This window comes from Lolium rigidum, chromosome 3 (assembly GCF_022539505.1).
Source record: "Lolium rigidum isolate FL_2022 chromosome 3, APGP_CSIRO_Lrig_0.1, whole genome shotgun sequence".
NCBI lineage: Eukaryota > Viridiplantae > Streptophyta > Magnoliopsida > Poales > Poaceae > Lolium > Lolium rigidum.
In genome coordinates this window covers 350,580,541-350,652,308 of record NC_061510.1, presented here as the reverse complement: position 1 = coordinate 350,652,308, position 71,768 = coordinate 350,580,541, and the positions used below count along the sequence as shown (strand labels likewise).

General features: G+C 44.6%; 3 protein-coding genes, 2 non-coding genes and 1 pseudogene across 5 annotated transcripts; 3 read left to right on the top strand and 3 right to left on the bottom strand.

Annotated features, from left to right (window-relative positions):
* The first annotated feature begins 12,842 nt into the window (after positions 1 to 12,842).
* Positions 12,843 to 12,987, top strand: LOC124705064 (annotated as a pseudogene).
* Positions 12,988 to 23,096: 10,109 nt separating this feature from the next.
* Positions 23,097 to 25,367, bottom strand: LOC124697213. The gene is made up of 7 exons (XM_047229836.1): positions 25,364 to 25,367; positions 25,114 to 25,275; positions 24,972 to 25,051; positions 24,803 to 24,900; positions 23,685 to 23,849; positions 23,419 to 23,605; positions 23,097 to 23,340 (listed from the first exon to the last, which is right to left on the bottom strand). The coding sequence occupies exons 1-5, from the start codon at positions 25,365 to 25,367 to the stop codon at positions 23,690 to 23,692; spliced, it is 504 nt and encodes a 167-aa protein (XP_047085792.1). The 3' UTR covers positions 23,097 to 23,340; positions 23,419 to 23,605; positions 23,685 to 23,689.
* Positions 25,368 to 41,332: 15,965 nt separating this feature from the next.
* On the bottom strand, positions 41,333 to 42,231 carry LOC124700586. The gene is made up of 4 exons (XM_047232679.1): positions 42,051 to 42,231; positions 41,889 to 41,962; positions 41,723 to 41,820; positions 41,333 to 41,492 (listed from the first exon to the last, which is right to left on the bottom strand). The coding sequence occupies exons 1-4, from the start codon at positions 42,229 to 42,231 to the stop codon at positions 41,333 to 41,335; spliced, it is 513 nt and encodes a 170-aa protein (XP_047088635.1).
* Positions 42,232 to 42,546: 315 nt separating this feature from the next.
* LOC124705062 lies at positions 42,547 to 42,767 on the top strand. The gene has a single exon (XR_007003909.1). It is a non-coding gene; the product is annotated as a small nucleolar RNA U3 (small nucleolar RNA).
* A 154-nt stretch (positions 42,768 to 42,921) lies between these two features.
* LOC124704765 lies at positions 42,922 to 43,053 on the top strand. Its single transcript, XR_007003655.1, has one exon. It is a non-coding gene; the product is annotated as a small nucleolar RNA U3 (small nucleolar RNA).
* Positions 43,054 to 43,631: 578 nt separating this feature from the next.
* Positions 43,632 to 50,008, bottom strand: LOC124697212 (zinc finger protein VAR3, chloroplastic-like). The gene is made up of 7 exons (XM_047229835.1): positions 49,971 to 50,008; positions 49,305 to 49,856; positions 48,171 to 48,288; positions 47,653 to 48,032; positions 44,615 to 44,731; positions 44,433 to 44,531; positions 43,632 to 44,356 (listed from the first exon to the last, which is right to left on the bottom strand). Exons 1-7 carry the CDS (start codon positions 50,006 to 50,008, stop codon positions 43,801 to 43,803), a joined length of 1,860 nt encoding a protein of 619 aa, XP_047085791.1. The 3' UTR covers positions 43,632 to 43,800.
* Positions 50,009 to 71,768: the final 21,760 nt, after the last annotated feature.

Here is a 71,768-nt window from a genome sequence, read left to right as displayed (position 1 = left end):
CGGCCCAGCCCCTGGCCGCGCGGCCCTAGCGTGTGGGCCCCTCGTGACGCCCCCTGACCTACCCTTCCGCCTACTTAAAGCCTCCGTCGCGAAGCCCCCAGTACCGAGAGCCACGATACGGAAAACCTTCCAGCAGACGCAGCCGCCGCCAATCCCATCTCGGGGGATTCAGAGATCGCCTCCGGCACCCCGCCGGAGAGGGAATCATCTCCCGGAGGACTCTTCATCGCCATGATCTCCTCCGGATTGATGTGTGAGTAGTTCACCTCCGGACCATGGGTCCATAGCAGTAGCTAGATGGTCGTCTTCTCCTAATTGTGCTATCATGCTCGATCTTGTGAGCTGCCTATCATGATCAAGATCGTTTCTTTGTAATCCTACATGTTGTGTTTGTTGGGATCCGATGGATATTGAATACTATGTCAAGTTGATTATCAATCTATCATATATGTTGTTTATGTTCTTGCATGCTCTCCGTTACTAGTAGAGGCTCTGGCCAAGTTGATACTTGTGACTCCAAGAGGGAGTATTTATGCTCGATAGTGGGTTCATGCCTCCATTAAATCTGGGACGATGTGACGTAAAGTTCTAAGGTTGTGGATGTGTCTGTTGCCACTAGGGATAAAACATCGATGCTTTGTCTAAGGATATTTGTGTTGATTACATTACGCACCATACTTAATGCAATTGTCTGTTGCTTGCAAATTAATACCGTAAGGGGTTCGGATGATAACCTCGAAAGTGGACTTTTTAGGCATAGATGCATGCTGGATGGCGGTCTATGTACTTTGTCGTAATGCCCCGATTAAATCTCATAGTACTCATCATGATATATGTATGTGCATTGTTATGCCTTCTTTATTTGTCAATTGCCCAACTGTAATTTGTTCACCCAACATGCTATTTATCTTATGGGAGAGACACCGCTAGTGAACTGTGCACCCCGGTCTATTCTTTACATCTGAAATACAATCTACTACAATACTTGTTCTTTACTGTTCTTCGCAAACAATCATCTTCCACACAATACGGTTAATCCTTTGTTCACAACAAGCCGGTGAGATTGACAACCTCACTGTTACGTTGGGGCAAAGTACTTTGGTTGTGTTGTGCAGGTTCCACGTTGGCGCCGGAATCCCCGGTGTTGCGCCGCACTACATTCCGCCACCATCAACCTTCAACGTGCTTCTTGACTCCTACCGGTTCGATTAAACCTTGGTTTCTTATCGAGGGAAACTTGCTACTGTGCGCATCACACCTTCCTCTTGGGGTTCCCAACGGACGTGTCAACTACACGCATCAAGCAAATTTCTGGCGCCGTTGCCGGGGAGATCAAGACACGCTGCAAGGGGAGTCTCCACTTCCAATCTCTTTAATTTGTTTTTATCTTGCTTTATTTTATTTACTACTTTGTTTGCTGCACTTAAACAAAACACAAAAAAATTAGTTGCTAGCTTTACTTTATTTACTGTCTTGTTTTCCATATCAAAAACACAAAAAAAATAGTTACTTGCATTTACTTTATCTAGTTTGCTTTATTTACTACTGCTAAAATGAATACCCCTGAAAATACTAAGTTGTGTGACTTCACAAACACTAATAATAAGGATTTCCTATGCACACCTATTGCTCCACCTGCTACTACAGCAGAATTCTTTGAAATTAAACCTGCTTTACTGAATCTTGTCATGAGAGAGCAATTTTCTGGTGTTAGTTCTGATGATGCTGCTGCCCATCTTAATAATTTTGTTGAACTATGTGAAATGCAAAAGTATAAGGATGTAGATGGTGATATTATAAAATTGAAATTGTTTCCTTTCTCATTAAGAGGAAGAGCTAAAGATTGGTTGCTATCTTTGCCTAAGAATAGTATTGATTCATGGACTAAATGTAAGGATGCTTTTATTGGTAGATATTATCCTCCCGCTAAAATTATATCTTTAAGAAGTAGCATAATGAATTTTAAGCAATTGGATAATGAACATGTTGCTCAAGCATGGGAGAGAATGAAATCTTTGGTAAAGAATTGCCCAACCCATGGACTGACTACTTGGATGATCATCCAAACCTTCTATGCAGGATTGAATTTTTCTTCGCGGAACCTATTGGATTCAGCTGCTGGAGGTACCTTTATGTCCATCACTTTGGGGGCGGCGACAAAGCTTCTTGATGATATGATGATAAATTACTCTGAATGGCACACGGAAAGAGCTCCACAAGGTAAGAAGGTAAATTCTGTTGAAGAAACCTCCTCCTTGAGTGATAAGATTGATGTGATTATGTCTATGCTTGTGAATGGTAGATCTAATGTTGATCCTAATAATGTTCCTTTAGCTTCATTGGTTGCTCGAGAAGAAAATGTTAATGTGAACTTCATTAAAAATAATAATTTCAACAACAATGCTTATAGGAATAATTTGGGTAACAACTATAGACCATATCCTGCTAGTGGTAATGATTATGGTAATTCTTATGGTAGATATGAGGAAAAGATGCTAGAAATTGAAAGATCCACTAAGAGCTTTATGCAATCACAATATGAGCAAAATCAATTGTTTACTAAAACTATGAATGAACAATCTACCTTGCTGAAAAATATAGGGAATCAACTTGAAAACTTGAATATGGAGATTTCGGGTTTGCAAACTAAGATTTCAAATGCTGAAAACCGAACCTCATACATGTCTGCGTCACAATCCTCTTTAATTAATAAAATGGCTGCTAAACCTGAGGACATTGATAATAAGATTGCTACTACAGCAAATGCCATCCAAGTTAGAATTAATGAGAATATAAGATTAATGGCTGAATTGCGTGCTAGGTGGGATAGAGAAGAAAATGAAAAACTAGCTAAAGAGAATAATGTAGCTAAAGTTTGGACTATTACCACCACTAGTAATGATAATGATTCACATGTTGCTACACCTCCTACTATCAATGGTAAAATAATTGGTGTTGGCAATGTTTCTACTCCTAGTGCAAAGCGTACAAAACTGCCTGAAATTGCTAAAACCATCTAAACCGCTTGTGATAACACTGCTGAATTTTTTTCCAACATTGGGGACAATGATCCCATTGCTGTAGCTCATAATGGTTTAGATTTTGATGATTGTAACATCTCTGAAGTTATAAAGTTCTTACAAAAACTTGCTAGAAGTCCCAATGCTAGTGCTATAAATTTGGCCTTTACAAAACATATTACAAATGCTCTCATAAAAGCTAGAGAAGATAAACTAAAACTTGAAACTTCTATTCCTAGGAAGTTAGAAGATGGTTGGGAGCCCATCATTAAGATGAGGGTCAATGATTTTGATTGCAATGCTCTATGTGATCTTGGTGCAAGTATTTCTGTTATGTCTAAGAAAATTTATGATATGCTTGACTTGCCACCATTGAAAAATTGTTATTTGGATGTTAATCTTGCTGATAATGCTAAAAAGAAACCTTTGGGGAGGATTGATAATGTTCGTATTATGGTTAACAATAACCTTGTCCCCGTTGATTTTGTTGTCTTGGATATTGAATGCAATGCATCTTGTCTCATTATATTGGGAAGACCTTTTCTTCGAACTGTTGGTGCTACCATTGATATGAAGGAAGGTAATATTAAATATCAATTTCCTCTCAAGAAAGGTATGGAACACTTTCCTAGAAAAAGAATGAAGTTACCTTATGATTCTATTATTAGAACAAATTATGATGTCGATGCTTCATCTCTTGATAATACTTGATTCACACTTTCTGCGCCTAGATGAAAGGCGTTAAAGAAAAGCGCTTATGGGAGACAACCCATGTTTTTACTACAGCACTTTGTTTTATATTTGAGTCTTGGAAGTTGTTACTACTGTAGCAACCTCTCCTTATCTTTATTTTATTGCATTGTTGTGCCAAGTAAAGTCTTTGATAGTAAAGTCAATACTAGATTTGGATTACTGCGCAGAAACAGATTTCTTGCTGCCACGAATCTGGGCAAAATTCTCTGTAGGTAACTCAGAAAAATCTGCAAATTTACGTGCGTGATCCTAAGATATGTACGCAACTTTCATTCAATTTGAGCATTTTCATCTGAGCAAGTTAAGTGCCCCTGGAAAATTCGTCTTTACGGACTGTTCTGTTTTGACAGATTCTGTCTTTTATTTCGCATTGCCTGTTTTGCTATGATCGATGGATTTCTTTGTTCCATTAACTTTCAGTAGCTTTGTGCAATGTCCAGAAGTGTTAAGAATGATTATGTCACCTCTGAATATGTGAATTTTCAAATATGCACTAACCCTCTAATGAGTTTGTTTCGAGTTTGGTGTGGAGGAAGTTTTCAAGGGTCAAGAGAGGAGGATGATACAATATGCTCAAGAAGAGTGAAAAGTCTAAGCTTGGGGATGCCCCCGTGATTCATCCCTGCATATTTCAAGAAGACTCAAGCATCTAAGCTTGGGGATGCCCAAGGCATCCCCTTCTTCATCGACAACATTATCAGGTTCCTCTAATGAAACTATATTTTTATTCAGTCACATCTTATGTGCTTTGCTTGGAGCGTCTGTTTGTTTTAGTTTTTGTTTTGTTTGAATAAATTCGGATCCTAGCATTCTTTATATTGGAGATATTACGCTCCGCTGTTTCGTATGAACACATGTGTTCTTAGCTTTATCTTTAATGTTCATTGCAAAAGTTGAACTACCTCATTCATTGATATATGGTTGGAAACGGAAAATGCCGCATGTGGTAATTGGTATAATGTCTTGAATAATGTGATACTTGGCAATTGTTGTGCTCATATAGATCTTGTTTAAGCTCTTGCATCATGTACTTTGCACCTATTAATGAATAACTACATAGAGCTTGTTAAAATTTGGTTTGCATGATTGTTCTCTCTAAGTCTAGATATTTTCTCGGTTGAGGTGTTTGAACAACAAGGAGACGATGTAAAGTCTTATAATGCTTACAATATGTTTATATGTGAGTCTTGCTGCACCATTTTATACTTGAGTTTGCTTCAAACAACCTTGCTAGCCTAGCCTTGTATTGAGAGGGATTCTTCTCGTGCATCCAAATCCTTGAGCCAAAATCCATGCCATTTGTGTCCACCATACCTACCTACCACATGGTATTTCTCCGCCATTCCAAAGTACATTACTTGAGTGCTACCTTTAAAATTTCCATTCTTTACCTTTACAATATATAGCTCATGGGACAAAATAGCCTTAAAAACTATTGTGGTGAAGAATATGTACTTATGTGTCTTATTTCTTAGTAAGTTGCTTGTTGAGCGGTAACCATGTTTTCTGGGGACGCCATCAACTTTTTACCTTTGTTGAATATCATGTGAGTTGCTATGCATGTTCGTCTTATCTCGAAGTAAGGGCGGTTTTCACAATCAAATGGTTTGAGTATGCATACCGTTAGAGAAGAACATTGGGCCGCTAACTAAAGCCATGAATCATGGTGGAAGTTTCAGCTTTGGACATAAAACCTCAATCTCTTATGAGAATATTAATCTGTTGTTGAATGCTTAAGCATCAAAAGAGGAGTCCATTATCTCGTTGTCTATGTTGTCCCGGTATGGGTGTCTAAGTTGAGAATGATCAAAAGCGAGAAATCCAATGCGAACCTTCTCCTTAGACCCTTGTACAGTGCGGCATAGAGGTACCCCTTTGTGACACTTGGTTGAAACATATGTTATGCAATGATAATCCGTGTTAACCCAAGCTAATTAGGACAAGGTGCGAGCACTATTAGTATACTATGCATGAGGCTTGCAACTTATAAGATGTCTTATACATAACTCATATGCTTTATTACTACCGTTGACAAAATTGTTTCTTGTTTTCAAAATGAAAAGCTCTAGCACAAAAATAGTAATCCATGCTTCCTCTCGCGAAGGGCCTTTCTTCTACTTTATTGTTGAGTCAGCTTTACCTATTCTTTCTATCTTAGAAGCAAACACTTGTGTAAATCGTGTGCATTGATTCTTACATGTTTACCTATTGCACTTGTTATATTACTTTGTGTTGACAATTATCCATGAGATATACATGTTAAAGTTGAAAGCAACCGCTGAAACTTATATCTTCCTTTGTGTTGTTTCAAAGCTTTCTACTAAGAATTTATTGCTTATGAGTTAACTGTTATGCAAGTCTTATTGATGCTTGTCTTGAAAGTACTATTCATGAAAAGTCTTTGCTATATGATTCATTTGTTTACTCATTATCTTCATCATTGCTTCGAATCGCTGCATTCATCTCATGTGCTTTACAATAGTATTGATCAAGATTATGATAGCATGTCACTTCGTAAATTATCTTTGTTATCGTTTACCTACTCGAGGGCGAGTAGGAACTAAGCTTGGGGATGCTTGATACGTCCCAAACGTATCTATAATTTCTTATGTTCCATGCTACTTTTATGATGATACTCACATGTTTTATATACATTATATGTCATTATTATGCATTTTCCGGCACTAACCTATTGACGAGATGTCGAAGAGCCAGCTTGTCTGTTTTCTCGCTGTTTTTGGTTTCGTAAATCCTAGTAAGGAAATATTCTCGGAATTGGACGAAATCAACGCCCGGGGTCCTATTTTCGCACGAAGCTTCCGTAAGACCGAAGAGGATAAGAAGTGGGGCCACGAGGTGGCCACACAACAGGGCGGCGCGGCCCAGCCCCTGGCCGCGTGGCCCTAGCGTGTGGGCCCCTCGTGACGCCCCCTGACCTACCCTTCCGCCTACTTAAAGCCTCCGTCGCGAAACCCCCAGTACCGAGAGCCACGATACGGAAAACCTTCCGCAGACGCAGCCGCCGCCAATCCCATCTCGGGGGATTCAGGAGATCGCCTCCGGCACCCCGCCGGAGAGGGGAATCATCTCCCGGAGGACTCTTCATCGCCATGATCGCCTCCGGATTGATGTGTGAGTAGTTCACCCCCGGACCATGGGTCCATAGCAGTAGCTAGATGGTCGTCTTCTCCTAATTGTGCTATCATGCTCGATCTTGTGAGCTGCCTATCATGATCAAGATCGTTTCTTTGTAATCCTACATGTTGTGTTTGTTGGGATCCGATGGATATTGAATACTATGTCAAGTTGATTATCAATCTATCATATATGTTGTTTATGTTCTTGCATGCTCTCCGTTGCTAGTAGAGGCTCTGGCCAAGTTGATACTTGTGACTCCAAGAGGGAGTATTTATGCTCGATAGTGGGTTCATGCCTCCATTAAATCTGGGACAAGTGACGTAAAGTTCTAAGGTTGTGGATGTGCTGTTGCCACTAGGGATAAAACATCGATGCTTTGTCTAAGGATATTTGTGTTGATTACATTACGCACCATACTTAATGCAATTGTCTCGTTGCTTGCAACTTAATACCGGAAGGGGTTCGGATGATAACCCGAAAGTGGACTTTTTAGGCATAGATGCATGCTGGATGGCGGTCTATGTACTTTGTCGTAATGCCCCGATTAAATCTCATAGTACTCATCATGATATATGTATGTGCATTATTATGCCTTCTTTATTTGTCAATTGCCCAACTGTAATTTGTTCACCCAACATGCTATTTATCTTATGGGAGAGACACCGCTAGTGAACTGTGGACCCCGGTTTATTCTTTACATCTGAAATACAATCTACTGCAATACTTGTTCTTTACTGTTCTTCGCAAACAATCATCTTCCACACAATACGGTTAATCCTTTGTTCACAGCAAGCTCGGTGAGATTGACAACCTCACCGTTACGTTGGGGCAAAGTACTTTGGTTGTGTTGTGCAGGTTCCACGTTGGCGCCGGAATCCCTGGTGTTGCGCCGCACTACATTCCGCCACCATCAACCTTCAACGTGCTTCTTGACTCCTACTGGTTCGATTAAACCTTGGTTTCTTACTGAGGGAAACTTGCTATTGTGCGCATCACACCTTCCTCTTGGGGTTCCCAACGGACGTGTTAACTACACGCATCAACAACTACAATGAATAGAGAAAGAAGGTCGATTTGGCTTTTTCGTTTTGTGCTGAGGTGGACTGGCTTGTGGACACCCCACAGCCGGTAAGACCAAAAGATCCAGTCAGAGATGACAAGGATGATGATGTTGCATGGCAGAAAAAGAAAAGGACCATGCTCCAGTGGAGATGGGATATACCATAAAGAACCAAAAGTGGCTAACTGCCAATAAAAAGTGAATGTCATTTATAAAGAATACAATTGAGAACACCATTGTGTGCTCAATTGCAGAGTGTGCCTCCGTAGGGAAGTATCTTGAAAGGATAAAGAGCCAGTTCACTGGTTCTTCAAAGATATATGCTACCCAGCTGCTGAAGCAACTGGTGACAAAAAAGTACACATGAACAGAAAGGAGATGGCAAGTGTACCATATGGTGTAATAATGCTTATGTGGGTGTTGATTTACTTCACAGTGAGCTTTATTATTATCTTTGTGTGAAAAGTGTTGTCTGTGTGCAAAATGAATGTGTAAGTATCCGCGTTGTACAAAGAACAAAATAAAAGAAAGAGAACTAATGAATCATCGAAATTATGGCACTGTCGCTTAGGCCATATTTCCAGGGGGAGAAAAGAAAGACTCGTTAAAAATGAAATTCTTCCTGCATTATAATTCTCAGACATAGAACAATGCATCGATTGCATTAAAGGAAAATTTGTAAATCAAATCAAAAGGGTGCAACTCGAAGCACCGCAACACTAGAAATAATTCACACCGATATATGTGGATCATTTCCTGTGAAAAATGTGTATGGCTATGATTCGTTCATAACATTCACGGATGATTACTCCTGATATGGTGATATTTATCCAATCAAAGAAAGAACAGAAGCGTTGGATAAATTTAAAATATTCAAAGCTGAAGTTGAAAATCAGCATGATAAAAGAATAAAGTTAGTGAGATCTGATCGTGGAGGGGAGTACTACGGTCGACATACGCCATATGGCCAAGTCCCTGGACCTTTTGCAAGGTTCTTACATGAGACTGGAATAGTCGCCTAGTATTCTATGTCGGGCGAACCTCAGCAGAATGGGGTAACTGAAAGGTGCAACCATACCCTTATGGATATGGTGCGCAGTATGATGAGCTATTCCACCCTACCATTGGGATTGCGGATTGTGGCGTTAAAAACCGCTATTCACATTCTAAACAGAGTACCAAGCAAATCGGTGCCCAAAACACCGTATGAGCTATGGACAGGGAGAGTGCCTTCTCTAAACCACCTGAAAGTGTGGGGGAGCCCTGCTAAGGCCAAAGTATTTAATCCAAATATCGCAAAGTTAGATACCAAAACAGTCAGCTGCCATTTTATTGGCTATCCTGAAAAGTCAAAAGGTTATCGTTTCTACTGTCCAAAGAAATACACAAAGTTGTGGAAACGAGACATGCTGTCTTCTTAGAGGACGAAATGATGAGGGGGAGCATGGTAGCTCGTAAAATTGATCTTGAGGAGAAGAGGGTGCATGCACCTTATCCGATGACTCAGGAGCCATTTTTGCGCTACCATGTGCACCTGCACCGATAATCCCTGCAATTGTGGTGCAAGCGCCTATTGTGACTCCACCCATGACAACGATGAGTGAAAATTCAGAACATGTCCGTCAGGAGCCGAATGAACCATTTGTTGAGCATTAAAGGGAGCAAAAACAGCCACCTCCAGAAGCTGAGCCACAAGTTGAGGAATAGAATGCTCCAGAGAATGAGGCCCCTAAGGTCTACAGGAGCTAGAAAATCAGCCATTTCGACTGATTATAAAGTTTACAACACAGAAAGAGTTCATATGGAAGATGATCCCACTTCATATGAAGAAGCCATGACAAGCCCAGATTCATCAAAGTGGGTGGAGACCATGGAAGACGAAATCAGATCGATGAGTGCCAACAATGTTTGGGACTTAGCAAAAAAATATTCCTAAAGGAGGCAAAATAGTGGGCTGCAAGTGGGTCTACAAAATACAATATGACTCCAATCGGAATGTAGAAAAGTGCAAAGCACGATTAGTGGAAAAAGGATTTATACAAAGAGAAGGGATGGATTACAATGAGACATTTTCTCCAGTGTCATGTAAGGATTCCTTCGGAATCATAATGGCACTAGTTGCACATTTTGATTTAGAGTTGCATCAAATGAATGTAAAGACGACATTTCTAAATGGGGATTTAGAAGAAAATGTCTACATGAAACAACCAAGGGTTTTATCATGGAAGGCAAGAAAGAAATGGGAAGCCGCCAAAAAAATCCATTTATGGATTAAAGCAAGCCTCCAGACAGTGGTATCTAAAGTTCAATGAGACAATTAAGTGATTTGGATTTAAAGAAAATATTGAGGACAACTGCGTTTATGCAAAGTTTAAAAGTGGGAAATATATTTTCCTAATCTTGTATGTGAATGATATTTTGCTTGCTACTGCAAGAGACAAAGAAATTCTTGTCCTCAAATTTTGATATGAAAGATCTTGGCGAAGCATCATATGTTTTGGGCATAGAAATTCACCGAGATAGGAAGAATGGAGTATTAGGACTATCGCAAAAGGCTTATTTAGAAAAGATTCTAACTAAGTATAATATGCATAAGAGCAATGCCACAGCTGCCCCTATAGTCAAGGGCGACCGTTTTGGGAAACATCAAAGTCCCCAAAATCAATACGAGCTCGATCAAATGAAAGCGGTTCCATATGCTTCGGCCATTGGAAGCCTACGGTATGCACAATTGTGCACTTGCTCTGACTTAGCTTTTATCACCTGAGTACTCGGTAGATATCAAGAAAATCCAGGTTTTGAACACTTGAAAATGGTGTAGAAGGCATTGCGTTATATGAAAGTCACAAAGAACTACATGCTAACATACAGAAGATCTGATTCCCTAGAAATAAGAGGGTATTCAGATGCAGATTTTACGGGAGATAAAGATGATATAAAATCCACATCTGGATATGTATTCACTCTCGCGGGGGGAGATATTTCGTGGAGAAGCTCCAAACAGACAATAGTTGCATCATCCACGATGTATGCAGAATTTGTAGCATGTTATAAAGCCACGGGGCAGGCATTATGGTTAATGAAATTTATACCCGACTTGAAAGTGTATATTGTATTGACAAACCACTCAAGATGTCCGCAGTATTTTATGCTCACAACAACAAGTCGGTACAACTACGAAACCGATTGAGGTTAAGTATTATGTTGTGAAACACAAGGTCCAGGACCAAACTATAAGTCTCGAGCATATAAGAACAAAAGATATGCTTGCGGATCCGCTAACGAAAGGCTTACCACCCAGCGCGTTCAAGGAACACGTAGCCGGCATGAGTTTAAGGGAAAGTCTTACCTATCCTGGATCATAAGAGGCCCAAAAGTAAAAGAATTTGTTTCAAAACAGAGAAGTGTATTGTGGTTGTCTGATTCTATCGGCAATAGAGCTGTGACGATGAAACATGCCCTATGTACTGATACAAAATGAAACGAATAAAATGAAAGTATAAAGTTAAAAGAAAAGTTGAGATCAAGGGGGGGAATGTTAGGATGATCTCCTCGCGTCCGAGCCCAACGGCTCGAACTCGGACCCTTGACCTCGTCCGCGCCCTGATCGGGGGCGCCCAACCGCAACTGGTTGGTAGGCCCCTGTCGCATGTGCTATATAAAGTGGTGGGGGCTTGTGGCACTCGGTACAAGGTTGCCCTGAGCTGCCACTCGCCCCACCATCACACCTACCGATCTAGGTTTTGCACAGTGCCGACGGGAAGCTCCGTCGCCACCACTCCCTCAACCATTCGTCGCTGTCACCACGCCAATAGCGGACGGGTTCATCCTCCTGGAGGGAGAAGGTAAATGCTCACAGTATCCCTATCCTACCTGACTAAGATCTACCCTAGTTGATTCCTAGGTTCTATCATGCAGAACTTACTGCCAAGGGTCGTCACCAACAAGGACATCGTCCTACAACGAATACAAGCTGCCAGCATGATCTCATGGGTCTTCCAATTGGCCCTCAAGGGCAAATAGGCGCCCCAGTTCTCCACATTGTTTGTGATAGTTACTAAACCTAGTGATATCAAGCGCCCTTCCTTAGGTTCCAGAATTGTAAACATGTTATTGTTCAGATACCAAAAGTTGGATTGGAATAAGATAGCATCAGAGCACAGATTGTAGTTTCTTACACTAACCATCATGATTTTCTGAATCATCTGTTAACGTTTGAGATTCTCTACTGCACTTCGATTCTTGCATATCCACCTCAACAGTAATCACATTTGTGGGCTTCCTATTTTCTGTCTCCATCCTTCTTGCCTGCGGCAAACCACTTTCAGAAACCGGGACGGACCGAACGGAATCGAGAGGGGAGGAGGTCTGGAGGAGTGCCTTGCTAGAGCTGGAGGGCGGACGACTTGAAGGCGTCGGAGGAGAGCGTCCGGAGGAAGTCGAGGGGCTGCGGTGTCACGCCGAGCTCCTCCTCCCCCGCGGAGGAGGTGGCGGCGGGTTTGCTTGGGGTGTCTCCTCTGCTGCTCCGGCGGCGGAAAGGCCAGATGAAAGAGGCGAAGGCCATGGAGCAGGTGCGCTGGGACACGAACCACGACGACGACGACGGCGGCGATTGGACTGGGCTCCGAAGTAACAAGGTTTCGTCATGAGTTCAGAGCCTCTCCGCAACGAAAAGGAAAAAAAAGGAGAGAGGACGACAGGATGCAAAATATTTTGTTGGACCCGCTGGGCCGTCTCTGTTTTCCAAGCCCAACTACGCGAATCACCGCAAGCTCGTACCGCAGAGGCGTCGGGTGCCAAACTTTAGTCCCACCTCCGAAGTTTAGGAGCAGCCGGAGCAGTTTATAAGGCGGAGACTGACGAGGGATACCACGACCTTACTTGAACATGATCTGTTCTATAAGAACGTACCGCTGCATCCTTTACCAATAAGGAGGCAAGCACTTAAGTCTGGTTGATGCATTCTGACCCCAGCTAACCCTGGTGCAGGGTGGCCCAGAGGTTGTCTGACAGGCTCCACACCTTCTTTTTTTGTCTATCCATTTTGCTATTTCAGATTACGTTTCTTCTGTAATAAAAAGTTCAAAACATTTGAGAGTTTGGCAACCGATATGTTGTGTACCCTTTCCTATCCGTTTTGCTATTTCGGATTACGTTTCTTCTGTAAACAAAAGTTCAAAACATTTGAGAGTTTGGCAACCGATATGTTGTGTCCCCTTTCCTCTCTGATGGCGATGGAAGCAAAATGCATTTTGTGATGGTATCTCTGAGTGTTCGCTGCAGAGGATACAGTTACAGTTCTGAGGTTGTACAGACTCCATAAATTTGCTTTTTAAAAATCCGCTTTGGTATTTCAGGTTTTAGCCACAAATTTGCTTTTTTTAAAATCCGCTTTGGTATTTCAGGTTTTAGCCACAAAGGCTCTTCTTTAATCAAAGCATTTGATCAGTTACACACTCGATTTGCTGTGTCTTCCCCCTAAAAAAAAACAGTTGCATTTGATCTCATTTTTCTCATACATCAGCAGAATATATGAAGATGCCAGAGCGTGATTACTGGCTAGGGTTTCTCCTGATGGGCGCAATCCGACGGCTGAAGAGGATCGTTCCTGCCCAGCTAACCCTGGTGCAGGGCGGCCCAGAGGTTGTCTGTCCGTTTTGCTATTTCGGATTACGTTTCTTCTGTAATCAAAAGTTCAAAACATTTGAGAGTTTGGCAACCGATATGTTGTGTCCCCTTTCCTATTCGTTTTGCTATTTCGGATTACGTTTCTTCTGTAATCAAAAGTTCAGAACATTTGAGAGTTTGGCAACCGATATGTTGTGTCCCCTCTCTGATGGCGATGGAAGGAAATGCATTTTGTGATGGTATCTCTGTGTGTTCGCTGCAAAAATTTGCTTTTAAAAAATCCGCTTTTTGGTATTTCAGGTTTTAGCCACAAATTTGCTTTTTAAAAATCTTGGTATTTCAGGTTTTAGCCACAAAGGCTCTTCTTTAATCAAAGCATTTGACTAGTTACACACTCGATTTGTTGTGTCTTCCCCCTCAAAAAAAAAAACAGTTGCATTTGATCTCGTTTTTCTCATACATCAGCAGAATATATGAAGATGCCAAATATTTTGTCCCTACATTTCCCAAACGCGGTTATTTTCGTCAGTCACGTAAAGTTTACGCAATACGTCCCCCCCCCCCCCCGGTGTCCACCATATATAGCCACGGCGGGGCGGAAACGGCGTTCCCGCGCAGGTCGTTTTCTGCGCGCGAAACATCGGTGAAACGCGCCCATGGGTTGGGCAAACGCGGGAACGACCGTCGTCCCGCGGGAACCGGTAATCGCCGGCAGCAGGCCTCGACGGGAAGCTAAACCGAGCATCTTCTATTCGCTGGGATCAAGCTTTTCCTCTGCAGGGGCCTTGTGCAGTAAACCCCCTACGGGCGGTCCCCCGTCGTCGTAAAGTAGTAAAGGTCCCCGCGAAGCTTTCGGGAAGAGGGGTAGTCTTGTGCGTAAGCATAGCATTTCTGGTCGAACCACCGAACCACACATCTTTTTTTGGTGGGAGGGTACTCCGAGTAGTGGGTACCTCGTAGGACCTCGACCCGCCTACTCAGGTCTTGTATGGAACGACCATGATGCTGTCTCCGCTAGAAAAATGCTTCCGCACCGCTGGCGATACTCGACGCAAACGGTCGTTCTGGGCCGCATGGCGTCCGCGGGCCGACGGAAACGGACACAAGTGGATATTTTGGACGTCTGAAATAGGGCATCTCCAACGCGGCGACCCAAATGAACGCGTTGGGCCGTCTGTTTTGGGCCGTTTGGGTGGCCACGCGGATACGCGGACAGGCGGACCTGGCCGTCGGTATGTTTGGGTCGCGCGGTGGGCCCAACGCGCGGACGCACCCCAAAAGTGAAATACAAACAAAAAAGGAAAACAATTAAACCTAATCCATATTTCATTCAACATATGCCGTATTTTCGGAAAATTTATACATATGCTCTATTTTGGGCACATTTAAACTACAAAAGAAAGCGCTCTATATGGGCTTTAAACTTAAAAAAATATAAAACCCTATCCTAGGGTTTGAGGAGGACGAGGTGGCCGCCTAGTTCCTCTGGGCCTCATCACCGTGGGCGTTGACGACGTCCCCGGGCGGCGATGCGCTGTTGTGGCTCGACCGCGCTGGGGACTCCGACCACGGCGACCACTGGGCCTCTTCCCAGGCCGAGTGGGGGTCCGGAGTCGCCCGCCGCTCCGCCGCAGCAACCCGCAGCTCCGCCTCCTCCCTGAGGCGGAGCTGCCTCTCCTGCCACGCGAGGCGCCTGGCCTCCTAGCGCCTCTCCTGCTCCGCCAGGCGCCTGGCCTCCTGGCTACTCTCCTCCTCGCGCCGGAGCCTGGCCTCCTCGCGCCGCCGCCGCGCTTCCTCCTCCCGGCGGGCCTGGTCGAGCAACACCCAAGCCTCGGCATCCTCGACCGCCTGCCACGCCTCCTCCTCCATCGCGGAGGTGCGGATGACCACCGTGAGATGCGACCACTTGGCCTCCTCCTCGGCCGCGGACAGCGCCAGAGCGGCGCGCATGTCCGGGTCGTCGTCGTCCTCTGGCTTCGGCACCAGCGGCGCGTGTTGCGCCAAGCAGCGCCGACGCGGGCGGCCTCTCCGATGTAGAGACCGCCGCGGTGTCCTCCAGCCCTCAATGCCGGTGGAGGACGGCGGCTGCTGCTGGCCTCGCCGTCGTTGGCGCCGGGAGCAAAAGCCCTCTTCAGGGCCATGGCGGCGGTTGCGCGTGCGTGGGGAGTTGTGGTGTAGTGGGAAGTGGACTAGACAGGGACCAGTCCACATTTAATAGGACGCGTGGCCCCCACCTACAGCTGGGCCCAGGGAGGCGAGCAGGCGAACACGCGAGGACGCCGCGTGCCATCCGCGGCCACGCAAAACTGGCCCAGATTTAGGCCGGGTTCGGATCGTCCCGGACACCGCGGCCATCTACATTTGCGATGCGTGGCCGCAATGGGCCGCGGTTTTGTCCGTTTCGACCCATACGGACGCGCGAGCGTGGGATGGGTTTCCGTCGTTGGAGATGCCCTTATATATCTTGAGTCTCCTTGTGAACTTCATTTGTCTAGCATACGTCATCTCCTGTTATTTTCCTTGTTACCTCCGACGAATTTCAGCCTCTATGCGGTCTCGTCTGATACAACTATCCACAAGGCAAGAAAAGCAGGCTACGACTGACCAAGCCTATTTCTTAGAGCATCTCTAGCAGAGCCCGTAAAAAGCCCAAAACCGAAAAATAATCGCCGTTCTACGGGTTCGGGGCGAAAAACGGTGCCGATCAGTGACCGTAAACGGGCCAAAACCGAAATATTTTTTCGGGCTGCGTTCGGTTCGCTCCGTCGGCCTGTGTTTGTAGGGGCCGACGGAGCGAACCGAACGCAGCCCGAACACAATCCCTAATTTGCGCGCGAGGGAACCTTCAGCTCCTCCCAATCGCCGCCGCCCTCGCCGATCTGTGCGCCCTCACCTTCCTCTGCGCCGCCACCCTCCGATTTGTCCCCGATGAGTCTCGAATCGACCCCGCCGGCCGCCGTTGCTACCCCGCCTGCTGTCGTTGCTACCGCGCCGGCGCCGCCACCCTCTCCCGTGGTCGTCGGAGCTTCCGCCGCTCCACCAACAACCTCGGCCACCGCTCCCACCCCTGTGACCCCCGCGGTTGTTGCTTCGACGGTCTCGTCGACGACTGGGGCGAAGAGGCGGCGCGTGGGAATGCATCTGGTCCCGCAAGCCGGTGCCGCGGCGGTCACCGGTGATGGGTCGGCGGTGAAGCCGAAGGCAGCCCGTGCGAGACCGAAGAGTTCGGGTCCGAAAAGGACCAAAGTGAAGGCGGCGACTGCCCGTGGCCCCGCGCCTCCCTGCCCATCTCCGCCAACGCCGCCGCCGCCGCCTCCGGAAGCCACCGCGAACGTCGCCCAGGACGTGCTCGACGACGGTGCAGCAAGGTAAACATGAACTCTTCCTCCGTTTTTTCCTTTGCAAGTACATACTGAGGCCTCGTCAAATTAGGAACGATTCCACCTCCTACATGGAGATGTTGGGGGAGGTGAACATTAACCCACTCCCTCCATTCGGCAATGAGAACGACTGCGGGGACGAGGTGGAAGAAGGGGAAGAAGGGGACGAAGGGGACGAGGGGGACGAGGAAGAGGACGACGGTGTGGTGGAGGTCACGGCCGATGGAAATCGGAAGAAGAGGCGGGCCAACAACTACACGGAGATTGAAGACGCCACCTTGTGCCGAGCTTGGGCCTCCGTGGGGATGGATGCTGTCTCCGGCACGGAGAAAACATGGAAGCGGTACCGGCAGCGCATCGAGGACAAGTTCCATAAGCTCATGCCGCGCGTTCGCCATCCTGTCGATCGCACCTACCGATCCCTCCAAGGTCATTGGGACGCGATCAAACCGGCGTGTAGCCGGTGGGCAGAAGCAATGGACCAAGTGGTGTCCAATCCTCCTAGCGGCGCAGCTGTCGACGAATATGTGAGTGCATATTTGATAGATCTAATTGTAGTTTAGCTTGGGTGAGATATTGACGATCTGTTGGTTCCTTTTGCATATGTAGGATCGCATTGCCGATGCTAGGTACAGAGACATGGCCGGCAGCAAGGGCAAGAGCTTCACCATGCGTCATTGTTTTGATGTGCTCCAACACCTCCCCAAGTGGAAATTGAGGGATGAAGAGGTCACTCCGAAGAAGGTGATACGTCTCCAACGTATCTATAATTTCTGATGTTCCATGCTAGTTTTATGACAATGTCTACATGTTTTGTTCACACTTTATATCGTTTTGATGCATTTTCCGGAACTAACCTATTAACGAGATGCCGAAGTGCCAGTTCCTGTTTTGTGCTGTTTTTTGTTTCAGAAATCCTACAAAGGAAATATTCTCAGAATTGGACGAAATCAACGCCTAGTATCTTATTTTTCCCGGAAGCTTCCAGAGCACCGAACAGGGGCCAGAGGGGAGCCAGGGGGGCCCCACCGCACAAGGCGGCGCGGCCAAGGGGGGGGGGGCGCGCCCCCCTATGGTCTGGCTCCACCAGGATTCCTCCGAGGCTGCCCTTCCGCCTATATAAAGCCTCCGTCGCGAAAACCCTAGAAGAATAAGCCACGGGACGAGAAAAGTTACGCAGCCGCCACCATCGCGAAGCCAAGATTCGGGGGACAGAAGTCTCTGTTCCGGCACGCCGCCGGGATGGGGAAGTGCCCCCGGAAGGCATCTCCATCGACATCACCGTCATCTTCATCGCCGCTGCTGTCTCCTATGATGAGGAGGGAGTAGTTCTCCCTCGAGGCTGAGGGCTCTACCGGTAGCTATGTGGTTAATCTCTCTCTCATGTACCCCAATACAATGATCTCATGAACTGCTTTGCATGATTGAGATCCATATGATGAGCTTTGCATCACTATTAATCTATGTGCTACTCTAGTGATGTTATTAAAGTAGTCTATTCCTCCTTCATGATGTAAAGGTGACGGTGTGTGCATCATGTAGTTCTTGGCGTAGGTTATGATTGTAATCTCTTGTAGATTATGGAGTTAACTATTACTATGATAGTATTGATGCGATCTATTCCCCATTTCATAGCTATTGGTGATGGTGTGTATGCTATGTTAGTTCTCGGTCTAAATTGCAATGATCTATTATGCTCTAGAGGTTACTTAAATATGAACACCGAATGTTGTGGCGCTTGTTAACTCCGGCTTGAGGGAGCTCTTGTAGCCCTACACAATGAATGATGTTTGTTATCCAACAAAAGAGTATATGTAGCACAAGGAAGAGAAGTTATTTATTTATGTGATCATTGTTGAGAGTGTCCACTAGTGAAAGTAGGATCCCTATGCCTTGTTTCCGAAGAGAAAATTTACACCACAGAGAATTGCCTCCCACGCCAGCAAGCTATTTTCTGGCACCGCTTGTTTACTGTTTTACTGCATCTTTACTTCCTGCAATATTACCACCATCTATACCACCTGTGTTTCACTATCTCTTCGCCGAACTAGTGCACCTATACATTTGACAAGTGTATTAGGTGTGTTGGTGACACAAGAGACTTCTTGTATCTTAATTGCAGGGTTGCTTGACAGGGATATCTCTGACCTCTACCTCCCTGAGTTCGATAAACCTTGGGTGATTCACTTAAAGGAAACTTGCTGCTGTTCTACAAACCTCTGCTCTTGGAGGCCCAACACTGTCTACAGGAATAGAAGCGTGCGTAGACATCAGAAGGCTGCGATGGTTGCGCTCGACGACACCGAGTACGAGAAGGATGGCAGGAACGCCGACAAGCCGGAGGGGAACAAGAAGGCGAAGGAAAGGATAAGGCTCGAGGGGGAGGCTGCATTTTTGAGGGACAAGTTTGATCAAATGATGAAGTCGAAGGAGGTGATAGCGACCAAGACTTTGGAGACCAAGTGTGTCATCATCGAGACGAAGAAGGAGGTGAGCCTTGCAAAGCTTGAAGCCAGCCCAGACGAAGCAAAGAGCAAAACCAAGTTGGAGGAGATGAGGATCAATGTGAAGAAGGCCAAAGCAATGAAGCAACTATTGGCCGAAGAGAGGGAGATCATGATGATGAACACGAAGGAAATGAATGAGGTTCAACTGGAGTGGTGGAAGGAGACCTCGGCGGAGATCACGGCAAGGCGAAGAGCAGCTCGTCAAGAGGCAACTGCTCCTGCTGATGTGCCTCCAGGAGGTGGTGCCGATGTGACTCCAGGAGGTACTGACGATGGTGCTGATGGCGGGCCAATCTCTGTTTGATGCCGGCGGTTAGATCTGATGGGGAACTATGAACTGTGTCATTTCATTGTGTCATTTCATGTCTGCACTATGAACTATGCATGATTTGTTTGTGTTTTAACGTTCAGATTTGATCGATCATATGCAAATCAATTTCATAAACCTTGTTTTTACGGGTTCGCCGCAGGCGCAGAACAGAGTCCTACGGACTCTGTTGGACTCTGTTCTGCGCCTGCCACCGAACTCGTGTTTTTCGGTTCCACTTTTTACGGGCTCTGCTAGAGGAGATGCTCTTACTCCTATAAGATTCCAGAAGAGTACCAGAAGGATCTGTAAAGGATGCAATGTGATTATTTCTGTGCCGAACTGAAGCCAAAAAGTGGACATGGCGTTTTGGCTCTCGAGCTCAGATGCTCCTTTTATCTGTATCATTCAATAGAGCATCGTGATCTGAGCCAAATTCTATTTTGAGGGCAGCGTGCTTGTCCGCGTCGTCGCCGGCGAAGCGGATGAGGCCGCAAAACTCGCTGCTCTGACACATACGAGGAGGATGAAGGTTGAATCCGTCGGCTCCGCAACCAGGGAGCTCCTCTCTTCCTTTGTGTGTGTCTATCCCTCACACAAATCCGATGCCGCTGCATCAGACCAGCACCGGCGAGGTTCCTATTCGTGAGTCCAGCAACGACTACTTCACCGCCACCTCGTGCTGTTCCAAATCAGTGGTGGGAGATGGAGCTCCGGCTTTAAAAATCCTGATGTTGTCGTCTTCTCCGTCGGCTCCGGCTAGCTGCGCAAAAACAGTGTTCGTTCTCGCAGGTTCCCCGCCTGTCAATGCCTTCGTCCAGATGCAGTTGCATCTAAGACAAGGGGGCTAACACACAAACGAATATCAGCTAGTCCTCGCCGCGGTCGGCCAAGTGAGCTCGTCTCCAAGCGTCATGCCGATCCATGCAAAGGCTGCAAATGGTGCTAGTGTCTTGTGAAAAAGATTCCTGATCCCCGTGCATGGTCAATGGATTTGGTTGGAGTACAGACAACTTGCCTGATTATAAAGGGAGATTTGTGTCTTTAATCCGATGCTTGAACTAGTCATGATTAGTGTGAATGATGCTTCTGCTAATTGTGGTAAAAACGTGCTAAAAGCAGATCGTTATTGTACTCTTACCGTTCGCATTTGTTCACCAAAATGTCAATCCGTTAGTATTGCTCTTCTCCATTCTGCATATCTGCTCCTAATGACGCTCTTTACTTATTCATCTGCAGTTCTGCACTAGATATATTTTTGGAACTCCCTCTTAAGTTTCCTTTGCAGTGATAATGTAGTATGCTGTTTATAAGTCTAAACAATTCAACCGTAGGAGTGAGAGAAGAATCAATGGACGACAGACGCAGTCAAAACTTGAAGACACGTCCAAGCCTCGCAATCAATGGAGAGGAGTGAAACGGAAGATAACTCAGATGTTCAGGTGTCAGGTTTGCCACAAGGAGAGATAAAATAGTCATATCATGACTTTATAGTCAGAGAATACAAGCTGAAATACCCCCGTCTTCAGCAATCTCAGAGCTGTTGGGTGCTTCAGATAAAGGGACTAGGTGAGTACGGGTTCAGTTTTGCATTTCCGCTAAAAAGTGGAATTTTTTAACTAGTCTCCCACAGTTACCCACTTAATCTTCCCCCTCCACTAGGCAAGCTGTCTAAATCATATTTCTCTGTCAGATAAATCCCAACACACACATATAAGAAACTTCGTGAAATTCACTCTTTTGTACTAATGAGCATCGAGTTGCTTGAAGGGCACATCCTGATGCCTCTCATTCTCAACGGGCAAACTACTCAGGGGGCCTGCTCCCGTTTTAGCACTTTGTTCTTACCACAAATCAGATCGATCATTAGACATATGCATCATACTTAAGTTACAATTGCCGAGCAATTCTAGTTCCTGAAGGAAGTTTTGACAATAGCTATTGAGTCTGGCAAAATGTAGTAATGTGAAAATGCATATGTTGTGTAGTGTGAAGGTCACCCCTTCTGCACTCAGTCTGTATATATGGTTCTCCAAGTTCACAACAACAGTTGTTTGCTCATGATGGGGAGACTAGCGAGGCTCGTCGGCTTACCTACCATATTCAATTTGCACACTTTCAACTTATGACCAAGGTTTACATAATAGTGCAGGTGAGCTCACATGCATGCCCGTTGAAACTTAAAAGCATGGATTTGTACTCTTGTGTCAAATCATGCATATTGATATGCTATGATTGTGCCATGCATTATATATAGATGTCTTCAAGGAACCTACAATTGCTTTACACATGTGGACTTGTGGAGCATCAGAAACTGTCTTTGGTATCCATTGAAAACGGGTCAAAGTAACATATACACTTTGGTACAATTGTATAGTAACCACAATCACACACGGTACAAAAGAGCATGCATCACACATGGTTGGAAAATTGTGTGTGATGTGGTCTTCAGTGCACATGGATGGGCAAATCAGACAATGTGAGATGTGTGCGGACATCGGGTAAAAAAAGGACCTTTTTGTTACCATGCAAAAAGAGGAGCTTTTATGACATTCCCAATATCTCTGGATTGTCCGCTTGGGTTGATCTAACTATGGTGATCTACTACCGTTGGGTAAGATCTTCATTTGACCTTCCCAAGGGTAACGATGTCCTTACACATAATCACCTCTTGGTTGGCGAGAGTTAAATGGAATAGATTTAGAGTAGGAAATGAACATATCACACAATATCGTGCCATAATCTGATAACTAATGTCACTGAAATCATGTATTTGCCATATTAACGTCTAATGGCTTGAGAGAGAAACTTTTATTGAAGTTAAGCATACATCTCAACTTTTGATGCTTCTATATATAACGCTAAATTAATATGTACTTTTATATTATTTACAACATGGTACCGGTATTATTTGATCCCAATCATTAATTTCCTCTACATATAAAAATATCAGTTTTGCTATGTCTCAGTTAACTGAGATTTTCTTAAGTCTAAGTCAATTACAAAAAAGTGCTTGAGTTGCATTTTTCTGTTAAAAACGTGCAAATGCACTTTTCTGTTAGAAATGTGCAACTGGGCCGAGTTGCACTTTACTTTAAACTGTGGTTGCACTTTTCTGAGTTGACTGAGACTTAAGAAAATCTCAGTCAACTTAGACATAGACACACCCTAAAAATATTATGGTTTGTATTTTTAGAACAGTTTAATCTGATTGTGTTCTTTGACAAGTTTTTTACCATCTTGTGCTCAGTATGTAAGACGTTTTGGCATTATGGAACAGACTGATATATCGTAACTTACAAAGCAAAGGCATGATCTATGTGCTTCGAGTTCCAGGTCTCGGAAAAACTAGGGAAAGGAAAAGGGCTACGGAAACATACGCAGCAGAGCAAGCCTTAAGCTGCGAACGGCTTCTCTTCTTCAGAAATTTACTTCGACCGAACCAACAGACGCAACAGCTGCTACTACCTAGCCTGCCCTGCTTGCCCATCTGCTGCACCTCCTGCGGGGAAGGTTCTTTATACAGGACGTGCTGTTCACGAATTCCCTGCACGCGCGAAGGTGCGGCAGCACTATAAGGAACAGCAGCACAGAACATCATTAGGAGGATGGTTGCAGAACTTACTGCCAAGGGTCGTCACCGACAAGGACATCGTCCTCCTAGTCGACGAATACAAGCTGCCAGCATGATCTCATGGGTGTTCCAATTGGCCCTGAAGGACAAACAGGCGCCCCAGTTCTCTATATAGTTTGTGATAGTTACTAAACCTAGTGATATCAAGCGCCCTTCCTTAGGTTCCAGACTTGTAAACCTGTTATTGTTCAGATATCAAAAGTTGGATTGGAATAAGATACTAGCAAAATATCAGAGCACAGATTGTAGTTTCTTACACTAACTAAGCATCATGATTTTCTGAATCATCTGTTAACGTTTGAGAATCTGTACTGCACTTCGATTCTTGCATCTCCACCTCAACAGTAATCGCATTTGTGGGCTTCCTGTTTTCTGTCTCCATCCTTCTTACCTTCTCTTTTTGTATGGCACGTAACTCGTACCTGCAAGAACATAACATGCTTTCAAAATGTTGATGCTGTCAATGACCCATGGTAAAAGAAAATGAGCAGCTACAGTTAATGTCTTTCTGACCACTGCATGTTTGACATTTTGGCCTACCATGATACATGATTGTCATTCTGTTAACCTGAATTATGGAAGTCCGGCATTGTGTAGGCAAAATGGCTACATGTCAAGATTGGACTACAAGGTAGCTTCAAGTAGATCATTCTGAAATCTTGCACAACTTAGTGAATACATCTTCAGGACAAACTAAGAACGATAAATTCCTCTTTCAGATTCTCTGTAAACACATTTGATGCTAGTTGCTTTATTGAGATAATGATGCTATTCAAGAAAAAATATGAAACCAACCGGACTAGTATTATAGCTAAATCTAGTGGAGCTACACCACAACAAAGACTTGAGCAAAGAGAGACAGTTTAAACGGTGACCTTGAAACATTGGAGATCCCTTTTTGCTGAATGTATCGAAACAGAGGGGTACTCACATTTGGCATACTTTAATTGCTTTGGATGAAATTCGGTTTTACATACATGGTTGGCAAATCATAGCTGATATGTAAGAGAACTGCGCATACAGAGGTTGGCACTTTGCATGATTGATCTTATAAAAGATCTATTCCCTTATTGTTGAATTTTTGTGTACAACTACAGAAAATGTCACTATGCGTGAGGGAAATAGCTATGTTTGGACACCGAATTGCATTATGGATAGCAAGGCACAACATGGACTCCCTCAATTCCTAGCTGAATATTTACAAAGCCAGAGCTATTCTCAAGTCAGTTTGCGTCCCATGTTGAATCGTGGGGGCTAATTTTTACACATAGCCAGTAATGTAATGGGGATCAACACGATGAAGCTAACTAAGCTCTCCGACTTGCACAATTATGCACTTAAACATGGGCGAAAGCAAAACAAGATAAAAGCGTACGGTAAGATGTAGCTCCTGGCGAGCAGGAAGTATAATGACCAGAACTGCTTATCCTTCATGTGGCGTGGGCACAGATCATACCGGATCTTAGCGAGTTCCTGCACAGAGCACACACACAGACAGTTCAGAGCCGGAGAAAAAAGTGGTCACGCGACACAGGCAAACCTACCTTGGCTCTGGCGAGCACGAGGACGGCGTGCCGCTGCTGCCAGTCCGAGAGCTCGCCGCCCGCCGCCTCACCGGAGCCACCTGCGGAAAGCAGGTTCAGAAACCGGGACGGAATCCAGAGTGGAGGGGGTCTGGAGAAGTGCCTTGGTGGAGCTGGAGGGCGGACGACTTGAAGGCGTCGGGGGAGAGCGTCCGGAGGAAGTCGAGGAGCGGCGGCGTCACGCCGAGCTCCTCCTCCTCCCCGGCGGCGGAGGGGGCGGCGGGTTTGCTTGGGCCGTCTCCGCTTCTGCTCCGGCTGATGCATTCTGACCTCTCGGCCAGAGGCCATTTACACAAAAATAACCCTTTGTTGCTGACTATAGCGCAGACCCGGCCTCCCGATAGCTATTTCACCCATCTAACCCTTTTGTGTGGCATCCTTCCATGGGCGCCACACATGGCAGTGTGGCGCCCGAACCTGCGGCACCACTCTCCTAGCCGACGTGGCGCACTCGACGCTGAGCTGGTGCAACGATCCGACGTGGCAGCATGTGTGGCGCCGATCCCATCGGCGCCACACATGCACTTTATAATTGCTCAAAACATACTGTAAGATAAAGCGTCTGGGACTTAGCCGTTTGGCGAGCCTCTATGTGCGGCGCCGATGCCACGGGCGCCACACTTCACAGTGTGGCGCCGACGCCACGGGCGCCACACATCCACTTAAGTGTGGCGCCCGCGCCCGCCCCCAGCCCGACCCTCTTCTTCTTCTCTGTTTCTTCAAGACTCCAAGGCGGCCGGCGGTTCCTCCTCCCCCCCCCCCTCTCCCCCCCAACAAATCGGCCACAAATTCGTCAGATCTGACCGGCCAATTTCTTCCCCATCCATTCCTCAAGGTAATCCCCTTCGAATCCCTCACATTCATCCACTAATTTCATAGATCTTACTAGATTTGTACAGAACCCTAGACATGGAAACTAGATTTGAAATGGCTATGTATGTGTTGAAATGACTATGTATGTGTTGAATGTGTATGTGTAGGAACCCTAGATACGTAGGAACCCTAGATGTGTTGAATGAAATTTTACATGTATGTGTTGAAACCCTATGTATGTATGTGTTGAAATGTCTAATATTTGCCTAGCAAATGCATTCAAATTTGTTACATATGCCTATTATTTGTGATGGAATAACTCATATTTGTTAGGAATGGCTCATAATATGGTTTTTTATCCCTAGATATGTATGTATATGTATGTATGTGATGTATGTGTCATGCCTTATTTGGATATATTCTCATGTATGTGTTGCTCATATTTGTTAGGAATGGCTCATAACATGGTGTATTTGTGTAAACATGTAGGATGGTGTGGCTTATAGATCAAGAGTATGACAGGGATCACCGGGCTTTTCATATGACGGAGAGGAGAACGGATCTTCAACCTTTGAAGATTTGTTACCATGGCACAGTGGATATGGCGTATGACGAGAGGTACACGGAGTTCATCCAGCCCACCGGTCTTCTCCCGTTCATCACGCTTGTAAGCCGGGAGGGGGGGCGAACATGAATGCTGCGGCACTCACCGCCCTTGTCGACCGGTGGAGGCCGGAGACGCACACCTTCCACTTGAGGGCCGGCGAGATGACCCCTACTCTACAGGATGTCTCAATGATACTTGGACTTCCTATTCAGGGTGAGCCACTGTGTATGAACACGGCTTCGATGGGTGGCGCGGACGGATGGAGGACCTTATTGGCATGGCTCCTCCGCCGCCGGTGATACGTCCAAAACGTATCTACTTTCCCGAACACTTTTGCTATTGTTTTGCCTCTAATTTGTGTATTTTGGATACAACTAACACGGACTAACGCTGTTTTCGACGGAATTGCTACGGTGTCTCGTTTTTGTGCAGAAATCCAACTTTCGGGAAAATCTTCGGAATTTATGCGAAGGCCCTATTTTCCCGAGAATGCGACGGAGCCAGAAGGACAACTCAGGTGGAGGCCCGAGGGCCCCACACCATAAGGCAGCGCGGCCCAGGGGGGGGCCGCGCGGCCCTATGGTGTGGCCCCCTCGGTCGGCCTCCGACGCCCTCCTTCGGACTACTTATTGGCCTCGACCTAAAAACGCACGGGGAGAAGTCGAAATCGCCAGAAACCCTCCAGAACGCCGCCACATCGCGAAACTCCGTCGCGGGAGCCGAAGTCTCCGTTCGGCACTCCGCCGGGACGGGGAATTGGAGGAGATCATCGCCGCCATCACCGCCAACGCCTCTACATCAACCAGCCATGTTTCCCCCATCCATGTGTGAGTAATTCCCCCGCTGTAGGCCGAAGGGGATGGTAGGGATTGGATGAGATTGGTCATGTAATAGCATAAGATTGTTAGGGCATAGTGCCTAGTGTCGGTAATTGGTACTTTGATGATATTGTTGCAACTTGTTATGCTTAATGCTTGTCACTAGGGCCCGAGTGCCATGATCTCAGATCTGAACATGTTATTGTTTCATCATGATATTCATTGTTTATTGATCTTACCCGCAAGTTGTATACACATGTCGCTGTCCGGAACCAATGGCCCCGAAGTGACAGAAATCGGGACAACCGGAGGGAATGGTAGCGATGTGAGGATCACATGTGTTCACGGAGTGTTAATGCTTTGCTCCGGTACTCTATTAAAAGGAGTATCTTAATATCCAGTAGTTTCCCTTGAGCCCCGGCTGCCACCGGCTGGTAGGACAAAAGATGTTGTGCAAGTTTCTCATTGCGAGCACGTACGACTATATATGGAACACATGCCTATTGATTGCTTTGTACTTGGACACCGTTTTATTATTATCTCGCAAATGCCACTGCTATGATTGTTACATGAGTTTCTCTCATCCATGCAACGCCCGTTCATCCGTCCCCGTGCCTACAGTATTTTAATCCTGTTGTTTACTAAAATCACTACTGCTGTCTTTGTTACTCTGCTGCTGTTATTTCACTACTGCTACTGCTATAAAACTATTACTACTGATAAACTCTTGCGAGCAAGTCTGTTTCCAGGTGCAGCTGAATTGACAACTCCGCTGTTAAGGCTTCCAAGTGTTCTTTGTCTCCCCTTGTGTCGAATCAATAAATTGGGTTTTACTTCCCTCGAAGACTGTTGCAATCCCCTATACTTGTGGGTCATCAAGACTATTTTCTGGCGCCGTTGCCGGAGAGCATAGCTTTATTTGGAAGTTCACTTGGATTGATATTGTTTGCTGCAAATTCTCCATCATGGGTAAACCTCGCAATACTAAGATCGCCATATTGCCATCCACTACAAGAAAAGGTACAATTCTGAGTACCTCCGCTACACTTGATTCACCATCTGTGATTGATAAACTTGTTTCACCGCCACATGCTTCACATGCGGGTACTTCGCTGAATCTGAAAACTCTCATAATATTGATAATATTTCTGCTGTGCTTGATGATAGTGGTTCATTGGGATCCTTTCTAGATGCTACGATTGCTAGGTCTAGACAAATTGAAAATACTTGAAACTCCTAATGCTACTACACCTGTTAATTCACCTGAACTTGATTATTCTAGTGATGATCCTGATGAAGATTATGTGGAGCTCAATGATGATTTTATTGAAAAATGCAATGCTACTACTGATGCAAGAAAAATTAAAAAGTTGCTTGCAGAACATGCTGTTAGATATAAACTGTCTTCTGATCCTAAGTTTGCCACATCTCCTATAAACATTAAGGATAAAGATTATAATTTTTCTCTTGATTTATCTCATATAGCTATTGTTGAGAAAACACCCTTTTGTGGTACTGAAAAAGAAAGTGCTGTTGAACATATGACTGAGTTATCTACTCAAAGTAGCTTGTTTTCTGATGATGTCAAGATGCGTACTTACTTTGTTGCTAAAATCTTTCCATTCTCATTAAAAGATGACGCTAAAACTTGGTATAATAGTTTGCCACCTAATTCTATTAAAAGTCCAAAAGAATTGCTTGATGTTTTCTTCCGTAAGTACTTTCCTGCTAGTGCTCAACATATCGCTCTGCAGAGAATTTATAATTTTGACCAGGAAGATGGAGAGAAATTGCCTGAGGCTTGGGCGAGATTTTGTTCTCTTATTAGAGCTCGGCCTGATCATGATTTGGAAAAGCATGATTTACTTGATATATTTTATAGTGGATTAACCATTGAGTCTAGGGCATACCTGGATAGTTGTGCTTGGTTGTGTTTTCGGGAAAAGAACTCCGGACGACGCTGAAGAATTATTGGCTAAAATAGGCCGGAATCATGATGATTGGACTACGCTCGAACCAACTCCAACGCCAACATTGAAGAAGAGGGGTATGATTAAATTGAATGATGAAGATATGAGGGAAGCCAAGAAGTCTCTCAAGGAGAAAGGTATTAAATGCTGAAGATGTGAAGAATCTTCCTCCCATAGAAGATATATGTGAGATAATTCCCCCTTCATCCATGATTGAGGTAAACTCCCTTCAACGCTTTACTAGGGAAGATATTCCGTATTCGAAACCTCCTGCACAATGCTTAGATGAGTTTGATAATTATATTGTTAAGCAAGAAAATTTTAATATGAGAGTAGAGAATCATTTAATGGAAAATTCTCGAGCTATTAGTGAATTGCATGATATTGTAGAGAGAACCTCCAATGATGTTAAGATGCTTGTTAAACATTTTCATATGGTTCAAACTCAAATTGATCAACTCACTAAAGTGCAAAATGACTTGTTGGGAAGTAATTCTAAAGAGAAACATGCTTATGAAGTAACAACTAGAGGTGGTATCTCTACCCAGGATCCTCTATATCCTGAAGGGCATCCCAAAAGAATTGAACAAGATTCTCAACGCATTGAACCTAGTGCTCCTTCTAAGAAGAAAAAGAAGAAGAAACATAAAAATGTTGTAGAATCCTCTAAACCTGCTAATGATCCTAATAGTATTTCTATTTCTGATGCTGAAACTGAAAGTGGTAATGAACATGATAATGATAATGATAAGAAGGATGCTTCTGATAAAGAAGAGGTAGAAGAAGAATCTGAAAAGCATGCTAAAAATAAAAAGTACACTAAAGAAGATTTTATTGCTGAGAAACATGGTAATGAAAGAGAACCTTGGGTTCAAAAGCAAATGCCTTTTCCTGCTAAGAAACTAAAATCAAAGGAAGAAGAACACTATAATAAATTTTGTGATTGGATGAAACCTTTATTCTTGCAAATCCCTTTGACTGATGCTATTAAATTGCCTCCTTATTCAAAGTATATGAAAGATATTGTTACTAACAAAAGGAAAATCCCCAATGAGGAAATTTCCACTATGCTTGCTAATTACTCTTTCAATGGCAAAGTTCCAAAGAAGTTGGGCGACCCAGGTATACCTACTATTCCTTGTTCTATCAAGAATAATTATGTGAAAACTGCTCTATGTGATTTGGGAGCCGGTGTTAGTGTTATGCCTTTTTCTCTTTATAAGAGACTTTACTTAGATAAGTTGATACCTACTGATATATCTTTGCAAATGGCTGATAAATCTACTTGCTATTCCTGTTGGTATATGTGAGGATGTTCCTGTTCAAGTTACTACTAACTGCTTGATATTAACTGATTTTGTTGTGTTGGAAATGCCTGAAGATGATAATATGTCTATTATTCTTGGGAGACCTTTTCTTAACACCGCGGGGGCTGTTATTGATTGCAATAAAGGGAAGGTTACTTTCAATGTTGATGATAAAGAGCATACCAGTCTATTTCCCCAAGAAGATTGATAAAGTATGTGGAGTCAATACTATTTTTAATGTGAGAACTATCAAAGTGGGAACTATTGATTGTCCTATATATGAGCCTAAAGAAGAATATCAAACTCTCGTGATTGGATCCATATCAATACAATTCAAGGTAACATGATTGATTTGAGGTTTATTTCTTCTTATGCTATGTAAAATTTATTTGGTGGCAAGACTTGATCAACCTTGTTAACGAATACTTTTTATATGCATAGAGGAGGTAAACAACATCTCTTTCTTCCTCCACTTGCTCTAGTTGCTGTAGCACTTTTAATTTGCAAAGTTCCTTAGTTATTTAAAGATTTCAAAAAATTTCCTGACCAGTAATAATAAACTAAATACCCAGAAATGTGCATTTTTCAAAGTTTTCAAAAATTCGCAAAAATTATACCGTTGGTCCTATTTTTCGACGAGGCACCTGGGAGCACCAGAGGATGACCTGTGGGGCACCCCAGGGTGCCACACCACAGGCCGGCGCGGCCAAGGAGGGGGGTGCACCACCCTGTGGTGTGGGCCCCTCCTTGCCCCACTTTGCCATCTCTTTCTCCCAGCATCTTCTCTCTCCCGAAAAAACTCGCACCAGGTTCCTCTCACTCGCGTTTTTGCTCAAGAGCTCGAGATTTTTCGATCTCTTTGCTCAGCCCAGATTTCTGTACGAGATTTGGCACATTTGCTCTCCGGTATGTGACTCCTCCACCTATCCAAGTAGAATTTTGTTTGGTTGAGTATATCTTGAATATTTTGCTGCAGTAGGTAACATGTTTAGTGAGCTTGCATGCTTGTTCTAAGTTGTATAAACTAGTTTTGATGCATGATTAGTACTCTAGCAAGTTCCTATAGTAGTTCCCCTTGATTATATGTCACCAAATCAAATTTTATATCACTGGTTGAAAATTTCAGAGAAGAGATGAAGAAGTTCAACTTTGGAGAGTTGTTCAAGAAAGGAACAACCAGCACCGGGAGGCCTTCTAGGGCCGCCACCCGGCTTAGGCGATCGTACAATGAGGATATCATCGCGCCTAGCTTCGCGCCCGAAGAGGACAACGGGGCTCCTAATGCTTCATCCTTCCCATGTTATGATTTTCTGACAAATGCGGGGATATTGGATGATTTCTTCACCCTTGTCAACAAGGCGGGCTTAACCACCTACGTGGGAGACGAAAGGGAGCAATACTACATGCTCACCAAAATTTTCGTCGAGAGCTTCCAGTTCAACAATACGCAATATGAGCCAACAGTTGCATTCAAGATCTATGGTAATCCTGTTACTATGGAATTGAAAGAATTTTGTCGTGCATTGGATATTGCCCCTGTAGGTACAGCAAGTAGGATTGATGACAACCCCCGGGACTTGTTGGAGCTCTATCGAGGGATCACCGATGATGATTGTCGCACCATTCAGCGTGGCAAGATAAGGAACATTCAACTCCCCGCCATTAAGTATTTTGCATATTATATTGCTACTAGCATTCTTGGTAGGGAGAACACTAGCAATATTTCTAGTTACCATCTTGCTTTCTTGAATATTGCACTTACTGGTCGGACATCTTATCACCTTGGTTCTCTTATTGCTCGCCGCCTGTCTAATAGGGGGCCTATTTTTGGAGGAACTATTGCACTGCGCGTTTTAACATATTTAAGACTTCCTCTTGATCCTAATGATGTGCCATTGATCCCTAGGAGACTCGATATTGCTGCTATGAAGAGTCATCATTTTGTTACCACTGATTCTACTTTAGATAATATGGTCTATAGAATGTTGTTTGCTGACGGGGATGAGAAGGAAATCCCTCTTCCCCAACCAGGTTTGTTCGGTATTGACGAGCAATCATGGTCGTGCACTAAGGAGGAGGTGGATGAGCATATGAAGATACAAGACTTCCACCAGCGGCATGACTCCGAGGATGCCGAGGCCTCCCACGACTACACCGTCACGTATCCGGGTGCTTCTTCTAGCACATACCCGGAAGATGATCCATCTTCGTCGTACTACGGAGATACTACCTCATGGGATCGATGGGATTGAACTCCACTTAGGCCAAAAGCCTAAGCTTGGGGGAGGTATACCGGCATCACTCATTCTTTGCATATTATGGTTGCTGGATACTTGTACATACTTGTTTAGTCTCTTTGAGTGGTTTTCTAATGAGAGGAAGATGATATTTGGGGAAGTGCTGCCTGAAAACAGATTCTGGGCTGTTACTAGAAAAATTCGTGCGCACAGCCAGAACGTTATTTTGAGTTTCCAATTTTTGTGCAGGTTCCCCAGGTTGTTATCTAACTTTCATTAGTTGAACACTTTTCGAGCTGAGCAACGTAAGATTTTTGTAAAAATCGATTTCTGTACTGCTTGTCGAGGTTTTGGCAGATTTCTGCCATCTAGCTTTTCTGTGTTTCTTTTAGTTTGCTATTTCTTGTTTTTGCTTGGTTTCTTTCCCAAAACACAAAAAGACCAAAAATATTTCTGTTGTTTCTCTTCATAATTTGTTTGCTTTGGTTTCTTGCATTTGTTTCGCTTTATTTGCTATTGCTAGTTTGCTATAAGAAAACCCAAAAAGATTTTGCTTTGTTTGTTTGTTTCCTTTTGTTCTTGTTTCCAAATTCGAAAACACCAAAAATATTTGCTGTTCTTCTTTGGTTTGTAAAGTTCATCTTGAGTTCAATGGTCTTCGGTGGCTGGAGCGTGGTTTTCATTTCATATTATCCAAGCTACACAAGTGAAAAGGCAATAATGACGATCTACGACAATTGGATTGTGGTGAGAGGCTGGTATGAACTCTATTTGTTTTCATTTTTGTACATATACTCATCCATGTGAGCATGCTTAGTTGGTTCATGTGAGGTATATGTTATTTGAGAAAGTCTAGTAGTTTATGATCTCTCATGTTTAGCTCCAATCTATTAATATGAGTAGCATGTCATGGATGTTTGCTTGCATTGTTTTATTCATAAGTAAGTATGGCATTGTGGTATCCTCTTCTGAATAATTCATTTATATCGACTTGGCACATGCTCACGCATGCATATGACTGAACAAAAAGTCAATTAAGCCTTGATGATTTATATTGCTTCAGAGTTCTTGTATCACTTTTATGCCTCCGTTAATTTATTTTGCCGCAAGCATGATTATGACGATTCTTGCTCTCTTGATTTGTCGCTCCCTAGTCTATTGCTAGCCTTCACTTGTACTGAGTGGGAACGCTGCTCGTGCTTCCAAACACATGAAAACCAAGTTATTCCAGAGTGTCCACCATAAATACCTATGCATGGCATTTCGAACCATTCCAAGTAAATTCTCATGCGCTACCTTTAAAAACCTTCAAAATGCTTCTCAATTTGTGTTTATGTTTCATAGCTCATGAGGAAGTATGTGGTGTTTAGCTTTCAACCTTGTCATTTACTTTTGACGGACTCTCATATGGACTAGTGGCACATCCGCTTATCCAATAATTTTGCAAAAAGAGCTGGCAATGGGATTCCCAGTCCCGAATTAATTAACTTAAATAGACACTCCTCCATGGTTTGTGATTGTTGGACGGCACCCGAAGGATTCGGTTAGCCATGGCTTGTGTAAGCAAAGGTTGGGGGAGTGTCATCATCATAATAAAACTAAAATAAAAAGGCACTCCTTCATGGTATGAGATTGTTGGCGGGCACCCGAGGATTCGGTTAGCCATGGTTTGTGAAAGAAAGGTTGGAAGGAGTGCCACCCAAAAATAAAAATTCATGGGAGCCGCTCTTGAAAGTCCGGTTGGCGAGGTAGTTAGTGTACCCATTACCATTCGTTGACAACAACAAACACCTCTCAAAATAATTTTACTCCTATCTTTATAAAAATGAAAAGCTCTAGCGCATGTTAATCCCTGCTTCCCTCTGCGAAGGGTCAATCTTTTACTTTTATGTTGTGTCTCCATTATTTCTTTGAGCACTATCTTGAGAGCACAACTGTCATTCTTAGTATAATATGCTTGTCTCAAAATATGATTGATTGTGGTATAACTTTGATGCTTTTATCTTTGACAATCACTACTTCTAGTCTTTCTATGAACTCCGGAGGTGCCGGGCATTTATGTTTTGCCAATCAAATACAGGCAAGCGAGATACCACTTTATCATACTCTCTTATGAACATTGCAATCCTGCTTATATACATGATTCATGATGCTTATTATTAATTGTTGGTATCTCTCCATGATTGACATAGTTGTTAGATGATCTCATTTGCATGTGTCTCATTATGAATTGCTTAAGTATTAGCCATAGCATGAGAATATATACATCATATGAGCAAATGTGTTCGTGAAAGTTCATTTATCGCTCAGTTGTTAACTGAATTGCTTGAGGACAAGCAATAAGCTAAGCTTGGGGGAGTTGATACGTCCAAAACGTATCTACTTTCCCGAACACTTTTGCTATTGTTTTGCCTCTAATTTGTGTATTTTGGATACAACTAACACGGACTAACGCAGTTTTCAGCAGAATTGCTCTGGTGTCTCGTTTTTGTGCAGAAATCCAACTTTCGGGAAAATCTTCGGAATTTATGCAGAAGGCCCTATTTTCCCAGAATACTGATGGAGCCAGAAGGTCAAGTAAGGTGGAGGCCCGAGGGCCCCACACCATAAGGCGGCGCGGCCCAGGGGGGCCCGCGCGGCCCTATGGTGTGGCCCCCTCGGTCGGCCTCCGACGCCCTCCTTCGGACTACTTATTGGCCTCGACCTAAAAACGCACGGGGAGAAGTCGAAATCGCCAGAAACCCTCCAGAACGCCGCCACATCGCGAAACTCCGTCGCGGGAGCCAGAAGTCTCCGTTACGGCACTCCGCCGGGACGGGGAATTGGAGGAGATCATCGCCGCCATCACCGCCAACGCCTCTACATCAACCAGCCATGTTTCCCCCATCCATGTGTGAGTAATTCCCCCGTCTGTAGGCCGAAGGGGATGGTAGGGATTGGATGAGATTGGTCATGTAATAGCATAAGATTGTTAGGGCATAGTGCCTAGTGTCGGTAATTGGTACTTTGATGATATTGTTGCAACTTGTTATGCTTAATGCTTGTCACTAGGGCCCGAGTGCCATGATCTCAGATCTGAACATGTTATTGTTTCATCATGATATTCATTGTTTATTGATCTTACCTGCAAGTTGTATACACATGTCGCTGTCCGGAACCAATGGCCCCGAAGTGACAGAAATCGGGACAACCGGAGGGAATGGTAGCGATGTGAGGATCACATGTGTTCACGGAGTGTTAATGCTTTGCTCCGGTACTCTATTAAAAGGAGTACCTTAATATCCGGTAGTTTCCCTTGAGGCCCGGCTGCCACCGGCTGGTAGGACAAAAGATGTTGTGCAAGTTTCTCATTGCGAGCACGTACAACTATATATGGAACACATGCCTATTGATTGCTTTGTACTTGGACACCGTTTTATTATTATCTGCAAATGCCCTGCTATGATTGTTACATGAGTTTCTCTCATCCATGCAACGCCCGTTCATCCGTCCCCGTGCCTACAGTATTTTAATCCTGCTTGTTTACTAAAATCACTACTGCTGTCTTTGTTACTCTGCTGCTTGTTATTTCACTACTGCTACTTGCTATAAAGCTGTTACTACTGATAAACTCTTGCGAGCAAGTACTGTTTCCAGGTGCAGCTGAATTGACAACTCCGCTGTTAAGGCTTCCAAGTGTTCTTTGTCTCCCCTTGTGTCGAATCAATAAATCGGGTTTTACTTCCCTCGAAGACTGTTGCGATCCCCTATACTTGTGGGTCATCAGCCAGCAACCCAAAAGGAGAGAGCTCCCGCCGGCGCACCTTTCGCTTGGATTAGGCTTAACTTTGGACAACCTCCGCCGGAAGGGGCCAACGAGGATACTATCAGGACGTACACCCGAGTGTACTTGTGGTACATGATATCAAGGACTCTCTTTGCTGACAGTGGTGGAAAGTTGGCCCATTGGTGTTGGCTCAAGGCGCTTACGGTGTTGGAGCGCCGGTGGAGTTGGGGAACAGCGGCACTTGCCTACCTCTATCGACCGGTGATGATTTGTTGTATGTACTATTCTTCTATAGTAGGTTGCCTACCTCTACCTCTAACCAAATGTCTTATTTTCGCAGTTGGACGAAGCTTGTCGCAGGACTGGGAGCGGCGGTATTGGTGGATGTTTGCTCCTACTTTCTTGCTATTGAAATTGATATTGAAATTGCTATTGTTGTGTTGAAAATTGCTATTGAATTTTCATGTTTTTAACACAAGTCAACGTGTGGCGCCCATGCCACTGGCGCCACACTGCACTGTGTGGCGCCCATGGCGTCGGCGCCACATATGTTGATTTATATTTCGAAAAGTTCCAGGGGCTCCGGACGCTTGGTCCTTAGCCGTTTTGGCGAGGCTCTATATGTGGCGCTGGCGGCATCGGCGCCACACTGTGAAGTGTGGCGCCCGTGGCATCGGCGCCACATATAGAGCCTCGCCAAAACGGCTAAGTCTCAGACGCTTTGTCTTACAGTATGTTTTGAGCAATTACAAAAGCAGCGGCGCCACACATGCTGCCACGTCGGATCATCGCACCAGCGTAGCGTCGAGGGCGCCACGTCGGCTATGTCAGTGGCGCCCCTGCGGCGCCACACTTCCATGTGTGGCGTCCATGGGAGGAGCGCCACACAAAAGGGTTAGATGGGTGAAATAGTTTCGCCGGAGGGTCAGTTTGTGCTATAGTTTCAGAAAAGGGTTATTTTTGTGTAAATCGCCTCGGCCAGAGCGTGATTAACCACAGAACATTTATTCTGTAATCAAAAGTTCAATACATTTAAGAGTTTGGCAACTGATATGTTCTGTCCCCTTTCCTCTCTGATGTGTACAGACTCCACAAATTTGCTTTTTGAAAATCCTCTTTGGTATTTCGGGTTTTAGCCACAAATCGGCCTATTACCAACCTGAAATGTTAACCGAGAACAGTTTTTAAATTTTAATTTGAATAAGTATGTAGCATATCTGTATTTCTGGTTAAATTCAAGTAATTTAAAAAAAGTTTTAACCAACGGATTATGTTCACAAAAAAACGTGTGACATATTGTGGAAAAAATAGATTTATTTTTCGAAGGTCGAAAAATCGACTAGCTTAGAAAAAGTGGTTTGATGCAACCCAAACGATCCTATTTCTAAAAATGTGATTTTTCGACATTCGAGAAACGCTTTAGGAATTTTTGCACACTCTCGTATCCATTGTAAGACAAAGTGTGAAGGTTTTTTTTAGTTTTTGAATTTTTATGAAAATAAATTATTAAATTTTAGTTAAATTCGAGTTGGGGTAAAACAGAAGATAAATAGAGAACCCTGCTTAGATGTGCCATGAGTTTCTTTCCCGCGTCCATGCTCCACGTTAATGGGCTTAGTACAAACCGGCATATTACCTGTCCGGAATATTAACCGAATTTAGCTTTTTAAATTTTAATTTGAATAAATCTGCAGCACATGTGTATTTAGGGTTGAAATCATATAATTCAAAAAAGAAATTAACCAACGTATTATTTCCTAAAAAACGTGTAACATATTGTGGGAAAACAAAATTAACAAACGTATTACGCCTTTCGTGTGTGTCAGAACTTACCTGACAAGAAATTTCGCTACCTTAGGACCGTTATAGTTACGGCCGCCGTTCACCGGGGCTTCGGTCGTCGGCTTCCCTGTCATTAGTTCACCAACTTCCTTGACCTTCCGACACTAGGCAAGTGTCAGCGCCCATACATGGTCTTACGACTTGGCGGAGATCTGTGTTTTTGGTAAACAGTCGCCCGTGCCTGGTCACTGCGACCCCCTTTTGTGAAACAAAAAAAACAGCCCATGAAAAAAGCTAGCGAGAACAACCCACGTAAAGCACCAGCAAGACGGACGGGAGACACGTAAGACAACAAACCGACATGCTGCATAAATCTTAACACAGGAAATCTAACCGTTAAAAGGGGTGACTGAGATCTGATTTTTCAGGCACCTGATTTCTAGCAAAACCCTTTTTTTAAGTAGAGTCCCCCAAAGTTACCCACTTAATCTTCCCTCTCAAGTACTCAAGTTGCAGCTTGAGGACAGAAAATCATATTTCTCTGTCAGATAAATCTTTTCTTTTTGAACGGGAAAGTACACAGATTTACATAAAGGATCCTCAGAGAAAACGAAATTACAACCAAATCCTCTAACTTTGCAAACATGATCTCAAAATAAAAGTTGAAAACGCGATTGGGTCCTTCGTCTTCACCGCAGCAACCGACCAATCTCCAGATTCGGGCACCAGCTACGCCACCGGAGACTATACCACTTGGGGCGAGGCGGGCTCCCGCATCGAGATCGAAGAAGATCCTCCACGACGGCACGTAGGCTTGGAGGAAGAAGATGCATAGGTAGGTGTTGCACCCGAGCACGGAGTGGTTGCTTTTGCCAAGGATAACGATGGCGCAAAGCTGCCGACGTTTGGGCACTCCGCAGAAATCAACAGCTTCTGATAGCCAAACCACAACATGGGCTCCACTTCCATCCGGAGCTCCAAGCCGAAGGAGATCTGAATCGAACCTATTGTTCAAATCCTTCCCATCACCATGAGAGCAAGGAAGGAGAAAAAAAAGCTCCAGATATCGACGGCCTAGAGCACCACCGAGCTTATTAAAGCAGTCCCCACCGGATCCCCTAAATCCCAACACACACATCTAAGAAACTTCGCGAAATTCACCCTTTTGTACTAGTGAGGATCTAGCGGCTTCAAGGGCACATCCTGATGCCTCTCATTCTCAACGGGCAACTACTCAGGGGCATGCTCCTGTTTTAGCACTTTGTGATTAACACCAACCAGATCGATCATTAGACTGATGCATCATACTTAAGATACAATTAGCAAACAATTGTTGTTCCTGAAGGAAGTTTCACAATAGCTATTGAGTCTGGCAAAAGGTAGTAATGTGAAAATGCATATGTTGTGTAGTGTGAAGGTCGCCCCTTTTGCACTCAGTAGTCAATATATATGGTTCTCCAAGTTCACAACAACAGTTGTTTGCTCATGATGGGGAGTCTAGCGAGGCTCATGGGCTTACCTACCATATCAATTTTGCGCATTTTCAACTTATGACCATAGTTTACATAATGGTGAAGGCGGGCTCACATGCATGCCCGCTGAAACTTAAAAGCGTGGATTTGTACTCTTGTGTCAAATCATGCATACTGATACACTATGATTGTGATATGCATTACATATATACATCTTCAAGGAACCTACCATTGTTTTACACATGTGGAGCATCAAAAACATATACACTTTGGTACACTAGTATAGTAACCACAATCGCACATGGTACAAAAGACCATGCATCACACATGGTAGGAAAATTATGTGTGATGTGGTCTTCACTGCAAATGGATGGACAAATCAGACTATGTAAGATGTGTGTGGACATCAAGTAAAGAAAAAAAAGGAAATTTTATGACATTCCCAAATGTCTTTGGATCATCCGCTTGGGTTGATCTAACGACTGGTGATCTATTACCACTGGGTAAGATCTTTATTTGACCTTTCCAAGGGTAACGATGTCCTTGCACATAACCACCTCTTGGTTGGCGAGAGTTAAATAAAGTAGCTTTAGAGAAGAAAAGGAACATTTCACACAATATCATGCTGTATTGATGTCTAATTGCTTGAGAGAGGAACTCTTATTTAAGTTAAGAGTACATCTCAACTTGTGATGCTTCTATATATAACGCTAAATTACTATATAATTTTTAATATTATTTACAACTTGGTACCAGCATTTTTTGTCCCAGTAATTGATTTCCTCTACATATAAATATATGGTTTGTATTTTTTAAATAGTTTAATCTGATTGTGTTCTTTGACAAGATTCTTACCGTATTATGTAAGATGTTTTGCCATTATGAAACAGAGTGATACATTGTAACTTACAAAGCAAAGGCATGATCTATGTGCTTCGAGTTCCAGGTCTCGGACAAACTAGGGAAAGGAAAAAAGGGCTGCGGAAACATACGCAGCAGAGCTAGCCATAAGCTGCGAACGGCTTCTCTTCAGAGCTTGACTTTGACCGAACCGACAGCCGTGATCCTGGTGCTTAGGCTCCTCAACTCCTTTGTAGTCGTTACAGATGCTCTCCACAGGCGGGGGGGGGGGGGGAGCTCAGGAGCTGAAGGCCCTGCTTGCCCATTTGCTGCACCTCCTGCGGGGAGAGGTTGACACGATGTTCACAAATTCCCTTCACGTGCGAAGGTGTGGTAAGGAACAGCATAGAAGCACAGAACATCATTAGGAGGATGATTGCAGAACTTACTGCCAAGGGTCGTCACCAACAAGGACATCGTCCTACGACGAACGACGAATACAAGCTGCCAGCATGATCTCATGGGTCTTCCAATTGGCCCTCAAGGGCAAATAGGCGACCCAGTTCTCCACATAGTTACTAAACCTAGTGATATCAAGTGCCCTTCCTTAGGTTCCAGACTTGTAAACCTGTTATTGTTCAGACATCAAAAGGTGGATTGGTATAAGATAGCAAAATATCAGAGCACAAGATTGTAGTTTCTTACACTAACTAAGCATCATGATTTTCTGAATCATCTGTTAACGTTTCAGATTCTCTACTGCACTTCGATTCTTGCATCTCCACCTCAACAGTAATCGCATTTGTGGGCTTACTGTTTTCTGTCTCCATCCTTCTTACCTTTTCTTTTTGTATGGGACGTAGCTCGTACCTGCAAGAACATAACATGCTTTCAAAATGTTGATGCTGTCAATGACCCATGGTAAAAGAAAATGAGCAGCTACAGTTAATGTTTTTCTGACCACTGCACGTTTGACATTTTGGTCTACCAGTTGTCATTCTGTTAGCCTGAATTATGGAAGTCCGGCATTGTGTAGGCAAAATGGCTAGCACAATTATGCACTTAAACATGGGCGAAAGCAAAACAAGATAAAAGCTTACGGTAAGATGTAGCTCCTGGAGAGCAGGAAGTATAATGTCCAGAACTGCTCATCCTTCATGTGGCGGGGCCACAGGTCATACCGGATCGTGGCGAGTTCCTGCAGCGGGCAGTTCAGAGCCGGAGAAAAAAGTGGCCATGGGACAGGAGATCAGCAGGGAAACCTACCTTGGCTCTGGCGAGCACGAGGACGTCGTGCCGCTGCTGCCAGTACGAGAGCTCGCCGCCCGCCGCCTCCGCGGAGCCACCTGCGGCAAAGCACAGTCAGAAACCGGGACGGGCCGGTATCGAGAGGGGAAGAGGTCTGGAGGACTGGAGGAGTGCCTTGCTGGAGCTGGAGGGCGGACGACTTGAAGGCGTCGGGGGAAAGCGTCCGGAGGAAGTCGAGGAGCTGCGGCGTCACGCCGAGCTCCTCCTCCTCCTCGGCGGCGGAGGGGGCGGCGGGTTTGCTTGGGCCGTCTCCGCTTCTGCTCCGGCGGCGGAACGGCCACGTGAAAGAGGCGACGGCCATGGAGCAGGCGCGCTGGGACGCGAACCGGCGACGACGACGACGTCGACGGCGATCTGATTGAGCTCCGAAGGAACAAGGTTTCGTCCCGAGTTCAGCGAGCCTCTCCGCAACGAAAAGGAAAAAAAAAAGGAGAGAGCACGACAGGATGCAAAACATTTTCTTGGACCCGCTGGGCCGTCTCTGATTTCCAAGCCCAACTACGCGAATCACCGCAAGCTCGTACCACAGAGGCGTCGGATGCGAAACTTTAGTCCCACCTCGGAAGTTTAGGAGCAGCCGGAGCGGTTTATAAGGCGGAGACTGAGGAGAGGTAGCACGACCTTACTTGAACAGGATCTGTTCTATAGGATCGTACCGTTGCATCCTTTACCAATAAGGAGGCAAGCACTTAAGTCTGGTTGATGCATTCTGACCTCTGGGCCAGAGCGTGATTAACGGCCAGGGTTCTCCTGATGGGAGCAATCCGACGGCTGTAGAGGATCGTTCCTGCCCAGCTAACCCTGGTGCAGGGTGGCCCAGAGGTTGTCTGACAGGCTCCACACCTTTTTTGTGTCTATCCGTTTTGCTATTTCGGATTTTAACCACAAAATGTTCCTTCTGTAATCAGAAGTTCAAAACATTTGAGAATTTGGTAACCAATATGTTGTGTCCCTTTCCTCTCTCATGGCGATGGAAGCGAAATGCATTTTGTGATGGTATTCTGACCTCTGGGCCAGAGCGTGATTAACGGCCAGGGTTCTCCTGATGGGAGCAATCCGACGGCTGTAGAGGATCGTTCCTGCCCAGCTAACCCTGGCGCAGGGTGGCCCAGAGGTTGTCTGACAGGCTCCACACCTTTTTTGTGTCTATCCGTTTTGCTATTTCGGATTTTAACCACAAAATGTTCCTTCTGTAATCAGAAGTTCAAAACATTTGAGAATTTGGTAACCAATATGTTGTGTCCCTTTCCTCTCTCATGGCGATGGAAGCGAAATGCATTTTGTGATGGTATCTCTAAAAAACCCTTTTTTGTGTCTATCCGTTTTGCTATTTCGGATTTTAACCACAAAATGTTCCTTCTGTAATCAGAAGTTCAAAACATTTGAGAGTTTGGTAACCAATATGTTGTGTCCCTTTCCTCTCTCATGGCGATGGAAGCGAAATGCATTTTGTGATGGTATCTCTGTGTGTTCGCTGCAGAGGACAAGAGTTACAGTTCTGAGGTTACACAGAATACACAAAATTGCTTTTAAAAAACCCTCTTTAGTATTTCAGGTTTTAGCCAAAAAAGGCTCTTCTTTAATCAAAGCATTTGATTAGTTACACACTCGATTTGCTGTGTCTTCCCCCTCCAAAAAAAAATAGTTGCGTTGCATTTGATATCGTTTTTCTCATACATCAGCACCCCTCCAAAAAAACAGTTGCATTTGATATCGTTTTTCTCATACATCAGCAGAATATATGAGGATGCCAAATATTTTGTCCCTACATTTCCCAAACGCTGTTATTTTCGTCAATCACCTAAAGTTTACGCAATACAGTATCTGCAAGCAAAAAAAAATATCAAAGCTGTATAGCTATCACATATTATCAACGGCCTCTAGAAGCAGTGAATCTCCTTGGAGATGGACTCGCCCTCTTGCTCGCTACATGCCTACGCTCCCCTTCGTATGGCAAGACATCGTCTTCGCTGCCATCATCCTCTCTGAATTCCCTCCGAGCTGGTCCAGCCCTTCTGCTTGATACATGCTTGCGCTCCCCGTCGAATGGCAAGACATCGAATTCGACATCATCGTCATCTTTCCTGAATCCCTTGCGGGCTGGTGCCTCCCTTCTGCTTGATACATGCCTGCGCTCCCTTTCATATGGCAAGGCGTCGTCTCCATCATCACCCTTCCTGCTATTGCCAGCGTACCCCCTCTGGGCCGGTGACGCCCTTCTACTCGGTACATGCTTGCGCTCTGTTTGCATCACCTCTTCGTCGCCATCGTCATCTTCATGAGCGTCGAAACTTCTGCCACTGTCAGCTCCCTTGGTGTTTCTCCATACATCATACCCAAGCTTACTATCCTGGGTATCATCTTCAGGGCGGTCGTGGCTGCACTTCTTGCACTCCTGGTTGCGACGGAAGTTCACAAAGTCACATCTATAAAGGGAGATAATGTCTGATTAGTTCATAAGCAGGGAAGGGTACCAAATGGGATGAGTGTGAAGTCACATACGAGGGGCATTCCCACTCTCCAGGGTTGAGCTGCCTCTTTGGCCGATGCCCTTCACATTTAAAACACATCTTGTTGCGAGAGAAGTTCATAAAGTTGCACCTGAAAAGCACATTCAAATGATTAAATAAAATAGAGCAGTGCTGAAAAACTAGGAGAAAAATTATATAGGACTAGGTAATTACTGTGGACAGATCCAATCTCCCATTTTCATTTCAGTGGTGTCTGCTTCAATCTTCTTTGGTCCAGCTTCTTTGCATTCGAGACATTGTCGATTCCGAGCAAAATTTAAGAAGTTGCAGCTGGCAGAATACAGAAAAAATTATTAATGAGACAATAACAAGCAACTAATAGAACAACTTCCTTTCCACACACGCAAGAAAATAAAAGTAAGACAGTGGGACGAAGAAGAAAGGCCACCAATTAAACTTAGCTTTCCCACAATAGTATAAATATAATATAAAAGGCACCAAATAGAAAATTGATCATAAACAACATGCATCCCATCTAAATGGTGCATTATGACCCGCTGACGAAATTTGCACAGGTTCTGAACCTCCTAGTAATAGTTGATTCTAGGATCCAATCAAGGTCACTTTATGTTTTGGGACAGAGGGAGTACCAACAAACTTTAACTACAGCCTCAGGGATGAGGTTTATAAGTTGATTTTAGAAGGTTCCCTTTGCTTCTGAGATCACCTCCTAATCTTTTATTAGATACTATGGATATGCTAGGAAGTCGAGAATCCTATAACAACATTAGGTATTTCAAGCTTGCATCTGAATTTTGTCCAAGTTTCCATGGAGAGACTATGGCTGAACATGCAAATAGACTTGGCTAAACACTGCACTACAGTAGAATATATTATGATATAGAAAATAAATCCAGAACTGATTTACTTCAAAAATTCTTTCGTAAAAAATATATATTTGAAACTGATGCACGGGTTGCAGCAAGAGCTTGATGATATTTCAGGATGTAGACGGACACGTCCGTGATATCCGTAGCGTCATTTGCTCAAGTCGCTTAAAATTATTCAGATGTCCGTGATGTCCGTGTAAATTAGTTCACCTGTCCGTGGACTTCCGCTGGTTATCACGGACGGAGGCCGAGGTTCCATTGGTGAGGCAAGGTTCTTCCCGCATCGATGACGGCCGTCCTGCCGGAGGTTCTGGCTGAACGCGCGCACGGCAGCCTTGAGGAGGTCCTCGCTGAGGCTGACCCCGAGGTGGCCGTCGGCATCCTCACGGTGGACGGCGGCGGCGTGCGCGTCGTCGTAGGCGCCGATGTGCGCACGCACGGGGCAGCGCAGCTCCATCTTGGCCCGGGACCTGAAGACCAGGTCGTTGGTGAGCAGGGCGGCGGCGCCGCCACAGCGGAAGAGGCAGTTGCCGAGCATCATGTACTTGTCGGTGCCGATGTACTAGTTGGGGGCGCAGGACTCGGAGGTGACGACGAGCGCCATGGTGCGCGGGCGGGTGAGCATGACGCGGCGGGCGAGGTCGACGGATACGAGCCCCACGCTGCAGCCCGTGCCGGAGAGGTTGCAGGCCATGACGTCCTCGCGCATCCCGAACCGACTGACGACCCTGGCGGCCAGTGAGGGGGCCGGTGAGAAGGAGCCGACATTGAGGACTAGCAGGTCGACGTCGCGTGGGGAGACGCCGACCTTGGCGAGGACGACCCGGACGGCGTCGTCAAAGAAGGCGTCCATCTTGTCGAGCGCGTCGTAGTGGGTCGCGCACTCCTCGAGCAGGTCGTCGGAGGGCTTGTGGCAGGCGTAGTCGAGCAGGTAGCAGCACTCGCGGCGGCGGCGGGCGAGAGCGTGCCAGGCCAGGTCGGCCATGGCGTGCGCGAGGAGGAGCACCGAGGCGAGGGGGCGCTCGGGTCAAAGGGGCATGGCGCCGACGAGCAGGGAATCCAGCGGCGGCCGGCGGCCAGGGGCTCGGCGGCGGATGCCGTCTGAGACCCTGCGAGGATCTCCTCAGCGGCACAAAGGAGATCAGCGGCCTGGCAGTGGCGAACTCTGTTTACTCGATCTGTTTCGTTCGTAGCTCTTCCTGTATCTTGTTTTTATTTTGCAGGAGAGGCGGGCCTGGCAGGCTCTGCGGACGGTGTCCGTAGAGTCCGTATCAAATACGCGGCCTCTCCGTATGGCCGTTTAGCTATTTTAACGGACACGGACAAACAGGTTTCATGGACGTCCGTGTCCATTTGCATCCTGAATGATATTGCTAAGGCGCATTGGGTTAAGTATAGTAGAATACACTGTAACTGAGCAAAATCAAAAGCTGAAAGTGCAAATAATAAAACAGAAAAAATAGGACAATTTCACCAAGAAATTCAGAATTTTTAACATGGTAGGAGCAAAATCTAGGACAAAAACCTGACCGCCATACAGTAATAACAAAAATAAATCCAGAACTGATATTACTTCAAAAATTCTTTCGTAAAAAATACTGTATATATTTGAAACTGAGGCACGGGTTGCAGCAAGAGCTTGATGACATTGTTAAGGCACATTGGGTTAAGTATAGTAGAATACACTGTAACTGAGCAAAATCAAAAGCTGAAAGTGCAAATAATAAAACAGAAAAAATAGGACAATTTCACCAAGAAATTCAGAATTTTTAACATGGTAGGAGCAAAATCTAGAAGAAAAACCTGACCGCCATACAGTAATCAAAAGGGGTATTCTGAATCATATAAAAGACGCAGTAAGAAAAGGACAAAATGAGTTGTGGTTACTGGTACATGAGAGGATATAGCGACTGCATTGAAATGGATATTTTTTATAAAACTGTGAAAGCATTCTAATGGGAAAAGTGATCATCATACCACAAAGAACAAAAAATACGGCCTTATATAATATAGCATGCAGTAGTTCTATAATCTTATTATCTGTGGCAACCACTAAACAGAACTAGTCAAAACCTGTGCAGATATAACTGATGCTTTTTTTAGGGGAAAATTAACTGATGCTAATGATGGTATTGGACACCAACGTTTACACAATGTGAGGTGACTGAACCATTGATCAAAATGAAAAATGAATATCAGCACGCAACTAATTGTCAATCTATGTTCTCATATGTGTCAAAATAAAAAAATAAAAAAAATCTTAGGAATCTCACAGTGCAATGTTAAGAAAACAAACTTCAAGGTTCACAAAACAGAAGCAGAGAAGAATAACACTCAGTTAATGTAGCAAAACAAACTTACTTTGGGCACAGCCAATCACCCTTCTTCATTTCAGTCACAGCTGTTTCTCTACCATTTCCAGCTGATACCCTAGACTTTGCATGTGATTGTGTGCCCCTGCCAACCTTGGTCGATGACTCCTTCTTGCTAGAAGTTTGAAATACAGGTTCAGGAAGAGAAGGATCAATTGTCGTGTCACAAAGCATTGTAAGATCCGAGAGAAGCTTTCTTGCAGATTCTTGCACACCCCCGGCAACAGGATTTTCTCCTGAAAGGCTGGTCGGATCTATTGCATAAGTTAGGAGTACGCGCACAACATCAACGGTCCGAGCAGCTTCCTCAGCATTTGGAATGACATAGGCTTTATCACAAGATCCACGTAATTTGCAAACGCTGCATGCCTGTATTAAAGCAGAAAACATGACTGTCCTTTTGAGATCAAAATAAACTGAGTACAGAAAGAAACCTGTTGTATGTTAAAACAAAATTAAGACTAGTTACAAGTGGAATACATGCTCAAAAGGAACGCTTTAACTTACATCGCTTTCGTCAACCTGCACAAATTCTCTCAGCCTTTTTGCAGAACAGACAGCCTTTCGGAAGATATTGGGACATCCACACTCAACAATAGCTTGAATATCCTGCTTTGGAAGAGAGCTGCGATAATAATGCAGTCAAATTAAATTCCAATAAAGCTAGAAACATATATACAGAGAGGTATTAGGCATAAACAGAGAAACAATCACAGAACCACTGCTGAAATGTCGACAACCAGGATACTAAAATTAATTACAATATGACGTTCTGGATAATATTAATCTAAATGGAAAGGTTGTTAGCATCTGGGTTGAATCAAAGACGGTAGCGATCACAGTTTAGGACCATATCACAGTTCACAACTGTACAGTGTTCTTCTTTGCCATCTTGCAAATAATCTGACTATTATTCACTAGAATCTTGGTTTTGTTTTGGTGCCATCTGATGCTATCAATGTCAATTTGAGCAATCCCCTGATTACCAGATCATTTAAAAACTAAAGTTAATATTTGTTATTTTGGACCTTTGTGTCTGAGTGTCTTCTAACAAGTACTACATATAACATACAATTTGAACTGCACTACAGGACGGAACCGAATACACTAGATCTGAGAGCATGCAGGATTCTACCATGCTAGGAGAGCCGAGTACTGTGACTCGGGGTACAATTTTAAGACATACTGATATTGTGTTGGTGTGATCATAGAATCATAAGATCCTATGACTAGGATCATAACTATAACAAATGTTTGACAAATAGCTGCAGCAACGAATTTAGCTGATGCTCCAAGACTGGCATCATCGGAATGTGCCCTTAGAATATACTAAAGTGCGGAACGGAAATGGAGTAGAAATTCCACAGCTTACTAACTAAAACACCCAAGCCAGGTGAAAAAAAATACATGGGGAACTATTGAGTATGTTATACTTCAGGAACAGATCAAAGCCCAAATTATCAGTTTTTGCTGCATTTTTCACTCAGCCACAGACATGACCAGTTTCGTTGCATCCAACCATTATAAGAGAGAGCAGCATACTCCAGATTAAGTGAGGCCTCGCAGACTATATGTACAGTATGCACCAAAATAAAGTGCAATGCATGAACAGAAGTAAAATCCATCTCGCGGGTTCCCAACCTGAGAAGATCGAAGCGCTCGCGCGCGAACTTGAGGCACGCGTTCTTCACCCTGTTCTGGTCCCTTACGACGTAAGCGTCGGCCGTGGCCACCTCTCCATCTCCAGCGGCGCCCTTGGCAGCATCCGAGCCGGGGGGAGGGGGGCGCTCGAAGTACCCCTTGGCCCGGAGCTTCTCGAGGAAGTCGCCCCACTCCGGCCACGGGTGGCCCGTGGACACGGCGGCGACGGCAGAGTAGGCGACATCCAGCGCTTCGGGGGCGGTTTTGGTGTCGGCGGTGGCGGCGGCGGCGGCGGAGCAGAAACGTGCGGAGAGGAATGGCCCCGGGAGGCGGCGGGAGGCGGGGGGCAGGAGGGGCGAGGAGGCGAGGCGGTAGAAGCGCCGGAAGGAGGCGCTCATGGCGGTGGTTAGGAGCTTGGAGGAGGCCATGGCAGATGGGCGTGTATGGGATTCCTCAGATGAGCATGGAGGCGGGGTGAGAGGAGAGCAGAGAGGGGAATGGATAGAAGGATTAGGGTTTAAAGGGTTTAGGAACGAGAACAGCGTTGTTGCACTATATAGAGTCGTTTTCACTTCGAGAAAAATAACCAATGATATAACATTAACGTTTTTTTTTCTCAGGTAATAACATCAAAGATCTTGATAACATAGTCTATGTTGGGTGTACCATCGCAGGATTTTCGCGAAGTATCGTTGCAAGGACATTGATGTAGTATTCATGATTGATCAATTGTAAGTTAGTATGTGTTAAAGCATAGTTTATAATTTGTTGTGAGATAGTAATAATCAAATTAAGAAGGTTTTTTTTTAGTAAACACACTTGTAGCTTACGCGTATATATTAGGATGTAAGGTGGCGGAGCTGCAGAAACAATTTTGGACAAAAACCCTTATATTTTTTTTAAAATGAAACCTTTCTTAGGTTAGCCAGCAAAAATAACGAAGGATTGTCCAAATCCTGGACGGGCCACGGCCTAGGTCGGCCTCAACTTAATTCCGCCCCTCTGTAAGGTAAACATGCAAAGACAATACCGAGAGGATACAGTTGCCTCCACCAACATACAGAAAACCATCAACCCAAAAACAACCTTGTTGCCTTACTCAATATATCCCAACTAGCTTTAGTTTCTTCATTGCTAGTTGTGAAGATTTTGAGATTTTGTTGGTTGACATTCATTAATATACCTTCAGAGAAAAAGGAGTCATTGGCTATATATATTTTTTAGCAAGAATTCTTTCGGTATATCTTTTGATTTTCTCTTGGATATCATGTCTTCTTTATTTCATCTAACTTTTTGTGTGTGGATGTTTCTTTGTGGATTTTTCCATCATGATTTTTTGTCCACTTAGAAACTTATATACATAAAAGTGTTAATCTATAGTCTTGATATCCTCGTTCTTTGCCGACCATCTTTCTTATCTTTTTGGTGTTGGTGGTGTTGCTAAGAACTTGATTTATGAGTGCTTGATTTACTTTGATTGCATCTTCATGCATTCATATCTCATGAATGTTTTTGGGCTCAAGTTTGTCCTAACAAGCGTATTGATTGTTATCAATACTTTATTTCTTGTTTGCGTTCTAATTTTTTTAAAGGGAGTTAGGATTTTATGTTTGTGCATATTGTATTCAAATGCAATAATCCTAATTTATGAACCTTGGGGAGCTTCCTTATTTCATTACTATCTCTTTCATTCATGACATCTTGTTTTTGTCCAATTGGTTCTTTGGATTTTTTGATTGCTTGCTTCATTCGTCGAAGTTTCTTCACCGTATTATATGTTGCAATCTTTGATCCTCAATGTATCGTGTTTTCCTCCATGTATTCGTTATTAGATATGTGCATTTGATTTTACTCATATTATGAGAAATGCACGCCTTGGGGATGAACTCATACTATATTGGCCTTTCAATTTGGCACCCATTTTGTCACTTGTTGACAATGGAGGAGAAGTTTAGAGGGTTTAATTAAGGAAAATGGTTTAATACTTAAGTTTGGTTTGTGCTTAAGTGTTTTTCCAGATATTGCGTTTTCATGTTTGGAGGTTTTACCGGTTTGATTTTTACAGATAGGCCAAACCTTTTATATTGTTGTTCTTACTCAACGGTTGGACTATGATTTTTCTATAAATAATGTTGTAGAGCTCGTTGTCGTGATTCCAACGAGCCCAAGATCATCGAAATCGGAGTCCGGATGCAAAAATTGTCGCATTTTCGGCGTCTGGCTCGGCATGCCGGGTGCTGCTGCCGGGTAGGTCGGCAGCCAGCCCTGTCCTACCGGGCTCAGTGCCAGGTGGCTCGATTTTTTCGCCCAAACGGTTATATTTTTTAGGGGATATAAAAAAGGCTTCTTAATTCCCCATTGTTCTAGACCTTCTTGAGCACGTTTTTGGCCACCATTGTTGAACCTCTTGAGGTTGCTTTCTCCCCTTTCCCTCCTATGATTCTTGCATATTTTGGGGAGCTTTGGAAGAGGAGATCTAGATCTGCAAGCCCCACCAAATAAATCCTCCTCTAAGTGAGGGGAACCACTTGGATATAGATCTTGGAGTCATTGGTTGAGCTCCACCATTGTTTTCCCTCTCTAGTTCCCCTGTAGAATTTGTTGCTTAATTTGGTGGTATTTGAGAGAGAAGGATTTGAGCACTTTTATTGGTGTTCTTGCTTTGCATCCTTGCATAGTGTTGAGCTCTCTATTACGATTAGTTCGAGTGAGAGACCGTGAGCTTGTTACACTTGGAGGGTGACCTTCTAGTTGGCTTGGCAATTGGTGCTCCGGTGACCTCTTCGTGGATGATTGTGAAGAGACCCGGGCTTCTCCTTCATGGAGGTTGTGAAGTGGTTGTGGAGCTTGCCATCTCCGGAGTGGAGGAAAATCTAACCATAAGGGAAAGGCCTTTGTACTTTGTGGAATTGGCTTGGAGAAGAAGGTGAGCCTTCGTGGCATTCGGGAGACCTTTGTGGTAGCCCGCATCTCTCCAACGTGATGTACCTCACCTTGTGTGGGGGGAACACGGGAATACATCTTCGTCTTTGCGTGCCTCGGTTATCTCTATACCCGAGTTTACTTTCCTTGTGATGGCCATCGTGCTTGAAGTACTTATATCTTCCTATCACTTATGGTATATATATATCTTGTGCCTATCTTACTTTTCTAAGTTGTTGTTGCACTTAGTTGAGCCTAGCATATTTAGGTTTTATGCTTGTAAAATAAATATTAGTTTAATTTCGCATTCTTACAAGCCAAACCCGTAATAATTTTTATAACGCCTATTCACCTCCTCTAGGCGACATCTCGTTCTTTCACGCACACTGCTTCTCTCCTTTGTTGCTATGGTGCTGGCCGGCAACTGCGGCCGGAGGCACGGGCGGGCGGGTAGAGGTAGCGGGGAGGTTGGGCCGATCTAGATCCGCAGGGACCTCGAGGGCCCCGAACTCCTTCGCCTTTGCTCCTGCAGGTGGCACCGATGGCATGTTGCTCTACCCGCATCACCTGAGTGTCAGGGCGGCGGCGACCGCCTCCTTCCACCGGAGGGGCGCAACGAGACTTGGCAGATCATGGGATCCCATGCCTTGCACAATAAAAAGAAGCGAGGGGTCCTAGGGTTCCTTCCACATGAAGATGAGGACCTGCTTCATGCCTTCGCTCACTGATCTGACCTAGAGCGCCGGGTTTCGGAAGGCTCCGCAAGCGAACTCCCACGGGTGCCTCATGCCTGGAGATCGCTAGATCGGATTGAATTCAGCCGTGCACGCCCATGTTTTCTCTGACTGTTTCGTTTCATAGGGAGCTTTGCGAAGTTATGCAGTATGCTACCATACTGGGTGATACGTCTCAAACGTATCTATAATTTCTTATGTTCCATGCTACTTTTATGATGATACTCACATGTTTTATACACACTTTATGACATTATTATGCATTTTCCGGCACTAACCTATTGACGAGATGCCGAAGAGCCAGTTGTTGTTTTCTCGTTTTTGGTTTCGAAATCCTACAAAGGAAATATTCTCGGAATTGGATGAAATCAACGCCCGGGGTCTTATTTTTCCACGAAGCTTCCGGAAGACCGAAGGGATTACGAAGTGGGGCGACGAGGCGCCGACACCACAGGGCCGCGCGGCCTGGGTGGGGCCCGCGCCGCCCTATGGTGTGGGGCCCTCGTGCCTCCACCGACGCTGCCCTTCCGCCTACTTATAGCCTTCGTCGCGAAAACCCCAGTACCGAGAGCGATACGGAAAACCTTCCAGAGACGTCGCCGCCGCCAATCCCATCTCGGGGGATTCAGGAGATCGCCTCCGGCACCCTGCCGGAGAGGGGAATCATCTCCCGGAGGACTCTTCATCACCATGATCGCCTCCGGATTGATGTGTGAGTAGTTCACCCCTGGACTATGGGTCCATAGCGAGTAGCTAGATGGTTGTCTTCTCCTCATTGTGTTATCATGTTAGATCTTGTGAGCTACCTATCATGATCAAGATCATCTATTTGTAATGCTACATGTTGTGTTTGTTGGGATCCGATGAATATGGAATACTATGTTAAGTTGATTATCAATCTATCATATATGTGTTGTTTATGTTCTTGCATGCTCTCTGTTGCTAGTAGAGGCTCTGGCCAAGTTGATACTTGTAACTCTGTTGCGGTCAGAAACCCACCGGCGAGCAGCGACGGGCAACACAGTAGAGCCGGGAGGCTCCCAGGACTGCGGCTAGCCCTGGTCCCTCCGAGCGACGGCCCGCAAAGACTCCGGCACGCACGTCCGATGCTCGGTGCAAGGGCGTGCCACCCGACCTATACCCGGTCGTGAAGGTGTTGGATTTGCCTCACTTAGTTTCCCCGTGGGCATACACGTAAACATTAAATACGAGCCTCGATCGGCTCTCGGGTTGTCTCAGTAATCGGCTCAAGGAGCCGATTCACCCATGATTCGTACGAGGTGTACGATCATATGGTGGTCCTGCTTGATTGAAATAAACCTAAAACGACCTACTACGATTTAGGGTTTTCACCACATAATCGGAACATCCTACTCGTGATTGAGCCTGGCGGCCACGCACGGTGATCGTAAACCGACCCTAGACAAGGCCTAAAAACCAACATGAAGTTGATCCCCGGAACATCCCCGTCTAGGGCTAGCAAACTACACCCTACGCGCCACTGGATCCTTCAACCCGTTTGTAAGGCCTAACTATGCAGATATTAAACTAATCCTTGAAAAACAAGGAGCAATCATAACGGATCGGATCTACTAAATAATGATCAAGCGGGGTGCCATCCTTACACCTAAGATAGATGTAAGGGCGGCTAGATGTCTAAGGGTTGCACGGACGAAAGCATATGATACGATGAAACAATGCTAACCCTAACACATCTATGATAACTACGTTGCTCGCCATCAACAAGGCTTCAGCACGAGCAACGCACGAACAACGAATAAACGTGTATCGCCTAGATCGCAAGATGCGATCTAGGCAGCATGATGCTTACCCGAAGAAACCCTCGAGACAAGGGAGTTGGCGATGCGCCTAGATTGGTTTGTGGTGAACGTGATTGTTGTTTATTTCATAAACCCTAGATACATATTTATAGTCCGTAGACTTTCTAACGTGGGAATAATCCCAACCGGGCACGAGCCCAAACTCTATCTAACCGACACGTATCCTACTACATTACAGATGCACGGGCAAACTAGCCCAAACTTTGCATATAAGGCCGATTCATGTATTTCTTCCATGTGTATTCTTCAAGCCCATCTTTAATCGCGGCCCACCTCTGATCCGGTCAAATTCTGGTGATAACACATGCCCCCCTGGTTTTGGAAATGACAATTCCAAAATCACTCTGCTTTTTCTTCGTCGGGTCATGTCGTGGCGTCTTGCCTCCTCGACTTTATCACCAATCTAAAAAACCCTTCTTATTAATGAAGGAGTGCTTTCATTTAACTTTGCCGATAGTCAAAGTCAAACACTCCCCGAAAGAGCCAATGGTATCACATCAGCCTCTATGATAAAACAAGCGTAAGGCCAACCTAATTGCTCCTCCAAACGGTAACCTGCGACCTCCGTCTGAGAAAGCAAACTCAGATCCCCAAATCGCCGCTTGAACAGATTCAACCCACGGCCATATGAACCTCAGATGTCAATCGCGCAGGTTCGCAACTGCAACGGACCCAAAGGCAATATCATCCAATGCCCACGCTATGGTCTCGAGCTCGAAGGTGATCCTTAACCACTCCTTGCCGTTCGAACATAGCACCTTGCTCTATCTTTTTGCATCAACGAAACGGCCCCGACCGTGTAGATGATGACGGCTTCCCTTTCAAATTCCTTTCGACAGCTCCGGTGGTCTTCTTCGCAACAATTCACCGCTTTTGAAGCAGGTTACGATGCGAGGTCGGCCGATGACACTCCAATCGGCTTCCAAAACAGAGTGTCTACCAAATCAGCTGCCCCGAGCCTCGCTTAAGGCAAGAACAGCGGCGAGGACACGCAGCTTCGACCAAAGGGTCTCGAACTCGGCAATTCCCGAGACAGCCATCATGCAGAGCCAGCCGGACTTGCCACCATCGGCTTCCAAGAAAAGGGTCAGCTCCCGAACCTCGCCGTTTCCCAAACTCCACCAAAAAAGGGCAGGGCAGCTCCATCCTCTCCTCGGCTCGACTTGGCCAAACCGACAGCAGAAACACCAGAGCCGATCGCCTCTTCCACCGTTGAAAGCCGATACGTTCATCCCCTCGAGGAAGCAGAAGGCCTCGAAGCTGAGCTGAAGAACGACTTGGTCGAAATCTGCGCTTTGAACACGCAGCTGGTAGATCCTGTTTAATTTGTACTAGAGTCGATGGCTGTGCATCGGCTTTGTTTCTTAGTTCTAAAGTCGATGTCCGTGCATCGGCTGTACATCATGAGATTTTTTTTTTTTACTGGCCGATTTTCTATCGGCCTCCAATATTTCACTGCACATGTATCGCACATGTTCATCTGATTAGGTGCCCCCCGAGCCGAATCTGCTAGGTAACTGCGGATATCGGCTCTGTGGTTAGCCAAGGCACTGTATTTGAACGTCGGCTCCGTTAGGACCAGTGGTGACTTCTTCCAGCTCATCAGCCGACGTAAACCCGTTGCCCATTAGATCGACGTTGAACACAGGCAGAGCGTATGGTGAGGATAATTTTGGCCGATTGCTGGAATTGGCCTCCATGTTGATTGAACTGCTCAATGAAGGTTTTGCAATGTTCGTCCATAGATCTTTGGGGGGCGATCACAAGGATCGGCATCGCCACGTTTGTCCATAGATTTTGATCTTGTTACACGGTCAGGCCGGTGGATAAGACCAGCCTCACCCCGTCCTTCGTCACGTCGATGCGCTCGCAGTCGTCCAAAGTGATGCCTGAGAGTGGCTCTTGGCCTGTTGTCTCCCAAACGTTCATGCCGCCCGTTGAAATCTCGGCTGAGTCATCCGCATGGACGACCTCTACTTCATCCCCATCCCACCGTATTAAGCATTGGTGCATCGTGGATGGGATGCAACAGCTTGGCGTGGATCCAATCTCTCCCTAGCGGGACAGACATAGGTGCTCTTGCTATCGACAATAAAGAACGTCGTAGGGATGGTTTTCCTTCCTACGGTCGGATCCACGTTCAGAACACCTTGTGCGTCAGATGCTTGGCCGTTGAAATCGCTCAGTGTCACGTTGGTCTTGATCAGATCCGAGCTAGAGCGTCCCAACCGTCGTAGCATGGAATATGGCATAATGTTGACTGCCGCTCCGGTGTCCACTAGCATCTTGTTGACAGGCTGCCCATTGATATAGCCTCGCAAGTACAGGGCCTTCAGGTGTCTGTAACTTCTTTCTCGTGGCTTCTCAAAGATAACCGGCCGTGGGCCGCAGTCAAGTTGTGCCACAGGTGCTTCGTCTAATCTCGGAGCACTAAACTCCGTCGGAAGGATGAACACCATGTTTGTGCCACCGATGTCTCATCATCGGCTTTCTTTTGTCTGGGGCGCCACTCTTTCCTTTGTGGCTGACCTTCTTCGTCCAGGGTTCGCTGAATTTTCGCGGCCAGATCAGGCCGCGCCTTCCTTAACGTGTGCAGGCATAACCTTTCGGCTTCCTCCAGACCACGTAGTCGCTGAATCCTACGCTTTTGGGAACGGCTGAGTCCATCAGGGCACCACCTTGGCCGGTGGTACTTATCTTCCTCTTCTTCATCATCGTCTTCTAGTTCCTCGAGGTCTTCAACCTGAGAGGACTCAGCGTGTTTGTTCCGAGGCGGGAGAGGCCCTAGACGTTTGAACACGGACACGTTAGCTGCATCCTTCTTCTTCTGTCTACATTCTAGGCAGTTGCCGATTGTAGGCAATCGGCTCATTCCTGAATCCCAACAGTGTCTGAAGAAGGGACATTCCCAGTGCCTATCCACGTCGTCTTGCTCTCTCGACTTTTCCTTGGCGTGGCGTTCATATCTTTCCTCGTCGCGATCATGCCGACGATGTCTCCTGGCGTCCCTAGCCAGACGATCTCTTTCGTCGTCGTTGTTGTATCGTCGGCGTTGGTCGTATTGACTCACATATTTGTTGAGGAGGTGATCAGAGAGAGGTCGCTGATATCGCACATTCCTCACTTCTCCCTCTGTGATGTAGCGCTTGCCATCGTGCCGGAGCCGATCGCGTGGAACGGCTTCCTCTGTGTCCTTGCTATGAGAGCAGCTGCCCTCGTCTCTGTCCTTACCAGGGTGGTGCCCAGGTCCTACCATGTTGATGTTGAACGAGAAACCTGGCTGGCACTTCCCAGGGTAAGTGCACTCCACCATGTTAACGGCGGGGAAGGGGTGTGTGTCGACTTTCATGGCGTACTGGCTGAAAATTAGACGCCCTTGTTCTATCGCCATTTGGATCTGCTGACGCCACACCCTGCAGTCGTTGGTGGCATGGGTGAACGTGTTATGCCATTTGCAGTATGGCTTTCCGTTCAGCTCATGCGCCGTGGGGACTTTGTGGCCTTCGGGTACCTTTAGTTGTTTCTCCTTAAGTAAGAGGTCGAAAATTTGCTCAGCCTTGGTGACGTCGAAGTCAAACCCTCTTGGAGGACCTTGTGGCTTAACCCACTTGCAGGACACGGGGCTTGCCCCCCGAGTCCATTCAGCCACTGCTACCTCTTGATCTCCCGCAGAGCCTTCATCTTCGTCTGCCTCAACCAGGACCACCGCACGCTTGAATTTATCCTGGTATACATCTGGGTGGCGCTGTTCATATAATGACAGCTTCTGCACCATGTGCGCCAGCGAAGGGTAGTCTGCTTGGGAGGCCACATCCTTGATCGGTGATGCGAGACCCACCACCGCCAACTCGACTGCTTCTTTTTCAGTCACACGAGCCGAATAGCATCGGTTCCTAACGGTTCTCGAAACGCCTGGATGTATTCCGACACCGTTTCTCCGCGCTTCCGTCGTACTTGTGCTAGATCGGCAATGCCGGTCTCGAAGTCTCCGAGTGATACCGCATGTGGAACTGCTCCTCCAACCGCTTCCAAGTCCGGATTGAGTCCGGTGGCGCGATGTGTACCACCCGAAAGCCGATCCTGTGAGGGACTGTGCAAAGAACCTCACGCGTAGTTCATCTGATGCTGAGATCGTGCCCAGCTGGGCCAAATATCGGCTCACATGCTCGATTGAGCTGGAACCATCTAATCCACTAAATTTGGAGAATTCAGGGAGCCGATATTTGGGTGGAAGTGGGATCAACTCGTACTCGTTGGGGTACGGCTTAGAATAGCCGATTGCCCTCCTTTTCGGCACCATGCCGAACTGGTCTCTCAAGATTGTACTGATCCGATCCGCGGTGCCGGCTGCAGGAGTCGAACTCGAAGATTTGCCGGAGTGGCATACTTAGCCAGCCATGCTTGCTTCTCAAGCTCGAGCCAACCGCAGGAGTTGGGCTCTGGAGGTTTATCGGAGTGGCATACTTAGCTAGCTACGTCCGCTTCTCAAGATCTGTTCCCGAAGTTCCTCCCGCTGTTCCGAAGTCCCCGTCTGTTGCGGCCTCGGTTTGTGAGTGCCCGCTATCGTAGCGCTCGGCACGTATGTGCACGTGTATCCGTGAGGGATCTCCTTCGGCGCCTCATGCAAGAACTGGTAATCACTAGGGTCACCACTGATCTTGTAGACGACGTATGCCGGTGAACTCGGCACTTCTGGTGCTGCCAACGCGAATGGCAGCGGTGGACGGGACTGGAGTGGCATCTCTCCTTGGTGAGTCCATAGAGCTGGTCCTGACGGAGAGTACCGATGCCTCATGATTTCCGGATCACCCGAAGAGCGACACGCTCCAAAGTGTTCACCAGTGCTCTCGGAATGGCGGTGCAGCGAATGAGCTACCATGAAGTTAATCTCTCGACGCAGGGACCCGGTGCGTTCTTCCGATGGGGCGGACAGGTCCACTCCATCGAGCGCGCTTCAGGTGAGAACCCCTTCCACCCGATGCCGTGTGAGTGGGTTCTCCGGAAAGAGCCGATGAGGTCGGCTTCGAGGATTGCTTTGACCTCGTCATACTTCTTCTTGAGCTCCTCGGTCGGATCCTCGTACGTGATCGGAGTGCCTTCCGCCATCTCGGATGTAGATGGCGATGCGGTTGATGTCGAAGATTGTCCCACCGGGCGTGCCGGAATGTGTTGCGGTCGGAAACCCACCGGCGAGCAGCGACGGGCAACACGAGTAGAGCCGGGAGGCTCCCGGGATCTGCGGCTGGCCCTGGTCCCTCCGAGCGACGGCCCGCAAAGACTCCGGCACGCACGTCCGATGCCTGGTGCAAGGGCGTGCCACCTGACCTATACCTGGTCGGGAAGGTGTTGGATTTGCCTCGCTTAGTTTCTCGCAGGGCATACACGTAAACATTAAATACGAGCCTCGATCGGCTCTCGAGTTGTCATGTGAATCGGCTCAAGGAGCCGATTCACCCATGATTCGTACGAGGTGTACGATCATATGGTGGTCCTGCTTGATCGAAATAAAGCTAAAACGACCTACTACGATTTAGGGTTTTCACCACATAATCGGAACATCCTACTTGTGATTGAGCCTGGCGGCCACGCACGGTGATCGTAAACCGACCCTAGAAAAGACCTAAAAACCAACATGAAGTTGATCCCCGGAACATCATGTCTAGGGCTAGCAAACTACACCCTACGCGCCACTGGATCCTTCAACCCGTTTGTAAGGCCTAACTATGCAGATATTAAACTAATCCTTGAAAAACAAGGAGCAATCATAACGGATCGGATCTACTAAATAATGATCAAGCGGGGTGCCGCCCTTACACCTAAGATAGATGTAAGGGCGGCTAGATGTCTAAGGGTTGCACAGACGAAAGCATATGATACGATGAAACAATGCTAACCCTAACACATCTATGATAACTACGTTGCTCGCCATCAACAAGGCTTCAGCACGAGCAACGCACGAACAGCGAATAAACGTGTACTACCTAGATCGCAAGATGCGATCTAGACAGCATGATGCTTACCCGGAAGAAACCCTCGAGACAAGGGAGTTGGCGATGCGCCTAGATTGGTTTGTGGTGAACGTGATTGTTGTTTATTTCATAAACCCTAGATACATATTTATAGTCCATAGACTTTCTAACGTGGGAATAATCCCAACCGGGCACGAGCCCAAACTCTATCTAACCGACACATATCCTACTATATTACAGATACACGGGCAAACTAGCCCAAACTTTGCATATAAGGCCGATTCATGTATTTCTTCCATGTGTATTCTTCAAGCCCATCTTTAATCGCGGCCCACCTCTGATCCGGTCAAATTCTGGTGATAACAAACTCCAAGAGGGAGTATTTATGCTCGATAGTGGGTTCATGCCTCCATTGAATCTGGGACAGTGATAGAAAGTTCTAAGGTTGTGGATGTGCTGTTGCCACTAGGGATAAAACATCAATGCTTTGTCTAAGGATATTTGTGTTGATTACATTACGCATCATACTTAATGCAATTGTCTGTTGTTTGCAACTTAATACTGGAAGGGGTGCGGATGCTAACCTGAAGGTGGACTTTTTAGGCATAGATGCATGCTGGATAGCGGTCTATGTACTTTGTCGTAATGCCCTGATTAAATCTCATAGTAGTCATCGTGATATGTATGTGCATTGTTATGCCCTCTCAATTTTTCAATTGCCCAACTGTAATTTGTTCACCCAACATGCTATTTATCTTTTGGGAGAGACACCACTAGTGAACTGTGGACCCCGGTCCATGATGCATGCAGTCGACACGTCCGTTGGGAACCCCAAGAGGAAGGTGTGATGCGTATAGTAGCAAGTTTTCCCTCAGAAAGAAACCAAGGTTTATTGAACCAGGAGGAGCCAAGAAGCACGTTGAAGGTTGATGGCGGAGGAGTGTAGTGCGGCGGAACACCAGGGATTCCGGCTCCAACGTGGAACCTGCACAACACAATCACAGAACTTTGCCCCAACGTGACAGTGAGGTTGTCAATCTCACCGAGCTTGTCAGTAAACAAAGGATTAGATGTATAGTGTGGATGATGATGGTTGTTTGCGAAGAACAATAAAGAACAATTCCAGTAGATTGTATTTCAGATGTAAAGAATAGGACCGGGGTCCACAGTTCACTAGTGGTGTCTCTCCCATAAGATAGCGGATGTTGGGTGAACAAATTACGGTTGGGCAATTGACAAATAAAGAAGGCATAACAATGCACATACATATATCATGATGAGTACTATGAGATTCAATCGAGGCATTACGACAAAGTACATAGATCGCTATCTAGCATGCATCTATGCCTAAAAAGTCCACCTTCGAGGTTATCATCCGAACCCCTCCAGTATTAAGTTGTAAACAACAGACAATTGCATTAAGTATGGTGCGTAATGTAATCAACACAAATATCCTTAGACAAAGCATCGATGTTTTATCCCTAGTGGCAACAAGACATCCACAACCTTAGAACTTTCGTCACTCGTCCCAGATTCAATGGAGGCATGAACCCACTATCGAGCATAAATACTCCCTCTTGGAGTCACAAGTATCAACTTGGCCAGAGCCTCTACTAGCAACGGAGAGCATGTAAGAACATAAACAACATATATGATAGATTGATAATCAACTTGACATAGTATTCAATATTCATCGGATCCCAACAAACACAACATGTAGGATTACAAATAGATGATCTTGATCATGATAGGCAGCTCACAAGATCTAACATGATAACACAATGAGGAGAAGACGACCATCTAGCTACTACTATGGACCCATAGTCCAGGGGTGAACTATTCACACATCGATCCGGAGGCGATCATGGCGATGAAGAGACCTCCGGGAGATGATTCCCCTCTCCGGCAGGGTGCCGGAGGCGATCTCCTGAATCCCCCGAGATGGGATTGGCGGCGGCGGCGTCTCTGGAAGGTTTTTCGTATCGTGGCTCTCGGTACTGAGGGTTTCGCGACGAAGGCTTTAAGTAGGCGGAAGGGCAGGTCAAGGGGCGTCACGAGGGACCCACACAACAGGGCCGCGCGGCCAGGGCCTGGGCCGCGCCGCCCTGGCGTGTCGTCGCCTCGTGGCCCCACTTCATTTACTCCTCGGACTTCTGGAAGCTTCGTGCAAAAATAGGACCCTGGGCGTTGATTTCGTCCAATTCCGAGAATATTTCCTTACTAGGATTTCTGAAACCAAAAACAGCAGAAAACAACAATCGGCTCTTCGGCATCTCGTCAATAGGTTAGTGCCGGAAAATGCATAATAATGACATATAATGTGTATAAAACATGTGAGTATCATCATAAAAGTAGCATGGAACATAAGAAATTATAGATACGTTTGGGACGTATCAAGCATCCCCAAGCTTAGTTCCTACTCGCCCTCGAGTAGGTAAACGATAACAAAGATAATTTCGAAGTGACATGCTATCATAATCTTGATCATACTATTGTAAAGCATATGAGATGAATGCAGCGATTCGAAGCAATGACGAAGATAATGAGTAAACAAATGAATCATATAGCAAAGACTTTTCATGAATAATACTTTCAAGACAAGCATCAATAAGACTTGCATAAGAGTTACTCATAAAGCAATAGATTCGAAGTAAAGGTATTGAAGCAACACAAAGGAAGATATAAGTTTCAGCGGTTGCTTTCAACTTCAATATATTTATCTCATGGATAATTGTCAACACAAAGCAATATAACAAGTGCAATAGGTAAACATGTAAGAATCAATGCACACAGTTGATACAAGTGTTTGCTTCTGGGATAGAAAGAATAGGCAAACTGACTCAACAATAAAGTAAAAGATAGGCCCTTCGCAGAGGGAAGCATTGATTACTATATTTGTGCTAGAGCTTTTCATTTTGAAAACAAGAAACAATTTTGTCAACGGTAGTAATAAAGCATATGTGTTATGTATAAGATATCTTATAAGTTGCAAGCCTCATGCATAGTATACTAATAGTGCTCGCACCTTGTCCTAATTAGCTTGGATTAACACGGATTATCATTGCATAGCATATGTTTCAACCAAGTGTAACAAAGGGGTACCTCTATGCCGCCTGTACAAAGGTCTAAGGAGAAAGCTCGCATTGGATTTCTCGCTTTTGATTATTCTCAACTTAGACATCCATACCGGGACAACATAGATAACAGATAATGGACTCCTCTTTAATGCATAAGCATTCAACAACAGTTAATATTCTCATAAGAGATTGGGGATTAGTTGTCCAAACTGAAACTTCCACCATGAATCATGGCTTTAGTTAGCGGCCCAATGTTCTTCTCTAACAGTATGCATACTCAAACCATATGATCATGAAAATCGCTCTTACTTCAGACAAGACGAACATGCATAGCAACTCACATGATATTCAACAAAGGTAAAGTTGATGGCAACAAGCAACTTATTAAGAAATAAAACACATAAGTACATATTCTTCACCACGATAGTTTTTAAGCTATTTGTCCCATGAGCTATATATTGCAAAGGCAAATAATAGAATTTTAAAGGTAGCACTCAAGTAATTTACATTGGAATGGCGGAGAAATACCATGTAGTAGGTAGGTATGGAGGACACAAAAGGCATGGTTATTGGCTCAAGGATTTGGATGCACGAGAAGAATTCCTCTCAATACAAGGCTAGGCTAGCAAGGTTGTTTGAAGCAAACTCAAGTATAAAAGGTGCAGCAAAGCTCACATATGAACATATTGTAACTATTATAAGACTTTATATTGTCTCCTTGTTGTTCAAACACCTCAACCAGAAAATATCTAGACTCTAGAGATCAATCATGCAACCAAATTTTAACAAGCTCTATGTAGTTATTCATTAATGGGTACAAGGTACATGATGCAAGAGCTTAAACATGATCTATATGAGCACAACAATTGCCAAGTATCACATTATTCAAGACATTAAACCATTTACCACATGCGGCATTTTCCGTTTCCAACCATATAACAATGAATGAAATAGTCCAACTTTCGCAATGAACATTAAAGATGAAGCTAAGAACACATGTGTTCATACGAAACAGCGGAGCGTGTCTCTCTCCCAAACAAAGAATGCTAGGATCCGATTTTATTCAAACAAAAACAAAAACAAAAACAAACAGACGCTCCAAGTAAAGAACATAAGATGTGACGGAATAAAAATATAGTTTCACTAGAGGAACCTGATAAGTTGTCGATGAAGAAGGGATGCCTTGGGCATCCCCAAGCTTAGACGCTTAAGTCTTCTTAAAATATGCAGGGATGAACCACGGGGGCATCCCCAAGCTTTGACTTTTCACTCTTCTTGATCATATTGTATCATCCTCCTCTCTTGACCCTTGAAAACTTCCTCCACACCAAACTCGAAACAAACTCATTAGAGGGTCAGTGCATAATTCATATATTCAGAGGTGACATAATCATTCTTAACACTTCTGGACATTGCACAACGCTACTGAAAGTTAATGGAACAAAGAAATCCATCAAACATAGCAAAACATGCAATGCGAAATAAAAGGCAGAATCTGTCAAAACAGAACAGTCCGTAAAGACGAATTTTAAAGTGGCACCAGACTTGCTCAGATGAAAATGCCCAAATTGAATGAAAGTTGTGTACATATCTGGGGATCACGCACGTAAATTGGCAGATTTTTTTGATTTTTCTACAGAGACTACTGCTCAAATTCGTGACAGCAAGAAATCTGTTCCTGTGCAGCAATCCAAATCTAGTATTGGCTTTACTATCAAAGACTTTACTTGGCACAACAATGCAATAAAATAAAGATAAGGAGAGGTTGCTACAGTAGTAAACAACTTCCAAGACTCAAATATAAAATAAAGTGCAGAAGTAAAATAATGGGTTGTCTCCCATAAGCGCTTTTCTTTAACGCCTTTCGACTAGGCGCGAAAGTGTGAATCAAGTAACATCAAGAGACGAAGCATCAACATCATAATTTGTTCTAATAATAGAATCATAAGGTAACTTCATTCTCTTTCTAGGGAAGTGTTCCATACCTTTCTTGAGAGGAAATTGATATTTAATATTACCTTCCTTCATATCAATGATAGCACCAACGATTCGAAGAAAAGGTCTTCCCAATATAATGGGACAAGATGCATTGCATTCAATATCCAAGACAACAAAATCAACGGGGACAAGGTTATTGTTAACCATAATACGAACATTATCAATCCTCCCCAAAGGTTTCTTTATAGCATTATCAACAAGATTCATCCAAATAACAATTTTTCAATGGTGGCAAGTCAAGCATATCATAAATTTTCTTAGGCATAACAGAAATACTTGCACCAAGATCACATCAAGCATTACAATCAAAATAATTGACCCTCATCTTAATGATAGGCTCCCAACCATCTTCCAACTTCCTAGAAATAGAGGTTTCAAGTTTTAGTTTCTCTTCTCTAGCTTTTATGAGAGCATTTGTAATATGTTTTGTAAAGGCCAAATTTATAGCACTAGCATTGGGACTTTTAGCAAGCTTTTGCAAGAACTTTATAACTTCAGAGATGTGACAATCATCAAAGTCTAAACCATTATGATCTACAGCAATGGGATCATTATCCCCAATATTTTGAAAAATTTCAGCAGTTTATCAATTTCAGCAGTTTTAGCAGTTTCAGGCAATTTTGCACGCTTTGCACTAGGAGTAGTAACATTGCCAACACCAATTATTTTACCATTGATAGTAGGAGGTGTAGCAACATGTGAATCATTAACATTACTAGTGGTGGTAATAGTCCAAACTTTAGCTACATTATCCTCTTTAGCTAGTTTTTCGTTTTCTTCTCTTTCCCACCTACCATGCAATTCGGCCATCAATCTAATATTCTCATTAATTCGAACTTGGATGGCATTTGCTGTAGTGAAAATCTTATTATCAATATCCTTATTAGGCATAACTTTCAATTTTAAAAGATCAACATCAGAGGCAAGTCTATCAACCTTAGAAGCAAGAATATCAATTTTATCAAGCTTTTCTTCAACGGATTTGTTAAAAGCAGTTTGTGTACTAATAAATTCTTTAAGCATGGCTTCAAGACCAGGGGGTACACTCCTATTATTGTTGTAAGAATTCCCATAAGAATTACCATAACTATTACCATTAGCAGCAGGATATGGCCTATAGTTGTTACCAGAATTATTCCTATAAACATTGTTGTTGAAATTATTATTTTTAATGAAGTTCACATCAACATGTTCTTCTTGGACAACCAATGAAGCTAAAGGAACGGTATTAGGATCAACATTAGATCTACCATTCATAAGCATAGACATAATAGCATCAATCTTATCACTCAAAGAGGAGGTTTCTTCAACAGAATTTACCTTCTTACCTTGTGGAGCTCTTTCAGTGTGCCATTCAGAGTAATTTGTCATCATATCATCAATAAGCTTTGTTGCCGCCCCCAAAGTAATGGACATAAAGGTACCTCCAGCAGCTGAATCCAATAGGTTCCGCGAAGAAAAATTCAATCCTGCATAAAAGGTTTGGATGGTCATCCAAGTAGTCAGTCCATGGGTTGGGCAATTCTTTACCAAAGATTTCATTCTCTCCCATGCTTGAGCAACATGTTCATTATCTAATTGCTTGAAATACATTATGCTACTTCTCAAAGATATAATTTTAGCGGGAGGATAATATCTACCAATAAAAGCATCCTTACATTTAGTCCAAGAATCAATACTATTTCTAGGCAGAGATAGCAACCAATCTTTAGCTCTTCCTCTTAAAGAGAAAGGAAAAAATTTCAATTTTATAATGTCACCATCTACATCCTTATACTTTTGCATTTCACATAGTTCAACAAAATTTTTAAGATGGGCAGCAGCATCATCAGAACTAACACCAGAAAATTGCTCTCTCATAACAAGATTCAAGTAAAGCGGGTTTAATTTCAAAGAATTCTGCTGTAGTAGCGAGGTGGAGCAATAGGTGTGCATAGGAAATCATTATTATTTGTGCTAGTGAAGTCACACAACTTAGTATTCTCAACAGTACCCATTTTAGCAGTAGTAAATAAAGCAAACTAAATAAAGTAAATGCAAGTAACTAATTTTTTTTGTGTTTTTGATATGGAGAACAAGACAGTAAATAAAGTAAAACTAGCAACTAATTTTTTTGTATTTTGATATAATGCAGCAAACAAAGCAGTAAATAAAGTAAAGCAAGACAAAAACAAAGTAAAGAGATTGGATGTGGAATACTCCCCTTGCAGCGTGTCTTGATCTCCCCGGCAACGGCGCCAGAAAAAGAGCTTGATGCATGCAGTTGACACGTCCGTTGGGAACCCCAAGAGGAAGGTGTGATGCGTACAGTAGCAAGTTTTCCCTCAGAAAGAAACCAAGGTTTATCGAACCAGGAGGAGCCAAGAAGCACGTTGAAAGTTGATGGCGGAGGAGTGTAGTGCGGCGCAACACCAGGGATTCCGGCGCCAACGTGGAACCTGCACAACACAATCACAGAACTTTGCCCCAACGTGACAGTGAGGTTGTCAATCTCACCGGCTTGCCGTAAACAAAGGATTATATGTATAGTGTGGATGATGATGGTTGTTTGCGAAGAACGATGAAAGAACAATTGCGATGGATTGTATTTCAGATGTAAAGAATACGACCGGGGTCCACAGTTCACTAGTGGTGTCTCTCCCATAAGATAGCAGATGTTGGGTGAACAAATTACAGTTGGGCAATTGACAAATAAAGAAGGCATAACAATGCACATACATGTATCATGATGAGTACTATGAGATTCAATCAGGGCATTACGACAAAGTACATAGACCGCTATCCAAGCATGCATCTATGCCTAAAAAGTCCACCTTCAGAGTTATCATCCGAACCCCTCCGAGTATTAAGTTGTAAACAACGGACAATTGCATTAAGTATGGTGCGTAATGTAATCAACACAAATATCCTTAGACAAAGCATCGATGTTTTATCCCTAGTGGCAACAAGCACATCCACAACCTTAGAACTTTCCGTCACTCGTCCCAGATTTAATGGAGGCATGAACCCACTATCGAGCATAAATACTCCCTCTTGGAGTCACAAGTATCAACTTGGCCAGAGCCTTTACTAGCAACGGAGAGCATGCAAGAACATAAACAAAATATATGATAGATTGATAATCAACTTGACATAGTATTCAATATTCATCGGATCCCAACAAACACAACATGTAGGATTACAAATAGATGATCTTGATCATGATAGGCAGCTCACAAGATCTAACATGATAGCACAATGAGGAGAAGACGACCATCTAGCTACTACTATGGACCCATAGTCCAGGGGTGAACTACTCACACATCGATCCGGAGGCGATCATGGCGATGAAGAGACCTCCGGAGATGATTCCCCTCTCCGGCGAGGGTGCCGGAGGCGATCTCCTGAATCCCCCGAGATGGGATTGGCGGCGGCGGCGTCTCTGGAAGGTTTTCCGTATCGTGGCTCTTGGTACTGGGGGTTTCGCGACGAAGGCTTTAAGTAGGCGGAAGGGTAGGTCAAGGGGCGTCACGAGGGACCCACACAACAGGGCCGCGCGGCCAGGGCCTGGGCCGCGCCGCCCTGGCGTGTCGTCGCCTCGTGGCCCCACTTCGTTTACTCCTCGGACTTCTGGAAGCTTCGTGCAAAAATAGGACACCGGGCGTTGATTCCGTCGAATTCCGAGAATATTTCCTTACTAGGATTTCTGAAACCAAAAACAGCAGAAAACAGCAACTGGCTCTTCGGCATCTCGTCAATAGGTTAGTGCCGGAAAATGCATAATAATGACATATAATGTGTATAAAACATGTGAGTATCATCATAAAAGTAGCATGGAACATAAGAAATTATAGATACGTTTGGGACGTATCAGTCCATTCTTTACATCTGAAATACAATCTACTGCAAACTCTGTTCTTTACTGTTCTTTGCAAACAAACATCATCTTCCACACTATACATTTAATCCTTTGTTTACAGCAAGCCGGTGAGATTGACAACCTCACTGTTACGTTGGGGCAAAGTACTTTGATTGTGTTGTGCGGGTTCCACGTTGGCGCCGGAATCCCCGGTGTTGCGCCGCACTACACTCCATCACCAACAACCTTCACGTGTTCCTTGACTCCTACTGGTTCGATAACCTTGGTTTCTTACTGAGGGAAAACTTGCTGTTGTACGCATCACACCTTCCTCTTGGGGTTCCCAACGGACGTGTGTCTTACATGCCATCAAGCACTTTTTCTAGCGCCGTTGCCGGGGAGATCAAGACACGCTGCAAGGGGAGTCTCCCACATCCAATCTCTTTACTTTGTTTTTGTCTTGTTTTACTTTACTTTATTTACTGCTTTGTCTGCTTTCTATATCAAAAATACAAAAAAATTAGTTGCTAGATTTACTTTATTAACTGTCTTGTTCTCCATATTAAAAACACAAAAAAAAATAGTTACTTGCATTTACTTTATTTTGTTATCATGTCTAGTCCTGCACTTGTTACTCCGTCACCCGATGAATTGATCTTTACTTTTAAACAAGAGAGTGAGGAGAGTTTTGAAGAAGCTTGGTCTAGAATTTTGGATTTTTATGGTAAAACGGAACCTAGAATGACTCTAAGTTTGCTTCTTAGTAATTTTTATTTTGGGCTTATTGTTCGCTATAGATATGCTTTGGATGCTTTAGTGGGAGGAGATTTCCTTCACTGCGATGGGGATCAAGCTTTTAATGCCATAAAGAAATTGGTTACATCATCTAGCTCAGCTAGTAATTTCGATTCATCTCTTGCTAGTATTTATGATAGATTAAACACTCTTGAAACAAATATATCTTGTTTAAAAGAAGGGTACAACCAGATTCGTGAATATTATGATTATGTTCCGAGTAAATTTTAAACCTTCAATGTGGATCCCTACTATTAAAGTTGCTATTTGTGGTGAAACTTTTTATGCTCGCTGTGATATTATGTCTGAGTTTTGCCTTATGCCTAAAAGTATCTATGAATCTTTGACACTATGGGAACTTACTGAAGGAGGAGAAGGAATAACTCTTACTGATAATTCTGTTATAATTCCTGAGGGGATAGCTGAAGGTGTGTTCACAACCTTTCTTGGAAGAACGGTATCCACTGATTACCTCGTTATTGAATGTGTAGGGACAGGACAAATCACACTTGGAAGATCCCTGCTGAAACTCTTGGGAGCAACCATAGATGTGGGAAAAGGCACTCTAAATTTTACCTCTACACCTGGATGCGGTCAAGTATTTCCTAGACCAAAGAGTAAGAATAAGATTAAGAAGCATAGGCGCAAAGCCCCTGGTAATAATGTTAATGCTTCATCTCTTGGTAATCCTTGATTCACAATTTCTGCGCCTAGCTAAAAGGCGTTAAAGAAAAGCGCTTATGGGAGACAACCCATTATTTTACTTCTGCACTTTTATTTTATATTTGAGTCTTGGAAGTTGTTACTACTGTAGCAACCTCTCCTTATCTTTATTTTATTGCATTGTTGTGTCAAGTAAAGTCTTTGATAGTAGGGTTGATACTAGATTTGGATTACTGCGCAGAAACAGATTTCTTACTGTCACGAAATTGAGCAGCCCCTTCTGTAGGTAATTTAGGAAAATCTGCCAATTTACGTGTGTGATCCTCAGATATGTACGCAACTTTCATTCAATTTGAGCATTTTCATCTCAGCAAGTTAAGTGCCCCAGAAAAATTCGTCTTTACGGACTGTTCTGTTTTGACAGATTCTGCTTTTTATTTCGCATTGCCTGTTTTGCTATGTTTGATGGATTTCTTTGTTCCATTAACTTTCAGTAGCTTTGTGCAATGTCCAGAAGTGTTAAGAATGATTATGTCACCTTTGAATATATGAATTTTCCATTATGCACTAACCCTCTAATGAGTTTGTTTTGAGTTTGGTGTGGAGGAAGTTTTCAAGGGTCAAGAG

Bases quoted from the DNA above. Each gene is read 5' to 3' on its own strand.
- LOC124700586 (XM_047232679.1), bottom strand. From the start codon at position 42,231: ATGGCCGTCGCCTCTTTCACGTGGCCGTTCCGCCGCCGGAGCAGAAGC. The intron at 41,821-41,888 runs GTAGGTTTCCCT...TGCCCGCTGCAG, and splicing joins TCGTGCTCGCCAGAGCCAAG to GAACTCGCCACGATCCGGTA. The intron at 41,493-41,722 runs GTAAGCTTTTAT...ATGTTCTTGCAG, and splicing joins TCCAGGAGCTACATCTTACC to GTACGAGCTACGTCCCATAC.
- LOC124697213 (XM_047229836.1), bottom strand. The intron at 25,052-25,113 runs GCACTTCTCCAG...TGCTTTCCGCAG, and splicing joins CGCCCTCCAGCTCCACCAAG to GTGGCTCCGGTGAGGCGGCG. The intron at 23,850-24,802 runs GTACGCTTTTAT...ATGTTCTTGCAG, and splicing joins GCCAGGAGCTACATCTTACC to GTACGAGTTACGTGCCATAC.
- LOC124697212 (XM_047229835.1), bottom strand. From the start codon at position 50,008: ATGTCCTTGCAACGATACTTCGCGAAAATCCTGCGATG. The intron at 49,857-49,970 runs GTACACCCAACA...GACTCTATATAG, and splicing joins TTCGCGAAAATCCTGCGATG to TGCAACAACGCTGTTCTCGT. The intron at 48,289-49,304 runs GTTGGGAACCCG...TTATTATCGCAG, and splicing joins GAGCGCTTCGATCTTCTCAG to CTCTCTTCCAAAGCAGGATA.